Source organism: Corylus avellana, chromosome 4 (assembly GCF_965113065.1).
Source record: "Corylus avellana chromosome 4, dhCorAvel1.hap1.2, whole genome shotgun sequence".
Classification (NCBI taxonomy): domain Eukaryota; kingdom Viridiplantae; phylum Streptophyta; class Magnoliopsida; order Fagales; family Betulaceae; genus Corylus; species Corylus avellana.
The window spans coordinates 20,090,772-20,155,182 of NC_142493.1; the positions used below are offsets into that span (position 1 = coordinate 20,090,772).

General features: G+C 36.1%; 5 protein-coding genes and 3 pseudogenes across 6 annotated transcripts; 4 read left to right on the top strand and 4 right to left on the bottom strand.

The window, feature by feature from the left end:
- The first annotated feature begins 6,051 nt into the window (after nt 1-6,051).
- LOC148586422 (uncharacterized) lies at nt 6,052-8,895 on the top strand (annotated as a pseudogene).
- A 6,540-nt stretch (nt 8,896-15,435) lies between these two features.
- Nucleotides 15,436-16,434, top strand: LOC148586423 (uncharacterized). The gene has a single exon (XM_088515628.1). The coding sequence runs from the start codon at nt 15,436-15,438 to the stop codon at nt 16,432-16,434; it is 999 nt and encodes a 332-aa protein (XP_088371754.1).
- An 89-nt stretch (nt 16,435-16,523) lies between these two features.
- LOC148586424 (uncharacterized) lies at nt 16,524-17,822 on the top strand. Its single transcript, XM_088515629.1, has 2 exons — nt 16,524-17,422; nt 17,738-17,822. The coding sequence occupies exons 1-2, from the start codon at nt 16,524-16,526 to the stop codon at nt 17,820-17,822; spliced, it is 984 nt and encodes a 327-aa protein (XP_088371755.1).
- Nucleotides 17,823-21,371: 3,549 nt separating this feature from the next.
- Nucleotides 21,372-26,703, bottom strand: LOC148586425 (trihelix transcription factor GTL1-like). Its single transcript, XM_088515630.1, has 5 exons — nt 26,687-26,703; nt 25,547-25,817; nt 23,502-23,554; nt 21,704-22,786; nt 21,372-21,393 (listed from the first exon to the last, which is right to left on the bottom strand). The coding sequence occupies exons 1-5, from the start codon at nt 26,701-26,703 to the stop codon at nt 21,372-21,374; spliced, it is 1,446 nt and encodes a 481-aa protein (XP_088371756.1).
- Nucleotides 26,704-26,719: 16 nt separating this feature from the next.
- On the top strand, nt 26,720-29,359 carry LOC132183325 (M phase phosphoprotein 10-like; annotated as a pseudogene). The gene is made up of 10 exons (XR_015911901.1): nt 26,720-26,737; nt 26,821-27,143; nt 27,471-27,514; nt 27,849-27,997; nt 28,207-28,274; nt 28,392-28,434; nt 28,635-28,703; nt 28,827-28,903; nt 29,004-29,057; nt 29,129-29,359. The product of XR_015911901.1 is annotated as a M phase phosphoprotein 10-like (transcript).
- Nucleotides 29,360-33,304: 3,945 nt separating this feature from the next.
- Nucleotides 33,305-37,431, bottom strand: LOC148586426 (protein neprosin-like; annotated as a pseudogene).
- A 4,039-nt stretch (nt 37,432-41,470) lies between these two features.
- LOC148586427 (uncharacterized) lies at nt 41,471-42,106 on the bottom strand. Its single transcript, XM_088515631.1, has one exon. The coding sequence runs from the start codon at nt 42,104-42,106 to the stop codon at nt 41,471-41,473; it is 636 nt and encodes a 211-aa protein (XP_088371757.1).
- A 15,357-nt stretch (nt 42,107-57,463) lies between these two features.
- Nucleotides 57,464-58,644, bottom strand: LOC132179795 (MLP-like protein 43). The gene is made up of 2 exons (XM_059592574.2): nt 58,397-58,644; nt 57,464-57,975 (listed from the first exon to the last, which is right to left on the bottom strand). Exons 1-2 carry the CDS (start codon nt 58,584-58,586, stop codon nt 57,710-57,712), a joined length of 456 nt encoding a protein of 151 aa, XP_059448557.1. The 5' UTR covers nt 58,587-58,644; the 3' UTR covers nt 57,464-57,709.
- Nucleotides 58,645-64,411: the final 5,767 nt, after the last annotated feature.

Genomic DNA, 64,411 nt, shown 5'->3' on the forward strand with positions numbered 1-64,411 from the left:
TTTTAAGAAATATATAAAACATACTTCACACATTTATTTTATAAGACCCGTAAACTTTACACGAATTCGGCAAACACAACATATGTGGTCGGTCAATGGATTTATCTAATTATCTATACATCTAGAATATTAATTTATTTATTCTCTAATTAATTGTAATTGGACAGTGTGTTGTGTAGGAGGAAAAAATTATATGAAAGAGTAAATATAATTTTAATAAAATTAAAATAAATATAATTTAAATAATATAAAATATTAAAATTTATTATTATAAGTTTGGCACGTCAAAAACTTTTGACGTGCCACACTTGGCACGTCAAAAACTTTTGACGTGTCATGCATGGCACGTCAAAAATTTTTGACGTGTCATGCATGACACGTCAAAAAATTTTAATTTTATATATATATATATATATATCAAAAATAATTTTAATTGAAACTTATAAAAAAATATGCATTAGAAAACAATTAATGTTAATTGGCATAAAAAATTAATTTTTATTGGATGAGAAAATTATAGTTTATCATATTAGTATAAATTACTTGGTATATGTAAAATTAAGATTTCAATTGGTATAAAAAATCAATTATATCATATTAGTATAAATTAATTAGTATATACGTATATATATCACATGCATGCCAATTAGTTAGTATTATAATCATATACTGTTGTACAATTAATATTAATACATGTATATAAATCAAACATTTCATTCATATATATATATATATATGATATGAAATTCTCATGCATAAATAATTCTAGCTATTAATATTAATTAAACATATGAATTTTATTATTTGTATGTTTAGAGTATTAATTTTGTTTATCATCTAATTATAAGTTTTAAGTATATTGTATGGATAATGTGTTATATAAGAGAAAAAATTGATATAATAAATAATGGTAGAAATGAAAATTGTATATTTTTTAAATTTAAATTCAAATTCTTATTAAAAAAAAAATTAAAATTAAAAGAGTTCTTGACGTGCACACGTGGCACGTCAAGAGTTCTTGACGTGCCACATGGCACGTCAAGAATTCTCCTCGGGAAGGCGCGCTCGCCAGCTGCGCCTTCCCTTGCTTTTTCGTTTTTTTTCTTTTTTTTTTCTTCCTTTCTTTCTCCCTTCTTTCTTCCTTCTTCCCTCTCTTTCTTTCTCTCCCCCGCGGCGCAGCTAGACCCATTTCTTCTGCCATTTTTGTTTCTCCATCAGCCCCCTCTACGCGCAGCATCTCTCTCACCCGCGTGCTCTCTCTCAACCCTTTGGATCACGCGCGTTGTCTCTCTCTCTCGATCTCTCTCTCGGTGGTTCTCTCTCTCCCTCGGTGGTGCTTCTCTCTCACCAGCCGGCGTCCGTCACCGCCTCTGCTACCTCCGGCGACCAAGCCATTCCCGATCATCTCCACGCCTATCAGGTATATATATACCTATTTTAAAATTTATATATATATATATATATATATATATATATATATATATATATATATATACCGAATATACACTGCAGTGTGTATATATACACAATGAATGAAATATATATATACAGAAAATTAGTTTATATATATATATAAACTAATTTATTTATTTATTTATTTATATAAATTAATATATAGATAATATTAATTTATAGTATTATATATTGTTGATGTAGTTAATTATATTAGCAAATTAAATTTTTTTGTACATGTTAGCTAATTAATTTATTTGCTTAAGATTTATGTTATGTAATATTACTTGTTTGATATATATGTTTTGTATATGGTGAAAATATTGTTTAATGTATTTGCATGCATGCATGCAAAATTACGTACCATCATATATAGTTTGAAATTTGTTTTTTTGTTTAGGATTTTGCATTTACATTTAGACCCATATTTGTGTAGGTTTTTCTTTTGCACATTGTCGTAACCAAAAAAAATATATATATATATACAAATAAGAAATGCATATCTACTTTGGTCGACTGTTAATTTATGATTAGATTTTGTAAATTTATAATAAGTTTGTACATGCAGCAAGCACCAGTATACAATTGGTGCAGAATAAACTGGTCACGTGTCAGAAAGTTCTCAAACGGTGGAGTAGTGCGAAATTTGGTAATGCTACCAAAAGGCTGAAGAAGAAAACAGAGGAGTTGGAGAACTTACAACGGCACGAAGGACCGGAACACTGGACAGAAATATCACGGCTCAAAACTGAAATAGAATTCATTATGACGCAAGAAGATATACGTTGGAAGCAGCGAGCGAAACAAAATTGGTACACATATGGCGACCGGAATACGCCATTTTTTCATGCATGGGCTGATCATCGACGAAGAATCAACCATATCCGCAGTGTGAGAGATGAGGAGGGGCGAGAATGGAAGAAGAAGGAGGATATTCCCGAAGTGTTTGTGGGATTTTACCAAAATCTGTTCAAGTCTGAAGGAACCATTGGCGCAGAGGAGTGCTTGTCATCTCTGGAACCACGAGTAACCTCAGAAATGAACGCTGCATTGCTAGCAGAGTTCACTTTGGAGGAAATAGACGTCGCTCTCTCTCAAATGCACCCTCTCAAGTCACCTGGACCGGATGGCTTTTCGGCATGTTTTTATCAACGCTCCTGGGACACAGTTCGTATGGAGGTAGGTACTGCTGCCCTTGATTTCTTGAATAATGGCATGTTTGATCCTAATATTAATAGTACTCATATTGCCCTTATACCAAAATGTCAATCGCCTTCTCGGGTCATTGACTACCGACCCATAAGTTTGTGTAATGTCCTTTACAAACTTATCGCGAAAGTGCTTGCAAATCGAATGAAGAAAATGTTGAATTCAATTATCTCGCCACAACAAAGTGCTTTCCTACCGGGACGATTAATTACGGATAACGTCATTGTTGCTTTTGAGGCTCTCCATACAATGAACACCCGGCTTAAAGGTAGGAAAGGCTATATGGCGCTAAAGCTTGACATGAGCAAAGCGTACGACCGTGTGGAATGGGATTTTTTGGAGCTATTGATGAGACGGATTGGGTTTGATGGACGGTGGGTGGATCGAATTATGAAGTGTGTACGGACTGTCTCATATTCAATACTCATCAATGGGGTGCCTTACGGAAATATCAGACCTTCTCGGGGAATTCGGCAAGGGGACCCATTGTCCCCATACCTCTTTATCTTATGTGCGGAGGGTCTCAGTACCCTTTTACATAAGGCCGGCAGGGAGGGCAAAATCACAGGCTTGCCTATTGCAAAGGGAGGTACCAAAATTAGCCACTTATTCTTTGCGGATGATAGTTTGCTCTTTTGCAGGGCCAACTTTATAGAATGGTGCAATGTGCAGGAAATTCTTGCTAAATACGAGAGAGCTTCGGGGCAAAAGCTGAACCGAGAAAAAACATCCATGTTTTTTAGCAAGAATACTTCAGGGGCAGTGAAGCAATTTATTACCTCAACGGCAAGAGTGAGGGTTACTACTAGCCTCGAGAAGTATCTCGGATTGCCGGCAATAATAGGTCCTTCTCGGTCGCGGGCCTTTGCGGGCATTAAAGGGCGGATATGGGAGAGAATGCAAGGATGGAAGGAAAATTTCTTATCCCAAGCCGGTAAGGAGGTGCTCCTAAAGGCCGTGGTTCAGGCTATACCCACCTACACAATGAGTGTGTTTCAATTGCCGAAGACCTTATGTAAGGAAATTAACTCTTTGATGTCAAAATTCTGGTGGGGCCATAAGCAAGAGGATAATCACATTGCATGGATGAGTTGGCAAAAACTTGGGCGAAATAAGGAGAAAGGAGGCCTAGGCTTCCGAGACTTGGAGTGGTTCAATATGGCCCTTCTTGCAAAACAAGGGTGGAGACTCCTACAGAATCCGGATGGTCTTGTGTCTAAAATTCTTAAAGAAAAATACTACCCAAATGACAACTTCCTGAATGCCCCATTGGGAAAACAGCCATCCTATGCGTGGAGGAGCTGCTGGAATGCGAGGAAGTTATTATTGGAGGGACTATCTTGGAGGGTGGGGGACGGCAGCAACATTAGAATATGGCTGGACAAGTGGGTGCCCACTACGAGCGGTGGCTTTCTTCAGTCTCCAGTCCGTATACTAGACAGGGGTGCAAAGGTGAGTGAGCTGATTGATCGGGATGCCAACTGGTGGAATTTGAATTTAATCCGAGAGATCTTTTCGGCCGAGGAAGCTGGGCTTATTAGCAGTTTGGCGGTGTGTCCTCGTCGAGGGGGTGATAGAAGGATCTGGAAATATACAAGAAATGGTGAGTACTCGGTTCGAAGTGCATATCATCTTGCGAAAGAAAAATTTGAAGTGGACAAAGGGAGCTATTCTAATGGGGATAGATCCAAAATGTTATGGAAGGCCATCTGGAAAATTGAAGTCCCACGAGTAGACCAAGTCTTTCTCTGGAAGGCATGCAATGATATTCTGCCTACTAAGGAAAAGTTATACAAGAAGCGCATCACGCGTGACCCTCTTTGCCCCATTTGCAATCTTGAGGTGGAAACAATTGGACATATACTTTGGAGTTGTCCCTCGGCTCAGGATGTGTGGTCGGATTGTTCTATGAGAATTCAAAAAAGCTCTAGTGCAGAACAGAGTTTCTTGGATATCATGGAGAATCTGATTGCAAGGAGTACTGCTGAGGAATTGCAGCTGGCAGTAATTGTGGCGAGGCAAATCTGGTTTCGGAGAAATTCAATGGTATTTCAAGGTAACTTTAGGAGTCCACAATCAACTCTACGTGCAGCAAAGGACCAGCTGGAAGCTCATCACACAGCAGCCAGGCAAGTCGTTAAGCACCGCTCTAATTCTAGTAGGCCAGCTACCGTTCAGTGGCAGAAACCTTCTCTGGGGACCACCAAAGTTAACTGGGATGCTGCTGTCGATAGCAAAGGACGGAGGATAGGGATTGGGGTCATTGTGCGAGATCACGAAGGAGAAGTACTTGCCATGCTCTGTGAAACGAAGTCTTTTATCAATGATCCAGCTACGGCAGAGGGGCTGGCAGCAAGGAGAGGTGTTGAGCTTAGCATACAGCTGGACTTACGGAAAATTGAACTGGAAGGAGATGCGAAACAGATTGTTCAAGCAATGCAGTCTGAAGGGGAAGGGTGGCAACCTTATGGACTGATTATTGAAGACATGAAACTACTGCTACGAGGTTTCCAGGAATACAAGGTGAATCATATCCCGCGGGAGGCTAATGAAGAAGCACATAAACTTGCCAAACTTGCTCTGACTCTTGGAGAGAATAGAATCTGGAGAGAAGATTTTCCCCTTTAATGATTTTCTCTTTTATGTAATTCTGATTGATTCTCAGTATTATTAATGAAGATTTGAATACCCATTCAAAAAAAAAAAAAAAAAAAAAAACTAACATAGGTTGCTTGATTTGTTTTATATACACTTCCCATACAAATGCATAATGTTATAATAAGCGGACAAAAGAAAACCAACATTTAACCTAGCTAGGTATATCTAATTTATTTAGGTTCCCCCTATATAACAAAATAATTAATTTAGGTCTTACAACTTCAGGTTATGTAAATGTTAGAAAAAACAAAAACAAAAAATTTGCAGCAAATAAGATAGCCACATATATTTTATCTAGGTTCCCCATGTGGCATGTCAAATGTTTTTAAATTTGGACCTTAATTTTGTTTAGGTTTTGCAAATTTTGATTATGTAGATGTTATAATTAATACTTAATGTGTGTGTTTATTTGTAAAAAATATACAAAAAATTGTAACGATATACTTAAACAAATACGCAAAAGAAAAGAAAAAAAATAACATCTAACTAACTAACTTAGATTTATTTTATTCAGTTAAGGTTACAGTAACTAAAGCTATGGACAAGAGTTGGATGACAAAGTCTAGGGGTACGAGGAAATACAGAGACGGGTGTAGATCATTCGTGGAGTTTGCAGTTAGGAACTGTACAATCCCTGATGGAAAAATTCACTGCCCCTGTAAGGTGTGCCGTAATAAGCAGCGCCACTCGCCGGATTTGGTATTTGACCACTTGACAGGGGGTAAGGGAATAATGATTGCATACAGAATTTGGTATTATCATGGGGAGAGGCCTATTTGGTCTCATGTTGCAGTGTCTACTTCGACTCCCACGATCATAGATCAGGGTATAGGCACAGCACAAGGTGAAACAATGCAGTCAATGTTGCGTGATCTATTCGGCATGCACGGTGTCGTGGAAGATAATTGTGAGCCTAAAGTGGCGGTGCAGGGGAATGAAGAAACTCTGAATGAAGCAACTGACGATGGTGACGTTCTAAAGTACAATAACTTGCTTAAGAAGGCAGAGAAGCCACTTCATGATGGGACCAAACATAGCAAGCTTAGTGCTAATGTACATCTGTACAATTTGAAGTGTGTTGGCGGACTTAGTAACGCACTATTTTCATCTTTTCTTGAGTTCATCAATCAATTGCTGCCTCCTAGTGATGAAGCTTTGCCAGTTAATACATATGAGGCAAAAAAGTTTCTAAGGGACATGGGCCTCGGGTATAAGAAGATCCCGGCGTGTCCTAATAATTGTATGTTATTTTGGAAGAACAATCAGGATTTGGATACATGTACTGTTTGTGGAGTATCTAAGTGGAAGGATGAAATTCAGTTGGATGAGGATGGGCAACCCATATCATCGAGTAAGAAACGCCCGGTCAAGGTGTTGCGGTGGTTTCCGCTCATACCACGGCTACAGAGATTGTTTATGTCAGAGCATACTGCTTCTTCTATGAGGTGGCATGCAGAAGGTCGAACTAAGGATGGTGTATTGAGGCATCTGGCCGATGGTGAAGCATGGAGGGCCTTTGATAATTTGCATCCAGACTTTGCGGCGGACAGCAGGAACGTCAGGCTTGGACTAACCTCGGATGGATTTAATCCATTCGGGAACATGACCACATCCCACAGCACTTGGCCTGTAATGCTTGTACCGTACAACTTGCCTCCTTGGACGTGCATGAAACAAACATCATTTATACTATCCTTGATAATCTCGGGCCCAAAGTCAGCTGGGATGGATCTAGATGTCTACCTACAACCCTTAATTGAGGAGTTACAGGAACTATGGACTGTAGGTATACGCACATTTGACGTGTCCAACAAAAAGAACTTTGTGATGCGAGCGCAGTTGATGTGGACAATTAATGACTTCCCGGCATACGCAGATTTGTCTGGGTGGCCTAACAAGGGTGAGAAGGCATGTCCCTGCTGTATATACTCAACGAGGTCCACGCGGTTAAAACATGGCAGAAAATTTTGTTATATGGGGCACAGGCGATACTTACCCATTGATCATCCGTGGAGGAGAAATAAAATAACATTTGACGGAAAACAAGAATTTGAATGTGCCCCCGATGTGCCAAGTGGAGATGACATTCTTAGACAATTACAAGATATGGCATATGGAGATGAGAATGCCGGTAAGGCAAGGACGGATAATGAGAAAAATAACAAGAAAAGGAAGAAGGGTGGGCCGACAGAAAGAGAAGGCGAGACTGCTAACGTATTGTGGAAGAAGAAAAGTGTTTTCTTTAGGTTGCCGTATTGGAAAGATAATCTATTGCGGCACAATCTTGATGTTATGCATATTGAGAAAAATGTGATGGACAACATTCTTGGCACAATACTAGACATTCCAAAGAAAACGAAGGACAACATCCAAGCCCGCACAGACTTGCAAGAAATGGGGTTGAGACATGCACTTCATCCGTACACGGGTGAGGATGGTCGAACGTATATGCCCGCAGCTTGTCACACGATGTCTAAGGACGAAAAAACACATTTTTTTAAAGTGCTTCGGAATGTAAGGGTGCCGGACGGATATGCCTCGAATATTTCCCGATGTGTAGGACTTAGTGATCGTACGATATTTGGTTTGAAAAGCCATGATAGTCACGTAATTATGCAACAACTTCTCCCTATTGCATTGCATGGATCATTGCCAGAGAACGTGGTTAGACCACTTGTCGGGATGTCTGCATTCTTCAGGGGCCTATGTTCAACGTCATTGACAAGAGATGATATGGACCGACTAGAGGGTGACATTTATATTACTTTGTGCTAGATGGAAAGGGTCTTCCCTCCAAGTTTTTTTACTATAATGGTTCACTTAGTCGTGCATCTTGTCCGTGAATGCCGACTTGGTGGACCGGTACAATATAGGTGGATGTATCCGGCAGAAAGGTAAAATACTTTACTAATATTCATGAAATTATTTTTTTCTCCGATATACAACCGTTACTAACTGTAATTACTGAATTATGATCATATGTAGAAGCCTTGGAGTGTTCAAATCTAATGTTCGCAATAAAGCGGCTCCTGAGGGCTGCATTGCAGAGGGCTACATAGCAACGGAGTTAGTGGCGTTCTGCTCAAGGTATCTAGATCACATACCACCATTTCACAATAGGGCTATAAGAAACCCAGATGGTTCAAAAGGTGCGGGAACACGAGTCATCCTCGACCGTGTCACTTTGACACAAATTCATCGATACATTTTGTTTAACTCGGATGAGTTCCTTCAACTACGGACGTAAGTCGTGTTAGTAGTGTATGCAAGTTCAATATCATCTTGCACCTTTAGTTGTGAATTATAATATAATTTAAACTTTGTATTGTAGGGTACACATGGATACACTTAGACGATCATGCGATAGGGGGCGAACGACGGAGGACCAATTGGAAACCCAACACCATGCGCTGTTCTGCGATTGGTACCCTGACTACGTAAGACTACCGTGATATATAACTGTTGCAGACCCATTCTATTTAGTTATTGGTTCATAACAACCAACAAAACTAATTTTCTTATGCTCAATTGTACGTATGTGCTAATAGGTCGATCGATTGGACGATCGAAAAATGAAGGAAATAGGTGACAAACTGGTAACGCATTGTAGAGGGCCGAAGGCCACAGCGACCAGATATAACAGATGTGTGGTTAACGGAAAGCTGTTTCGTACTATTGCATTTGATGCTGGAAAAAGGACCCAGAACAGCGGGGTGTGCGTGCCAACTGTTGATGGCGAAATGTACTATGGAAAGTTGACGGAAATAATTAAGGTGGAGTACTTCGACAGAACTAAGTATGTTTTGTTCAAGTGTGATTGGGCGGACAATACGAGGGACAAGGGGTACAAAGTAGACGAGTATGGCATACTGCTTGTCAGCTTCAAAAACCTTGTCCACCGGGGTCAGGAAATTACTGATGAGCCGTATGTGCTAACGTCACAAGTTGACCAAGTTTTTTACGTCCAAGATGAAAGGGACCCTGATTGGGCTTGTGTTGTAAGGACTAAACCTAGAAATGTATACGACGTTGGACAAGGCGAAGGTTCTGATGATGAAAGTGTCAACTACCATGAGTGTGAGCCGCTCCTATTGACCAGGAATAATGAAGTGGATCCGTAGGATGGCATTGACTACATCCGACAAGACTTAGATCCGTATGTTGTTTTAAAAAAATTAAAACTTTAATAATATATATAGTTCACATTATTTTGACGTATTTAATGTTATTTCTTTATACATTGATTGGGTATTGTGGTGCAATTTTTATCTATTATATAAAAAATTAATTGGGTATATTATGTGTTTTGCAGGTTGATATGAGCACGAGAGGGAAGAGTAGACGACGGGGGTCCATACAGATAGACGAGCAGGGGTATAGACCCTTACTTCCTGAGCATGGGGAAGGGTCTCTGCAGGTTCCGTATCTCACGGATGCCTCATATCCGTCCTTGACCGAGTTGGGAGTATGTGAGCATGGTGAGGTAGAGAGGATGTTCCCTCCTGAGTTAAACACCAGTATCCCATACAGTGAGCCATCGCCTCCGATGATAGCGAGACACAGTATTATGGGGGGGACGCGGATGATGGCTCAGGTGACTTAGAGGCCCCTGATCGTCCAGAGGAGTTAGGCATTCGCCAGCTCCGGACAATAAGTAAGTATATATGATTTAAATACCCATATTGAACATGTATAAAATTTCAATATTAAATTTCATACAATTTAATACTACGTAGTTACTATTAAATTTCAAACAATTAACATTTGCAATTATTAATGTGTTAGGGATCGGGAGAGACGGCAGCACCCAATTTCAGGTGGTGGACATTCCACCATCAAACAAAAAGTGGGAGGTCCCCCCAGGACAAAAAATCGTATGTGAGTGCAATAAGGCGTGGCAGCCCGTAGGATTTAGTGGGATGAAATTCAGAAGGGAGACTGGCAACGTCATAAGGGCCGGGACTTATGTTAGGCTCCGGGATGAATGGGAGCATGTACATCCCCGTGTGAAGGAAGATGTATGGGACGCCTTGATGGTATGGTTAAATTTTTTTCTCATATTTTCGCATGTGTTTTTTTTAATATTTACAATGTTGTTTCAGTTTAATAATTATACGCCTAATTTTTACTTGGTATATATGCAGACTCAGTTCTACATGCCGCCTGAATACGATCTTTAGGCGATTAAAAGAGACGCCTTCAAAGATATGGGATCGAAGCTGAAGAGTTGGAGACACGCTGTAAAACTCAAGTTAAAAATCAAGGAGGGCGATACTCCAGACTCAGTGAAGGCGAGAATGCGCGAGGATGCCGTTAGGAAATACGACGCGAAGGACTTGAAAGTCTTGTTGGCGAGATGGTGTGACCCGAAAAATCAGGTATGTCTTGAGTGTTTTTAGAATATGTCTTCTTGTTTGGTTTGCTTTAATTTGTTCATAGACTTGTGATGATCAATCTTCCATTGTTGATTATTGTCTATATAGTAAAGAAATATATGAATATATTTGAATAGGAAGACTAAATGAGCAATTGGCTAGTGGAATTAATTATAATTATTTAGTTTCATTAATTATAATTGGGTTAAGCCTGACATTTTAAGAGTGATATACATGTAGGAGTTTGCTGCCAAAATAAAGGAATTGCGAGCAAAAAACAACGCACCTCACTGCACCGGGTCGATGAGCTACGCTAGAGCGACATATCAAGAGGTATTTATATATATATATATATATATATATATAATCGGTTGTTTATGTTTATGTTTTTTTTTAACTTTTTTTGTTTTTGTTTTTGTTGTTGTTGTATTGATATATTTTTTATGCAGACCATAGCCAGGGGCGACACTCCTCCAACTCGAGCGGAAAGTTACGTCACTACTCACACAACGAAGGATGGTGGCTATCCGAATGACGTGGTCAGGGAGAGATGTGTAAGTACTCAAACATATATATTTTGATAAATTACTTATAAATAATGTTCCTTATAAGAGATACTAATTTGTTTTTTAATGTACAGGAGAGGATGAAGGAACTGATGCCCACTGACCCGGCAAATAATAAAACCGTGACGGAAGGGACGGTACGGTGGACACCTGATGACGCGTATGCTTAGGCGCATGGAAATAAGCCTGAGTATGCTGGCAGGGTCCGCCAGCTGGGTCCGAATGTGCTGTCGGTGCGGGGCAGCATACATTCATACTATACACCGTCCCAGACACGGTCTCAAAATTCTTGGAGCTCCTCGTTCTCACAGATGACGGATAGAATTAGAGAACTTGAAGAGAAGCGGGCACAAGAAAGACGTGTGATGGAAGAAGAGCGGGCAGCACAAAGAAGGGCAATGGAAGAGATGGCGAGGCAGATTGAAGCACAAAAAGCGCAAATAGCAGAGAAAGATGCTATGATTGACGCTCGTTTTCGCCAAATCGAGGCCATGTTCGAGTCGACGTCTGGATTTGCGCCCTACAGAGGTAATAATATATTTTATTTTATTTTTTTTAACAATTGTTAACTGTTAGAAACAACGGTTAGAAAAACAAGTTAAAAACTTCTAGTTACAGCGGTCTATTTTAAAACTTACGTATATTTGCATCATATTACATAGTAATTTTGAATTTTTGTATTGATTATTATTGGTTCACAACTCATTTGCAGGTAATGCAGATTAAGAGTTGGGGGATGACTGTGTTGAGTTGGGCGCCACACGTCGTTGATTATCACTGTTTGTATACATACTGCCACTTATTGTTTTGTATATAGTTAGATCAAACTACAGGTTTGTTGAGACACATTGAAATTTAATTTGTAGTAGATAGTCCAGATGTATTTTATTGTATATTTGTTTTGCCTTGTGTTAAAACGTGTTTTCGATATATATATACGTTTTGTTATGTGTTGTGTTGGAATGTAGTATGTGTGTTGAAATTTTGTTTAATGAAGTATGTGTTGGATATTGGATATTAGATATATATTAGTAATGAAGTTGTGTTGTGTTGGATATATATATTGGATATTAGATTTTGTTTAATGAAGTTGTGTTGGATATATATATTCTTTGAAACTCATAATATGGTCAAGATGTGTATTGTGTATTGGATTGAATTACGTATTAGATTGGATTAGGTATTGGATTGGATTATGTATGTGAATTATAGATGTGTATTAGGTATGTGGATTATGAATGTTTATTATGTATGTGTATTATGTATGTGTATTATGTATTGGATTGGATTAGATTGGATTATTTTATGTGGATTATGAATGTGTATTATAGATGTGGATTATGTATTGGATTGGATTGGATTGTATTAGGTATTGCATGTGGATTATGGATTTCTTTAGGTTTATGTATTGGATGTGGATTATGTGTTGAATGTGTATTATGTGTTGAAGGTGTATTATGTAGGTAGATTATGTATTGAATATGGGTTATGTATTGGATGTGTATTATATATGTAGGTGGATTATGTATTGGATGTGTATTATATATGTAGGTGGATTATGTATTGGATGTGGATTATGTAGGTGGATTATGTATTGAATGTGTATTATATATGTAGGTGGATTATGTATTGGATGTGTATTATATATGTATTGAATATGGATTATGTATTGGATGTGTATTGTACATGTAGGTGGATTATGTATTGAATGTGTATTATATATGTAGGTGGATTATGTATTGGATGTGAATTATTTAGGTGGATTATGTATTGGATGTGAATTATGTATTGAATGTAGATTATGTATTGGATGTGTATTATATATGTAGGTGGATTATGTATTGGATGTGGATTATGTATTGGATGTGGATTATGTATTGAATGTGTATTATATATGTAGGTGGATTATGTATTGGATGTGAATTATTTAGGTGGATTATGTATTGGAAGTGGATTATGTATTGAATGTAGATTATGTATTGGATGTGGATTATGTATTGAATGTAGATTATGTATTGGATATGTATTATATATGTAGGTGGATTATGTATTGGATGTGGATTATATATGTAGGTGGATTATGTATTGGATGTGTATTATATATGTAGGTGAATTATGTATTGGATGTGGATTATTTATGTAGGTGGATTATGTATTTGATGTGTATTATTTAGGTGGATTATGTATTGGATGTTGATTATGTATTGGATGTGTATTATGTAGGTGGATTATTGGATTATTGGATGTGGATTAGAAATATTGTAATTATTATATAATTATCAGGAATTAGAATATTGTAATTATTGTATAATTATCAGGAATTGGAATATTGTAATTATTTTTTATTAAAAAAAAATAATATATATTTTTTGACGTGTCAAATGGTGTGACACGTCAAAAAATCACACGTACATTTTTTTACGTGTCAATTTTGACACGTCAAAAAGCTTTTGACGTGTCAAAATTGACATGTCAAAAAGCTTTTGACGTGTCAAAATTGACACGTCAAAAAGTTTTTGACGTGTGAAAATCTACACGTCAAAAAAATTTTTGACGCGTGAAAATCTACACGTCAAAAAAATTTTTGACGTGTCGAAAGTCACACGTCAAAATTTTTTGACATGTCAAAATCGACACGTCAAAATCAACACGTCAAAAAAATTTTTAACACATCAAAATTTTTTTTCAAAAAGTTTTGACGTATCAATTTTGACACGTCAAAAAAAAATTTTTTTGACGTGTCTATTTTGACACGTCAAAAACTCAGGATTTTTGACATCCCCCCTTTTAACCGCGGCTAAACGTCAAAAATGACACATCAAAAACCTCCGGTCAAAATTTCTGCCAAATTTTGTAGTGACTATGTAGTCTCTGTGAGTATTCTCCTCTTAACAGTTGCTAGCTTGCTTTATGCCTTTATTGTTTGTAAATATATGCGGTTCCTAGGGGATATAAATATATTTGGTTGGTAGTGCTTAGAAAAGTGAAAAAGAATGAAGAAAGTGGAAGAATAGAATACTTTTTAGTTTGTTTGTTGCTTCCTACAGAGGCTGTGCACAGCAGCACAAGAGTCCAAGACCCACTGTCCCCACAGCCTTCATTGCCTTCATTGTGTTTGTTCTTTGTACATGGTCATTGGTCAAATTTGTCATAACTCATAACTAAGAATTAAAGAATGACTCACAAAAAAAATAAAAAAAAATAAGAATTAAAGAATGGTAAAGATTCAAAATACTGCTTGTTTTTTTCTTTCCCCAATTCAAAAACTTTATTATTTATTTATTCATTTTGTAGATTGTGGTGGGGCGCTCCTATTGTAGATGCGTATTTCTTTTTTAATTGGGCAATTTGCAAACTCTAATATGATTGACCGAAATTTATGGAGCATTTTAATTGTGATAGAGGAATGATAGGAACCCAACTTTTTTGCCCAACAAAAGTCCAACTTTTGCCTTATTTATTTTTTAAAAATAAAATAAAATAAAAAATGAAAAAAATGTTTGAAGCAACCCTATCTATTTTTTGTCTTTCTTTTATTTGGTATTTTTTAAAAAATGAAAATTGGTATTTTTTTCATACTAATGTCATTTTTTTTCAAGAAAATGTCATTATTATGAAGAAAAATACTATTTTTCATTTTAAAAAAAATACTAAATAAAAGAAAGGCCAAAAATAGATAGGGTTGCTTCAGACATTTTTTCCATTTTTCATTTTGTTTTTTTTAGAAAAAAAATAAAGGGTAAAAGTTGGACTTTTGTTGGGCAAAAAAGTTGGGCCTTTAGCATTTCTCATTGTGATATATCTCTTATTTTCATCCGTTTGTTTATCTTATGCTAATAAAAACAATATTGTTATTTTTTTTGTAAGGTGTGTTTTATATATTTTGAGATTTTGTCAAGCATCAACGAGTTTCAGAAGATTATTGCCAATCTCAGGTTTGCTCTTTTCATTAATTCATGTTAAGCTAATAGCTATCGGAATATGCTAATAATTTTATTATAATATCATTAGAGACTTAGAGTATGTTTCATTAGACATGAATTGTTTAGTATGTGAATTAAAACTAATAGATAAATAATTTTCCAGGTTTCTGAAAATTCTTAGATTATATTATGGGCAAGCCAAAAACAATTGATGCATTTTTTAAGAAAAAAGATGCTGATTCAAATTCTAAAATGTCTTCCTCGACATCAAATCCTCAAACTTTAGCTCCTGAGCAACGCCATTCTAAGATGCCAAGAATTGAATCTCAAGTAGTTGAGTCATTTGACATTTCTACTCTACAACATGATCCAGGATTACGTCCTCAAATATGGGAATATCCTGTTAATCAACGGAATGAAATTAGATGTGCTTATCTTAAAGTTGGTCCGCATAGGTTCATTCCTTCTAGTAGTTCTGGATATCCGTTTTCAGGAACTGAAAAAAACCGCCGAAGATTTCAATCATCTTGGTATAAGATGTTTGATTGGTTAGAATATTCTGAGGCCAAAGATGCTGCTTATTGTTTACCCTACTTTCTTTTTGCTAAAAGGCCTACGGGGCGGTTTGGAGGTAGTGCATTTACAATTGAAGGATTTCGTAATTGGAAGAAAGTTAATGATGGTACACATTGCTCTTTTTTGGCTCACATGAGAAATGGGCCATGTTCACCTCATAATAATGCTGTTAAGTGTTGTGACAATTTGAAAAATCAATCTCAACATATTGATAAGGTGATAGATAAGCAAACTTCGGAAGAAAAAGTGAACAATCGATTGAGATTGAAGACTTCAATTAATTCTATTCGGTATTTGGCATATCAAGGATGTCCTTATAGAGGTCACGATAAAGGTCCCGATTCTAAAAATCGTGGCGATTTTCTTGAGTTGATAAAACTTGTGTCCAATTACAACGAGGATGTTGCCAAGGTTGTTTTAGAAAATGCTCCACAAAATGCAAAATATACTTCACATCATGTCCAAAAAGATATTTTACATGTCTGGGCAAAAAGGGTGCGAGATGCAATTCGTGAAGAAATTGGTGATTCAAAATTTTGCATTATTGTTGATGAGGCACGAGATGAGTCTAAGAGAGAACAAATGGCTATTGTTTTGAGATTTGTTAACAAAGATGGTTTTATACAAGAACGCTTCTTTGATATTGTCCAAGTTAAAGATATACATCAGCATTGACTTTAAAGGATAAAATATCTGACGTTCTTTCTCAAAATTGTCTTGATATTCAAAGTATTCGTGGGCAAGGGTATGATTGTGCTAGCAATATGCGTGGTGAATGGAAAGGATTGCAGGCATTATTTCTCAATGAATGTTCTTGTGCATACTATGTTCATTGTTTTGTACATCGATTACAATTAGCATTAGTTGCTGCATCTCGAGAGGTAATTGTTGTTCATGATTTCTTCTCAAATTTGAATTTCATTATCAATGTGGTTAGTGCTTCATGTAAACGTCATCATGATTTGCAAGATGCTCAAGAAGAAGATATCGCACATTTGATAGCTATTGATGAACTTGAAATTGGAAAAGGGGCTAACCAAATTGGCACTTTGAAACGAGCTGGTGATTCTCGTTGGGGTTCTCATTTTTATTCTATTTGTAGCCTACTAAGGCTGTTTAATCCCGCTTGTTCAGTGCTTGAAAAGATTATAAATGAAGGATCTACTTACTCTCAACGTGGGATTGCTGGTGCTGCTTATGAAATGATTACATCATTCAAATTCATATTCATTTTACATTTGATGAGGGAAATTATGGGTACTACTGATTGTCTTTGTCAACATTTGCAACAAAAATCTCAAGACATCTTGAATGCTATGCAATTAGTTTCTAATACAAAAGCACTCCTACAAAAATTGGGAAATGAAGATTGGGATAATTTTCTTGAGAAAGTAGTCTCTTTCTCCAAGAAATTTGAAATAGACATTCCGGATTTGGGTGCTCGTTATGGTAAAAGCCGAGGTCGTCTTCAATGGGATAACATTGCGGTGGAACATTATTATCATTTTGATGTATTCAATGCTACTATAGACTTTCAATTGCAAGAGCTTGATTGTAGATTTGGTGAAAGTGAAATGGAACTCTTGACACTTAGTTCAGCTTTGGATCCAAATGATGCTTATAAATCATTTAATATTGATGATATATGTAGTCTTGCAGATAAGTACTATTCTCTGAATTTTTCTGAGCAGGAAAAAATTATTTTGAGATTTCAATTGAAGCATTTTGAAGTTGATATGCTTAATCATCCGAAACTACAAAAATTGTCTTCCATTGTGAAATTATGTCGAGGATTGATAGAGGCCGGAAAATCAGATACATATTATCTTATTGATACATTGATTCGTCTTGTTTTGACTCTTCCGGTGTCTACAACAACTACCGAACGAGCATTTTCAGCAATGAAAATTGTCAAAACAAGACTTCGTAACAAAATGGAAGATGAGACTCTTCTTAGAGATAGTTTACTTGTCTACAGTGAAAGGGAAATTGCTAAAAGCTTTGATTCAGATTTGATACTTGATGATTTTGTTGCTCTAAGGCCGCATAGAATGCAATTTTAGGCCTTTTGTATTTTGTATTTTCCCTTTACTTTTGTACTAGAGCTTACATGGTAACTGATATATCAATTTAGCATATATTTATGAAGTCGAATAAATATGCTTTTTGTGATACATATATTGTGATATAATTTATTCTTCTTTTTTTTTTTAATTGTATTTACCATAATACAATAAAAATATAATATATAAAGAGAAAAAAAAAATTATTTTATTATTATATTTTATTGACGCTCCCTGTAGAATGAATTTCTGGATCTGCCACTGTTTTTCTTGGATTGTGACAAATGGTATTATAGAAACCTAGTAACATCATGATGTAAACCGTGATGATGACATCAAAGATTTGAGCACAGGAGATTGTGATACCCCAAATTTTGGTTCCACATTAGGTAGGTGGATTACGAAGATGTTGCATGGGTGCCAAGTCATGCAATGATTCCTTACACTACAAGAAACTGACTCATCAGGGGCGACTTTATAGTCGCCCCTAATAGTCAATTATTAAAGTCCACATAAAAGTGGACGCTAATAAGTCGACTCTAATATACACGCGGGAATTATTAAAGGGGCGCGAAAAATTTAAGGGGCCAAAAAAAACTTTTAGCGTCCACAATAGTCGACCCTGATAGTACACCAATAGCGTCCACTTAAGTGGATGCTAAAAGCTTAAAAAAAAAAAAAAAAAAAAAAAAAAAAAAAAAAAAAAAAAAACAAATAAAAGATCAATAGGGTCGACTCTCAAAGTCGTCCCTAATACTTAAGTATTTAGGGTCGACACACGTAGAAAAAATTAAAAAAAAAAAATTAAAAATTAAAATTGATGAGCAATAGCGTCCACTTTTAGTGGACGCTGAAGATATATTATTAGGGTCGACTTTGAAAGTCGACCCTAATGCTTAACTATTAGGGGCGACTTTATCGCCCCTAAAGAGTAGCTAAAAAAATTAAAAAAAAAATTAAAAATTAAAATTGATGAGCAATAGCGTCCACTAAAAGTGAACGCTGAAGACGCATCATTAGGATCGACTTTCAAAGTCAACCCTAATGCTTAACTATTAGGGGCGACTTTATTGCCCCTAAAGAGTAGCTAAAAAAATTTAAAAAAATTAAAAATTAAAATTGATGAGCAATAGCGTCCACTTTTAGTGGACGCTGAAGATATATTATTAGGGTCGACTTTGAAAGTTGACCCTAATGCTTAACTATTTGGGGCGACTTTATCACCCTTAAAGAGTAGGTAAAAAAAAAATTAAAAAAGAAATAAAAAATTAAAATTGATGAGCAATAGCGTCCACTAAAAGTGGATGCTGAAGACGCATCATTAGGGTCGACTTTGAAAGTCAACCCTAATGCGTAACTATTAGGGGCAACTTTATCGCCCCTAAAGAGTAGGTAAAAAAAAAATTAAAAAAAAATTAAAAAAAAATTAAAAATTAAAATTGATGAGATGTGCTTGAATCTTCTGTTACTACGATCGATCGCACCCAAGGTGCGATCGATCGTAGTAACAGAAGGTTCAAACCCAATATTCAAGTACTAAAATTGTGTATATATCACTGCATTATTTAAAATTTTCAAATAAAGTGACACAATATGCACCGTCAATTCCATCCTCCTAAAGAAAGATTTTAATTTGTATATATTTGCCATTTCGTTAGAAGTTACATTTGGACTAATTTGAAGAGTTAATTCCCATTTCATAATTCATATTAAATTTTACAGATCTAATAGTGTATATATATTATATGATGAATATATTGATACCTTATGGAAAGATTTTACACTATTAAATATAACAAAATAAAATCTAAACAGTAAAATAATTCCTCTCAGTTGTAAGTGAAAATATATTGATACCTTGCAATTCAACAACTGGCCATGTGCAAATACGGAGGCACAAATTTACCTCTGATAATATGTCATTATTTATTTTATATAAATTATAAGATATTCGATTGATCGTAATAGGATCAAATGATCGATCAAACTTCAAACAAATTAAAGGTTCGTTCAAACATCCGTTTGGTCCTAGTGCATTTGTTTGATCGATCATGATAGGTTCAAATGATCGATCAAACTTGAAACAATTGAAATTGAAAGATTGATCGAATATCCGATCAATCATAATTAATTAGTTCGATTGATTGTGATAGGATCAAATGTTCAGTCAAACATCCGATCGAACCTAATTAATTAGTTCGATTGATCGTGATAGCATCAAATGTTGGATCAAACATCCGATCGATCCTAATGAATTAGTTCGATTGATCGTGATAGGATCAAATGTTCGATCAAACATCCGATCGATCCTAATGAATTAGTTCGATTGATCCTGATAGCATCAAATGTTCGATCAAACATCCGATCGAACCTAATGAATTAGTTCGATTGATCGTGATAGGATCAAATGTTCGATCAAACATCCGATCGAACCTAATGAAGTAGTTTGATTGATCGTGATAGGATCAAATGTTAGATCAAACATCCGATCGAACCTAATGAATTAGTTCGATTGATCGTGATAGGATCAAATGTTGGATCAAACATCCGATCGATCCTAATGAATTAGTTCGATTGATAGTGATAGGATCAAATGTTCAGTCAAACATCCGATCGAACCTAATTAATTAGTTCGATTGATCGTGATAGCATCAAATGTTGGATCAAACATCCGATCGATCCTAATGAATTAGTTCGATTGATCGTGATAGTATCAAATGTTAGATCAAACATCCGATCGATCCTAATGAATTAGTTCGATTGATCGTGATAACATCAAATGTTCGATCAAACATCCGATCGAACCTAATGAAGTAGTTCGATTGATCGTGATAGGATCAAATGTTCGATCAAACATCCGATCGAACCTAATGAATTAGTTCAATTGATCGTGATAGGATCAAATGTTGGATCAAACATCCGATCGATCCTAATGAATTAGTTCGATTGATCGTGATAGGATCAAATGTTGGATCAAACATCCGATCGATCCTAATGAATTAGTTCGATTGATCGTGATAGGATCAAATGTTGGATCAAACATCCGATCGATCCTAATGAATTAGTTCGATTGATCGTGATAGGATCAAATGTTCGATCAAACATCCGATCGATCCTAATGAATTAGTTCGATTGATCCTGATAGCATCAAATGTTCGATCAAACATCCGATCGAACCTAATGAATTAGTTCGATTGATCGTGATAGGATCAAATGTTCGATCAAACATCCGATCGAACCTAATGAAGTAGTTCGATTGATCGTGATAGGATCAAATGTTCGATCAAACATCCGATCGAACCTAATGAAATAGCTCGATTGATCGTGATAGGATCAAATGTTCGATCAAACATCCGATCGAATCTAATCAATTAGTTCGATTGATCGTGATAGGATCAAATGTTTGATCAAACATCCGATCGTTCCTAATGAATTAGTTCGATTGATAGTGATAGGATCAAATGTTCGATCAAACATCCGATCGAACCTAATGAATTAGTTCGATTGATCGTGATAGCATCAAATGATCGATCAAACATCTGATCGATCTTAGGGAATTAGTTCGTTTGAACTGTAAACATTCAATTAAGCTATTAATTATTTGGGAAATTATATATAAAATCCTTAGGTAAACGCGCTTTTTTAAAAAACTCCCTGGGTATTTTTTTTTGGAAATTTAGTCCCTGGGTAACTCAAAATTACAAGAAAACTCCCTACCGTCAATTTTTGTTAACTTCCGTTAGTCTACTCAAAACTCACCGTTTTATCTGATTAAAATATTATTTTTTTTATTAATTTAATTTAAAAAATTCAATCTAAAAAAAAAAAAAAAAAAAAATTTGAGGGGTGGCCGCAAGCCACCCCAGGGGTGGTTCGACCACCCCTGGGGTGGCTTGCGGCCACCCCCAGGTGGTTTGCGGCCACCACTCGTATCCTGTGGGGGTACCTGTTGTTCTGGGATGGCCATTACTACTTGAGCATTTTGAGGAGAACGTTGGTGGACCTGTTGTTGATAATGATGATGTTGTTGTGACGGTGGCGGTGGTGGTGGCGGCGTTGGCGTTGGAGCCGCTGGCACAGTCGGTGGTGGGGCAGCAGGAATATTGGTTACAGTAGTAGGGGTAGGTAATTGGACGGTTTGGCCAGTAATTTTTTGTAGAAAAGCAACTATAGCGGCATCCCTAGAAGCAGAGATGGCCCGGTCCTGAGCCATGAGCTCGTGCTCGCGGGCCAGCCTAGCCATCTCTTGCCTCTTCCAAGCTTCTTCTCTTATCATCCTGTCTTGGTCTCTCTTCTCTATTACCTCTAGAAATCTTTGCTGCATCACTTCTTGTTTGTACATTACCTGTTTCATTAGATTCTCGAAAAACTCCATCATCCTACGGGTGCCAGAACCGCTGCCGGCTCTTGATGACCCCCGTTTACGCTTGCGGCTGCTACCTACGTTAGATGGCTCCCCTTCTAGGCTCTCCTCCTCATCATCGGAGCCCGGAGAAGACGAGGAGCTATTCGATGAGAAGCTGATACCTGTTGGCGGGGGCGCTGCTGCTGCAGGAGTTGTGACGGATCCAGACACGGCAGCTGGTGCAATAACTGCCGCACTCGGATCAGGAGGAAACATTCCGACACCTGGAGGGGCTTGGGGAATTCTGATAGAGGAGATTGGCATGGCGTTGCTGATAAAGCTGCCGATGCCGATCCCAGTGGAAACAGGAGAAATCACTGGGTTGATGATAGTAGTTGTCGCGGGCGGCACTAGGAAGGACGCTGAAGCGTTATTGCCGGTGGCGCTGCTACTGGCAGCTGAGCTATGGAGAGCCTCAAGCTCGCTGAAGAATTTGTAGCTTTTCCCATCTTGACGACCAGCTCGGCCTTCCTTTGTTCGCTTGTAATACTTGTGGACGTTCTCAAATTTTTCCTTGCATTTCTTGGCACTCCGTTTGTACCCCAACTCCGCTAGCTTCCTGCCACCACCCCGAATTTTGCTTTGTATAAATAGATTCACTCAACACTTATCACAATTTCAGGTGGTAAAAAATCATATATCTCGACGAGTTCAGGAAATTAACCAAAAAAGTGCTAGCTAGCTACATAAAGAAAGCAAGAGAGAGAGAGAGAGAGAGAGAGAGAAAAGTACTTGTGTTTCTCTTTTTTCTTTTCTTTTCTAATAGGGTCCGATTTTTAAGACTAAAATTATATAAAAGCAAGAAGAATTCTTCTCGGGATTGAATATAGTAATATAAATTGATTTTTCTTTCTCTCTAGGGGGGGGAGGATAAAAGGAAAGTTCACTGTTTCTGTGTATAAGGGGATTGGCTGGAAGACATGCAGCGGATCTGGGGCGTTTTGAAAATTACATAAAAAGAAGAAAAGAGACAAGGATGCCCAGCTAGCTCGTGAATCGTGAGGGCAAAGTGATAAGAAGCCATGTGCGTTTTTGTGCGGGGAATGAGAGTGCGTGCGTGAGAGAGATCTTGAGTGGAATACCTGCTTGCTCACCAAATTAAAGCTTTGTATGTAAGCTTTGGTTTTGGAGGAGGACAATGCGTTCTAATAAAGAAAAAGGAGTTTTTTTTTTCTTTTCTTTTTTTCTTTTTTCCTTTGTTTAATTATTGTAGAATTCTTTTGGAAATGAAAGGAAGGAAGGAAGGAAGGAAGGGGTTGAATTATAATTATTACCTAGAAACATCTTCCCAGAGGGGACCTTTGAGGGTAGCGTCACGGAAGACAGCTGTAACAACCCCAGCTTGTTAAGGCCGAGTTTGCTACTTTTCTTCTTTCACAACAAAAGTTCTTGCAAAGATCTATAAGGTCTATCAGAGTACTTGATTTTGAAAGATACGAAAAATGCATAAAACATTTTTCAAGAGATTTTATTACAAGCGAAATTAGAAAACATTAAACTTTAGTTGCGGAATATCATATCATTACAATAACTTATATGAAAAGACTTTGAAAATTAATAATTATTCCCACCCCATTCCGGCCTCCTATTCCAGCATCCTTTCTACCTGAAAACAAGAAATAAAACTGAATGAGCCCAAAGGGGGCCCAGCAAGTAACATCCACGACCATAAATAGTTTTACTCCTTGTTCTCAGTTTTGAAAATCATTTTCGCAAATAAATATAATTCTAGCCATAATAATATCTGTATGTACGGTTGCATCTCCCGTAACATATACATACTATTACATCTAGTAATAGATCATCGTTGTAAATCATCTTTATAAATCATCATCATAATGCATCATTATAAATAATCTTTGTAAATCATCTTAGCATATCTTCGTTGAAAATATAGTATCATTTTCTCATAATAAGGCCCATGTACACTATTACCCCTGTGCACGAGGGTTGCGGGTCCTTGTGACCATGGCACTGAACTGTGGCCACAGCCATGCCCGACCGTCAATTAACTCTTTCTTGGTGCACTCAACGGTCTAGTTGATGGAATACCACCTTCTGGCATAGCCTCCTTCAGTGGTTTCGCCTCCATCCGAGTATCGGTACCGAACTCTCATCTTATCTTATCTTGGGGCCAAAAATACTCTCCTCCATACATGTGCCCTCATTTCATAAACATTTATCTCATCTCTTGTACTTTTCTTTGTACTTCTTTTGATGCATCTTAGGGCAACATGTAGGAGGGTTTATCATCATTTTTCTTTCTTATAATCATCATCATTTCTCAACTTTCTTTTCTTAAAATGGAAACTTTTCCAAATATAAACTTGTTGTGCTTAAAAAGCCTTTAAAGAAATATAAACTTTCTAAATAATTCTTTTAGAAATCCTTCATGCATGCAACATAACTTCATAATACGTAAATAAAATAATCATTTACAATTTACTAAATAATGAATAAATAGCATGACATGAAGTAACTTTAGAAGGGGTAGTGAATTTACTTACCTCTAGACTGAAGCTAAAAGTGGTATGAAGGAATCCAGTTGCTCCAATATAACTAACACCACTAGTATATCTTTTGAAACTAATTTCTAAAGTCCGCTATCTCTTGTGTTCTTTCTTTCTTGTAGCGCTTGGTCTCGCCCTTTCTCTCTCTGTTCTGAGTAAACACTCTTAGAAAGAAGAAAGACCGAGTAAAAAGCGGAAGAAAGAAGAATATATGCAAGAGATGGGAGAGGAGATGAGTGGTGAAAATTCTGAAGGAGAAGAGCTCTATTTATAGGAGAAAATCAAACACTATTCTACCGTCAATTTACAATTATACCCTCATTTTACTATTTCACCAACCCTATACTATTTCACCAACCCTATACTATTTCACCAACCCTATACTATTCTTCCTTCAATTTACAATTATACCCTCATTCTATCTTCAATTTACAATTATACCCTCATTTTACTATTTCACCAACCCTATACTATTTCACCAACCCTATACTATTCTACCTTCAATTTACAATTATACCCTCATTCTATCTTCAATTTACAATTATACCCTCATTTTACTATTTCACCAACCCTATACTATTTCACCAACCCTATACTATTCTACCTTCAATTTACAATTATACCCTCATTCTATCTTCAATTTACAATTATACCCTCATTTTACTATTTCACCAATTACCATTCTCTAATTACCACTCTCATAAATTTCCCAAGAATTAAAATCCTTAGCTACAATGGATATTAAAATAACATCATTATCAAAATAATCTATTTAAATATCTTTGAAAATTCTGGGACACTACAACAGCGTCCATCTCGGACCTAATTCTGAGAAGAGCTAGAGTCTCTTGACGAGGCCACCGATTCCCGCCGCCAATAGCTCCTCCCTCCCCCGCAGCGGCGGCAAGTGCATCCTCATCTGCAGTCCCGCCCTGTAGAGGCATCAGTTCATCCAAATTCACAGCGGCCGAGGCAGGAGGCCGGCTGCTGATGGGCGAGGCCGCTTCTACTAGCTGGGCTTGTCCACTTTCCGTACCCATCGGCTGACCGGTTGCAGCAGCAGCAGCCAAGGCAGGAGCACTCAATTTTTTTTTAGATTGAATTTTTTAAATTAAATTAATAAAAAAAAATAATATTTTAATCAGATAAAACGGTGAGTTTTGAGTAGACTAACGGAAGTTAACAAAAATTGACGGTAGGGAGTTTTCTTGCAATTTCGAGTTACCCAGGGACTAAATTTCCAAAAAAAAAATACCCAGGGAGTTTTTTAAAAAAGCGGTTTACCTAAGGATTTTATATATAATTTCCCTAATTATTTATACAAAAAAAAAAAAAATCGTGTGAATAGTTTTTTATTCCTTGAAAATGCCTTTTATATAGTTAAAATTGTTATAGAATTTCAAATTTACCCTGCATTTAAAATTAAAATTACTTAAAAAAAATGAGAAAATTACAGTTTACCCCCCCCAAAGTTGACAGCGTTTTTCAATTTAAACACTAAAGTTTCAATTTTTGCAATCCACCCCCACAAAGTTTCAATTTTTTTCAATTCGACCAAAATTATCCCAAAATTCCCATATTGCCCATAATTTTTATTTTTATTTTATTTTTTTTTAAAAAAAAAACAAATTTAGGGGTACAAAAATGGCCAGATGGCCAAAGGGGTGGCTACGGCTACCCTAAAATTTTTTTATTATTATTATTTTTTTCATGAAAAAAAAATATTAAGGACAATATGGGAAGTTTTGGATACAATTGGTCAAATTGTAAAAATTTGAAACTTAACTTTGAGAGGGTGGATTGCAAAAATTGAAACTTTGGTGTTCAAATTGAAAAACGATGTCAACTTTGGGGAGGTAAACTATAATTTTTCCAAAAAAATTGTGAGTATAATTTTTTTTTAAAAAAAAAACTACCCTAATCAATCAGCGGCCACTACGTAGTGTCACCACTGATTAAAACTCATTAGCAGCAACTATTCAATGTCGCCGCTGATTGAGGCTCAATAGAAAATTTTTGCACCAACAAGTGGCGCGATTTCTGAAATTTTCGAACAAAAAATTTTCCCCAAGCCCTAAAAAAGACGAAAATCCCTAAAATTTTCCCCTCCCTCAAGAGCACTCAGCTTCCTCGTCACTCTCACTCTCGATCTCTCTCCCGCTGCTCTCCCTCGCTCACCCTCTCTCTCACTCCGGCAAGGTCTTCGGCCACCGGCAAAGCTGTCTCACCGTCGCTCCTATCTATCTCACTCCGGCGCAAGGTTCCGTGTACTGGCGAAGAAGAACGGGGATTGCTCTCCCTCCTCGCTCCATTTGGTTCAATTTTATCTACTTCAACCAAATATATTGATTTTTGGCGAAGAAGAACAGGGCATGGTGATGATGAAGGTGCGGACAAGTTGGCGAGGTGCTACTTTGTGGTTTGCCTTTGGTTTTGTTGTTCTTGTTCATTTTATTGTCATTGGTTATCATAAACTGCTCCAATTTGTTATAGTCATACTGGTATTCTTTAGGAAAATTTTCATTTTTCACAGTTTATGTAGTTGGCAAATGCAAATTCTTTAGAGTGATTCTGCTTCTATTACCAAGGATGCATCGTTGTAGTGCATGGGAGTGTATTTTTCAAACTCTAGACGAGAGATTTTCATTGGGAGTTTAGTTTTGAAAATCTAGATGATAGATTTTCTTAATATTTCCCTTTTCTGGGCTTTACCCTTGGATATGTGGTTTTCAGTTATGGAGATTTTTTTGGTGCTAAGAAGAAAAAGGCTGCCAAACAAAAATAAAAATTGAAAGATGGGTCAGAAGAGTCAGACATGAATGATGAACAAGAAGATGATAAGGCATTTGAAAATAAGGTATTGTTTATTTCTTTACAGTTCAACAAAGTATGTGTGTGTCTTGCTTATTAGTTGTGAAATCTCATTCACAAGAATGAATTTTAGTTGAAATAAATCGGATTTATCTATATTTTATCCAAAAGCCTGGACTGAGTAGGGAGATGTAATATTGTTATTTTGAAAATCTATTGTTAGAGAAACTTGCATGGGTTACAATTGAAGTGAATGTGGATATGACTCAAATCCTTGCATCTATGGTTTATAACAACAAGTAACTGCTGCAAGAAGGCCATTGAACAGTGCATTAGAAGTTGATCTTGATTTTGAGCACAACGAGAGACCTGCCCCTATAATAACCAAGGAGATTACAGCAACACTTGAAGATTTGATAAAGAAAGGATCGTTGAGGTAGACTCCATTCGTTTAGTACATATTAGTTGGTATTCCACTATTATGTCATCAAATTATACTTTTATTTGGGCATTAGACAAGGTTAGTCATATGACACTAGGAAAAATAGGAAGACATTGCCTTCCGTTTTATTTGACATTACTTATTGCAGCATTAGTCGCTGTTGTGTACATCTCTCCAGGATGCTAATCAGGAGCAATCTTGCTATGATGTTTTTAGGGGCAGTTTGATGATGTTCAAAAGGCTCCTGCGTTGCCCTCTAAAGCACCGAGAGAAGTTAAAGAGTTGGTAAATATTGTGTACTGAAATTAAGTCAATTTTGTGGTTTGGTTTCTATCTAGCATTAGTCATGATGTTAGAAATCACTTATTCAAGCACTTTTCCTGTTGAAATATATTTATGCAAGATGAGAATAAGAGCAAGAAGAGTCTTGCTGAAATCTATGAGGTTTGTATTTCCCGACATCATTCATTATGGAATTACTCTCCCTGCCCCACCTCTCCCTTTTGTTTTGCCTTAACTTCTAATTATGTACAACTGATCTGTAATTTGTAATCTTTAGTTATGAAGTCAATAATATGGTTTTTTCTTCCTTCAATTACTTAAAGTTGCAAGCATTATACATCTATCTTTTTAATTATTTGCAGGAAGAATATGCTCAAAAGACAAATCTGGGGTCTGATCCCTTGACATTAAAGGATAAACAGAAGCAAGAGGTACAAATGATGCTGTATGAAAGACTCGGACTTTGAAACTTCCCATTTAATAGTCTTGTCTTGTCATTTTTTTTTTCTTTTCTCCTTCCATACTTGATTTTTGAAGTTGTTGTCTTTGATCAGGCAAGCATGTTGTTCAAGAAACTTAGCTTAGCTTAAAGCTGGATGCCCTTTCTCATTTCCACTTTGCTCCCAAACCTGTATCCTTTTCGATCTCAATCATTTTAATGAACATTTTAGGCATTATGTCATGAACGTTTTGTGTCCATGTCTTTGTTTCTTATGTGTTCTTTTGGACAGCTTATGGAGGACATGTCTATAAATGTAAATGTCCCTGCTCTAGCAATGGAAGAGGTAAGGAGTCTGCCCATCTTCACTTGAACATTTAATTTGCTCCTTATTTAGCAAGCAAGTAATACATGTAGGCATGTCTTCCATGGGTCTCGGATGCTGCTATGCTGGCTCCTGAGGAAGTGTTTAGCGGCAAAGGTGACATTAAAGAAGAAGCCGAACTTACACAGGCAGAGAGAAAGAGGAGGAGAGCTAAACAGAAAAGGGAATTTAAAGGTAAGCTTGGATATTAGGTTCTTTCTCTGATTCTTAAATGCCAATTTTCTGTCTTTCTCTTTTGGTCAAATAACTACTATTGGTCTTGACATGAATTTCCCTTCTTAATTTGGAGATAATCGATCAGATTGTTACCATTTATTACAACCTTTTGTATAGTTTGATTTTATTGTCATTTCTTGGAGTGCGATCGATCTCAAAATCTCGAAAACCTACTGACGTTGTGATCGATCGCACTCCAAGTGCGATCGATCGCAAATTTTTTTTTTTTTTTTTTTTTGGTTTTTTAGGACCAAAAGTGGACCCTAATAGTTAACTATCAGCGTCCACTTTAATTTGGACGCTGATAGTCAATTTTTTAAAATTTTTTTGGACCATTAGCGTCCACAAAGTGGACGCTATTGGTTGATTATCAGCGTCGACTAATTCTTTCGTTTACATCATCTTTAGGGTCAAAACATTGCGCCTTTTAGAGTCGATAAAGTGGACGTTAAAAGTGATCATTAGGGTCGACTCTAAGTGGACGCTGATAGTTAATTTTTTTTTAAAATTTTTTAGGACCATTAGGGTCGACTTTGTAGACGCTAATGGTTAACTATCAGCATCCACTTTGGTTTGGATGCTGATAGTTATTATTATTATTTTTAAAAAAGGATCATTAGGGTCGACAAAGTGGACCCTAATGGTTAACTAAAAGTGGACGCTAATGCTTGACTATTAGGGTCGACTTTCGCTTCCGTTTACATCATCTTTAGGGTCAAAACATTGCGACTTTTAGGGTCGATAAAGTGGACGCTAAAAGTGATAATTAGGGTCGACTTTTAAGTGGACCCTAATAATCAGACATTTGATCATTAGGGTCGGACTATTAGTGTCGACACCTTTAGGGTCCAAAAGTCAACGCTGTTGGCAACAGCGTCCACTTTAGGACCTTTAGGGGCGACTCAAAGACCTAATTTCTTGTAGTGTTAATATGTGAGATTGAGCTTTCTAAGTGATTTCAAAGAGTTTCAATTTTAACTTCAACACAAATGTTGGTAGCATTTTTCTCGGATCGTGACATTAAGTTTTCGGGGTTTCAAAAGAGCCATACTTTCCCGCATCAGTTGGCATTAGAGCCACACCTCCTTGTATCAAATTTAAAGAGTTTCGTTTGATGGGTGTTCGAACTTGTAGTGTGCCACATTTAAAGTAGTGTTTGTACGAGAATCTTCCCTTGTTAAAGTGTGAAATAAAATCAATCGTAACAAAAATGAAGTTAACAATCACAATTTGAAAATAATAATAATAATAAATTAATGGACACATATCGATAATATGCAAATTTTAATATCCATGCTTGTTGAAAAATTTGTCCAACTATATCTTTCTAAGTCTAGCATTATTTGCCATAAATGATCTTTCAGCCTTCTCATCGTACATCAAGTGGTCAAATGCAAATGCAAGTATAACTTTGTCATATTCTTCCATCTTCATTATGAATAGGAGTCATGGAGGAAAAGCGTGTGTCAAAACATAAAGAATTTGGCGGTGGGATTGAGATGATTCAGGGCAATTGCATACTCATATTGTTTGCAATTTGGGCCAGAAATTGTGAGAGAAATGGTTTACTCAAATGAGAAACGTAAACCATTTTACGGCTCATGAATGTTATTTTTTTAGTCAACTGAAATCATTTTCAGATTGACCAATATTTTAGGGCGCACCAAACAATAAAAAATAGGGAAAATTACAGTTTACCCTCCCAAAGTTGACAGCGTTTTTCAATTCGAATACCAAAGTTTCAATTTTTGCAATCCACCCCCCCAAAGTTTCAAATTTTTGCAATTTGACCAATTGTATCTAAAACTTCTCATATTGCCCCTAATTTTTATTTTTTTATTTTTTATAAAAAAATTTTAAAAAAAATTCGGGGTGGCCATAGCCACCCTTTGGCTATGGCCAAAACTTCCCATCTGCCATTTTTGCACCCCCCCCCCCCCCCCAATCTTTTTTTTTTCCATAAAAAATTTAAAAAATTAAAAAAAAAAATCAGGGGCAATATGGGAATTTTGGGATAATATTAGTCGAATTGAAAAAAATTGAAACTTTGTGGGGGTGGATTGCAAAAATTGAAACTTTGATGTTCGAATTGAAAAACGCTGTCAACTTTGGGGGGGTAAACTGTAATTTTCCCTAAAAAATAATAACCTTTTACAAAAAATATTTTATGCCAAAACAAATGAAGCCTTAGGTGTAAGCACAAAAACATATGCAATGTCGCAATGACCAAATTTCAACTTCTCATATATAAAATTCGAATCACTCTCAGAAGTGTCTTAATATTGCAACATGTGGCATGAATCCTTTTTATTTTAATGTTAAACCAATTTTTTAAGGCATAATTTGTGAGCCGATTTTTTAAGAGTGAACCGATTTTTACTTAAAAAATCGGTCATTAAATTAGTGTAATTAATGGGGTTTAATTATATTTGAATAGTTTTCCATATATAAATTATTCAATAAATTAAGTATTATTAATGTCAAAATCAAATAAGGAAACAAATAATACAAATCAAATTATTATGTATTATTATGTTTAATCACTTTAATATGTATATAAAATAATATTATATGTTATTGTTGAATTAGACGAACTAAATGATAGGATGTAGAAACAAAATAGAAAAATATTTCATTGCATTATCAATCAAAAATAATAAAAAATGGGTTCAAAAAAACATAAGTTGCATGGGTTTAGTCATTTAATAAAAAATAATAAAAAAAACCGGTTTTTTAAGAGGCATAAAGTTTATTAATAAAAAATTTCATTGCATTATTTTTGGTTTTTTTAAATATATAATTGTATATTAATTATTAATTGTATAGATTGTATATTAATTATTAATTGTATACATGATTATATATTCAATGTCCAAACCAAAGTGTAAAATCACAACGGTCATCTTGGAGCTTATTTTTGCTTAGTGTCCATTAGTTTATAAAATCGTTAATTGCTCGATATAACATGCTTCTTATTTGATATTTGCCCAAGATCTATTCGCCTATGAGATTTTTTGTTTATTTGTATAATTTACCCGGATTTTCATTTTTTTTTTTTAAGTACTTTTTATGCTTTAGAAAGCAAAAGAAGGCAAAATTTTATTTGATTATTATACAAAAAATGAACTTTGAAATACCTAAAAGATAATTAAGATTAAATATAATGTGGGATGATTATTTTATTGCATTGTTGACCGAAAGATTTTTCATTATTTTGCTATGTACTTTTTTTAAGGCTCATAATTATATGGGTTTTATAATTTGTATGAAAAATAATAGGCATAACACCAATAATATTAATGATTCTTACTAACTTTTTATTAATACGTTGATAATCACAAGCCAAGTTTTCTTTTCGTTATTTTTTTTCTTTATATTTTTCATTTTAAACTATACATATGGGAACAAAGATTTTAACGTGTTTTAATTTATATGGATTAAACTAATTAAAGTTAAATGCCTTATGATGGTAAAATTTTATGCTAGCTACTTATACAGTTATGCAATGTTCTATATATGATTGTGTGTTATTATGTTGAGTAAAATATTGGTGTATAACCTTTAGTATGTCTTTATATTTAAAAAGGCGTAATGGTTGTTTTTTTTTTTTTTTTGCAACCTATAATGAAAAGTTCGATAAAGATATGTTTAAATTTTGAAATTAAACTACAACAAAAAATCTCGCGCATACTTTTTTCTACAACCAATGTACTTTTTCAAATGTTCATAATTTTGAGTTTTATTTGTGTTGAAATCTAATAAGTATTATACTAACAATATTAGAGATTCTTTCTAATTTTATATTAATGTTTTGATTAAGCAAAATTCAAGTTTTCCTCTTACAACTATGAAAAGTAAATTTCATAATACTTATGAAAAGTACAATTATAATAGTATTGAAAATACAATACAGGTTGTGGTAACATTCTTTTGAGGACATTTAGATCCCTCTAATCTGTGATTTATTACTATAAGTTTTTCTTTTTCCCTTTTTAAGACGGACATATTGGTGAATACCCAGGACCCCCAAAATAGAAATTGGTTCCATAGGCTCCATTCTTATTATTGGAAACACTTATACTATAGCATGAAGGTTTTGTTGCATATGCTACCAGTCCTTGATCAGGGTCATTGAATTTTCCTGTGTAATCCATATATTGAATATTGCGAAAATAACTTGCTTTTCCAAAGCCTTCACTTGGAAAATGTCCACTTCCCATTTGAGTTGATGTATGATGTCCCCCTTCGCCTTTGTTGTAAATCTCTCCACCCCAGCTAATTCCGGTAGCACTACTAGCCAAGTATGTGTAAATTAAGTGAGGCCAGTATCCAAGTACTTGATCTTGCACCCGTAGCCACCAATGTCCCTTATTCTGAATCATATAAGTTGGGGAATTTAGTGAGCAATATGTAGAGAATTTACAACAAAAATGTCAGAAATCCCAATCCTTGCATATTACCTTGTATATGGTTATCCCTATCTCATATTGCTTTGAGTTGTAGCTTGAGACAGGCTTGATGGGAGAACCAATTGCAAATCTACGGTTTACTTGCACGAAACCAGGACAATCAAGATTGTAGCACCCAGTTCTTTGGTACCCATCACGCTTAAAACCACATATATAGCTTGATTAGTGGTTTGACAAACATACATGCAATATGTAATAGTGTTTTGATGGGGATTCCTACTGCAAATTTAAGTTTTTTTTTTTTTTTTTTTTTTTTAAAAAAGGGTGACAATGCTACCCAAAAAGTAGCTGGGAATGAGTAAAATAAGTGATCAGATCCAAAGGGGTAACTGAGGCTGCCGTAAAAGGCTGTAAGTGTAAGTAGGGTTTTGTAAACAGAACAAACTTCCAAATAGCAGGTATAAGATGGGGCATGACTGTCTTGCAATCCTTAAACCCTACCCGGATCCTCAATGTAAGGGACACAAATAGGGATATGACATTCAAAATACCTTTCAACTATGCCCAAACCCCTAAGTGGCAACAAACATGACTAGTCCAATATATGCAAATTTAAGTTATATCATGGAAGGAATTGAAATTATCCAACTTACAGTCCAGTATATGAAGAACCTGGTTTGCTTGTCACGTGAATTAACCTGAAGCCATGAAATTATTGATCAGAAACTATCCTCCAAATGCTTGATTTATATGTTACATTTTTGCTTTTAATTTCATTATGATATCAATTTTCTCCCCCACTTTTGAAATCCAAAAGTTTCTAATTGCTTGAACATTCAGATTTACACGCAAAATCAGAAGCAATTGCTAATCTTAATGATGTTTTTATCAATCAAACTTACCAGCCATCCAGCTTCAATGGTGTTTAGTAGGTTCTTAGGACCGGATGCAAGCCATATTTGAGCAATGCTAATTTCCCCAGTATATGTTGCAGGGTTCCATACGTTAATTGATGCATGTGCTCCATAGTAATTGCCACCACGTAGATCAACTACAGCGTACTAAGTTGAAAAATAATTCATATGAATAAGTTACACATCAATATGGTAAGCCTCTCTTGGTAAAAAGATTTAGTACGCTTTGCATTTTTCTAATTCATATGTAAAAAGGAGAAAAAAAAATATATGATATACCTCGTGACCACGATTATAATCTTAATCAAGGCTGATATTAAACTTTTTCCGATGTGCAACTGGGGGTATAGCACGATGTACATCATATTCATCTGCTCGAGCTTGTCTAATTGGGATTGTTCCTTCAGGGCATTCTCCATTCTCAAGCCAACCTTGAGACAACTCGACATTGTTGAATGCTCTGTTTGTTACATTTGGAATGGAACTGGGTTCCATCTTATTAACCACAAACAAATTACTATAATTAGTCTTAATCTTCAATTGACCAAATAAAAGGCCAAAGCCACAATTTCTTTCACGTATCATATTAAATCGATTTTGATCTTGGAAATGATGCGTTTAAAAGGATAGGAAAATTATTAACTTGTTTAAATATTTAGCTTCCCATCACAACATCATCAAGATCTGTCTTTCTTTTAGTTTATATAAGCAACAAGTAATCTTATAAACTAAATTTTTATATCTCATAATAACATGTGGTAGTGTGAACCAACCCATATTTTCCTATTTATTATTATTATTTTTTTAACATGGATTGATTCAAAAGTTGGTTACGATTACCATGTCAATATTGTGAGATAGTTGTGGGATAAAATGTGGTTTATTGCATTACCTTTTAGCAAGATTCAAGCATATATAGGTCTCTTGTGCAATGACAAAAAAAGCTAGTTATTGAGTTAATTGACATCCATGGGCAATAAAGCTCTTTGTTTCCTATTTTGGTTTGTTTGTTTTATTTTTGTTTTAACACCCTCATCCTGAAAGAAGAAAAACTGTAAAAAATAGAAACTTTTTGGGTATAAATTTTGACTATGTTTTCAATTATATAAATTGTTTAAGCAAGAGAACGACCGAGACAATAATAAAGCAACTACATAGCACTGTAAAACATCAACCAGAGTTAGGAGAAACAATAAGAAACCTGTATAGTATGATTCTTGAGTAATGGATGGTTGAATGCAGGTTGTTGATAGATATCAACACAGTCTATTATGTCACCATCCTTACCCTGCAAAGATTTTAATAGTTACTAGACCATGAATAAGCAAGCCTGAATATATATAGCCATAGAAAAAAAAAAAAAAAAAAAAACAAAGAGAGGAAGAGATTTTCTAGAATCAAATTAAAAATTAAAAATTAAAAAAGATGTAATATATTCATTATGACCTCAATAGTTTTGACAGTTCCGTTATGCTTAACTAACTCTTTGCTTTCCTTGGTCTCAATCCTTCTTCCACCAACAAATCTATCACTCAGCACAAAAGATAGGGCTAGCAAGAAAAATATGCATCTTCTAATTACTTTTGTATTTGCCATTGAAAAACAAAGTTGCAAACTTCTCTTATATTTTTTGAATACTTCTATTTTGTCAAGGATATGTTTGCAACATCATCTCATGCTAGCAAAACAAAAGAGGATTCAAATGAAGAAAAGCACACTACTCAACAAGCCAAAGATGAGTTTAATGTATAGTTTAATCATTAAATGTAAAGAGCTTTCACAAAGACATATATTTATACACTCTATACATCAATGTCCTTTGTAACTGAATATTCTATAAATACAAAGCCTTTACCTAAGTTAAGGTAAGGCAGCTGTCTCAAACCATTATGAGTTCAACACTTTAAATAAACCAATGAAATGCAAACTACAGTTACAGCTTAACTTATACTTAACAACAACATAGCAAAAAAACTTTTTGTTAATTTTTGTTATATTTTATTTTTTATTTTATTTTTTATTTTTTATTTTTTATTTTAGAACAAACAGACAGAGTGTCTTTTCATACCCCCAAACTTGAATTACACATTGTCGTCAATGTGTAGTATAGAAATACATTACCCGAAGTAAGGTAACATACAACTAAGTGTGAAAAAGGCCAGGGCGTCCCCCAAACTTAAACACCAAAACACCTGTCAATAAAACTAACAGCAACATTTTTTCACAGAAACAAACATCAAACAATTAATTGTTGTTAGAAACACAAATAAAATGAAAAAGGAAAAAAGAAATAAAAAATGAAGGGTGGAAAAAAAAATTTAAAAAAAAATTACCGTACTTTCCCCGATCGCTTGGTTGTCCAACCAATCCATTCCATCATTTCTTCTTCAAAATTTGATAGCACTCTAGAAGGATGTTTCATCGTCTTAGGTAGCCAATTTGCTTACTTCAAAGGATTTTCTTAGGAAGATGATTCCCAAATTTGCACACTTACGTGTATAAGTCCTTGAAGATCTTAACATAATATGGCTCGTTGAGACATTGAAGCGCCAAAACTTTGGGTTCATGATGCGTCTCAAGAGGGCATATGAAGAAGGAAGGAGCTTCAATACTCACTTTCTTGTCTTTGGACAGAGTAGTATCTACTGGGGACTCAATTTGCTCTAGGTGCTCAACTTGTTCCTCTTTTTCTTCCTCCTCATGGTTATCCGCAATTTCTTCACTCCCAAGTATGGTGGAAAAATAAGCTTTGACATACTCATGATAAGAATTACTAGCATCATCCTCATCAATCATGTAGTATCTAATGAATGTACACTTTCTTGCATAGTGATAAGGATTAAAACAAAATGAAGATGACTTATGTGGTGCATAAGTGTGAGGAAATTGGGCATGGGCAAACCTAGATGCCATGAGTTGGTTTGCTCTCCCAGCTAAGTCATCGATGTGAGCAGTTGGAAAATGTTCCCCACCATAAGTGGAATCATGTTGCACCCAATCAACATAATAGTTGCTTCAGTCCGGATTGTAAAAACAATTGCTAATATGATGATAAGAATTTGAGTAGCGTGAACATGGTATATGTGGGTAAAACTTGTGAGGGTAGTTGGTAGGAGCTAGTTTCCTACAACTATGAGAAGTATGTTGTACAGAAAAATCATTAAAATTATTAAACAGAAAATTCATGCTTCACTCTCACTCTTTAGCATGCACATATCCCACATGAAATACTAACCATTTTTTTTAAAAAAATAAAATAAACAAAAACAAAAATTATGAAATCAAAAATTACTACTAACAAAGAACCATAAAACTAAACAAAAATACCAAAACCTAAAATTGAAAAACTCACAAAAGGGTCCAAAATAAATTTTGGCAAAATTCAGCTACTGCCTTTCTATTGGGGCTGCCCACAGCGTTGGTGCACTCGAGCGCAAGCTAGATGGGTTCGACCGCCGGCGCGCTGATCCATTAGTGGTGCTGCCTTGGTGCGCTCAAGACAACCTCTCTCGGACAAATTTTTTTAGGGTAAAGTCTACATACTCCCCTCAAACTACCAAAACATTATCAATGTCCCCCCTAAGGCTAGCAATAAGACAAAAATGCCCATATAGATTTCTCAAGAAGACAAAAATACCCCTATAAATTCAAAAAAAAAATTGATTTTCTTTAAAAAACGAAAAATTTTAATTTAAAAATAACATTTAAAAAAAACAATTTTTTTTAAACAAAAATTTTTATTTTATTTTTTTTAAAACGGAAATTTTTATTTTTATTTTAAAAAAAAAAAACTATTTTTTTTATTTAGTTTTAAAAAACAAAAAATTTCATTTTATTAAACGAAAATTTTATTTTTTTAAACGTAAATTTTTATTTAAATAAAATTATAAAACAAAAATAAAAAGAAAATTTTCCATTTTTATAAAAAAAAGAATCGAAATTGTTTTTAAATTTTTTTCTTATAAAATTCATTTAAAAAAAAAAATGGCCAACGTTTGGAATTTTTTTTTTTTTTTTGTTAGTTTTAGATTTTTTCTAGAAGTTTTAGTTTTTTTTTTAAAAAAAAAAAAAAAAAATTTACTAAGGGTAATTTCGTCATTGGGGGGAACATTGACAATTTTTTGTAGTTTGAGGGGGACATTGTCAAAATTGAAAGTTTGAATGGCACATTGTCAATTGAGTGGTAGTTTGAGGAGGTTATGTGGACTTTTCCCATCATTTTAATTGCAGACGCACCACTGAAAAAACCACATGTCACTATTTTGTCTAATTTTTGTAGTGGGATAGCAGGCTTACAAGTCCAAACAAAGAAAACGGGAAGGAGGAATTCGGACTAATGACCTATATCATGAAGATTAAACTACCCCTTTCGACTCAAAACCATTAATTTATAAAAGGAAAGAAGGCATCTTACATGTGATGCACGCACCAATGCACCATTAGAAATGTAGATATCTCGGAAAATGATCCTCTTCATTTCAAAATCTCTCAATTTTCTCCATTTAGTGCATTTTGAAGGGTAGTGTTGTCCAAAACTTTTAATGATAGTAGTACATTAAATGCAATACCCTTCAAAATACACTAAATGGAGGAAATTGAGGAATTTTGAAATGGAGAGGATCCTATTCCAGATATCTCATACTTATTAATATCTAATTAAAGATAGCAGCTACAGCTATTCGAGTGCACCATCTTCTATATAAAAATGAATAATAATAATAATAAAAATAAAAGTAGCCGTTATTGGAACTATTATTATCAATAATGTTTCAGGATCGATATTGTAGGTAAACCAAACAAATATTTTCGGTATAAAATATTTTTTAGGGTTAAATGCAATTTTGGTACCTGTGGTTAGGCCCAAAATCAAATAGACCTATCGATTCAAAAAGTGTCCCAAGTGACACCTGTGAATATTGAAAAGGCACACTTGGTACTTTCGTCCATGATATGTCTAAATATTTAACGAATCTCCATGTCAGGACCTATAAGATGATGACATGTGTCCCCAATGCCACATATTAGTGTCAAATCAAAAGACTAGATGATGTGGCATTATATCATAGGTGGTACATATGCTTTTGATGCCACATATACTGACAATATAATATAAAAAAATAGAAAAGAATAATAATAAGGGTTAAATACCTCAGACCCCCCTGGAGTTTGCCAACTTTATTTTTTCTCCCTTAGGGTTTCATTTTTATCACAGGAGGTCCCTGTAGTTTTGATAATAGACCAAGTTAGTCCTCCGTCAGTTGACCGTTAGTTGACTTATCGGAATTTTACATGGACCAATCAAATGTTGACACGTGGCACTTACTTAATTTTTTTTTTTTAAATTAAAAAAAAAAATGTATTTTCGAAAAAAACAAAACAAAACAAAACAAAAAAGAAAAGAAAAACAATTGGCCACCCCCAAATGGGAAATTGAAAACGGGTTGTTGTGATGGGTTGGCGCTATGAAGCTTACTAGTACCTCTAGCTATGATTCTATGAAGACTCTCACTAGGATTCGAGAGGCAGAGTTGCTCTGTTCTTTTTCTTGTAGGAGGCCCAGCGGAAGTGACATGCATTTGTCGAAGGAGGAAGAGGAAAAGCTGGAGGCAAATCGGCGGATATGAGATGGCATAAAACATTAAAACTGTCACAAACAGTATCCTCATTAGAAAATCCAAGTCACCGCACATGAAAATTAATATCATATTGCATGTGAATCCAACGACACCCAGTTTCATCTTTGAAGTTACTAAATGGCACTACAAGAAACTCGGGACGCTTGGCATGGGGTCATTCTAACAAATCAACCTTATTAGGCGTTATTTTAATAGTAAAATACCCTCTCTTAGATGATTCGTTTTACTATTGATACGATGTTGTCCAATTGAACGACGTCTTTTCAATAATAAACGCACGTCACTCAAAAAATCACGTGTCACTATTTTGCCTAATTTTTGTAGCGTGGGCTAGCTGGCTACGTATGTATGGGTTAAAGCGTGCATCCATGCACCCACCCATGACGATCCATGCTGTCAAAACGTGTCGCTGATACATGAATTGATGTCACAATTAAATGCACCTGAAAACTAGCAGTGTAGGATCGGACAAACCAAAAAACAAAACAAAAAAATGTAGACAGACTCCATTATTGATGCCACAAATGCAGTATCTTTTGTGGGATTTAACAAATCAGAGATATTTCAAAAAAACAAAAAAAAAATCAGAGATATGTCAAAACGATTAATTTATAAAAGGAAAGAAGACATCTTATATGCGATACACGCACCAACGCACCAATAGAAATGTAGATATGTCATACGTATTTTTTTTTTCTAATAGATATGTCATACGTATTAATATCTAAAGATAGCAGCTACAACTATTCGAGTGCACCATCTTCTATATAAAAATGAATAATAATAATAATAAATTTATAAAAGGAAAGAAGACATTTTATATGCGATACATGCACCAACGCACCATTAGAAATGTAGATATCTCATACGTATTAATATCTAAAGATAGCAGCTACAGCTATTCGAGTGCACCATCTTCTATATAAAAATGAATAATAATAATAATAGAAGTAGCCATTATTGGAACTTCTTTTTTTTTTTTTTTTTTGAAATCGTTTCGCTTCTCCTTTATTAAACAGAAAGCTGATCAGCCAATGCATGTGGTTGAATACACGGGTGATAATCTTCCACCCACAAATGCTCTCCCTGTAAGGATAAGCCTAGCTTGGCAAGTCTGTGCGCCACCTCGTTTGCATTTCGGGAAATATGCTCAACCTTCCAGTCCAAAAAACCATCTAGATTCAGCTTCGCATCGTCCACTACTGAAACGTAGGATCCCACCAGCTCCCCTTATTTCTCAAATGTTGGATGACTTCAAGCGCATCTCCTTCCAGTATTATTTTTAGCCACCCCATCTTAATACCCAATTCCACTGCTTGCCACATACCTAGTGCCTCCGCTGAAGCAAGGTCTCGTATATAAGGTGTGTTTGCACAGAAAGTGGCCATCACCCTCCCATCGTGGTTCCTTGCTACCAGCCCCATGTCACTCCCCTTTGAGTCAAGAGATATGTCCCAATTTATCTTCACGTAACCATCAGGGGGTCTCTTCCATTGTTTGGCGTCCGTAGACGAGCAAGATGCTCTGCTTTCTTGCCTCTGTACAAATAACACGTTCTCTTGCTCAAATAAGTGCTCCTTCGCCTTCTGAATTACTGTTGTGGGTGATCTCAACTTCCCACCAAACACAATTGTATTCCTACGAAACCATATCTGCCGTGCTACAGACACAAAAAACAGCATCTCCTCCTCATCTAATTTCCCCAAGAGTTCCTCAAAAAGATGAAGAAAATCAACCTCAGTGCTTGAGAATTTCTGTAGCTTTCGATTGCACTCCAGCCAGACATCTTGAGCTGAGGGGCAACTCCAAAGAGCATGCCCTGAGGTCTCCTCCATCCTTTCGCATAAGGGACATAGAGGGTCAAGAGTTATATGTCTGTGGTAGAGATTTCCTTTTGTGGGTAATAGATTTTGGCATGCTTTCCAGATGAACATCTAGACAACCCGAGGCCCTTTCACTGCCCATATCTTGTTCCAGATCTCTCCACATGGACCCCTCGCCGAACTCGTACCCTTTTCCTATTCCCCCAGAGATTGTCCTAGGTGGTATGCACTGCGGACCAAGAAAGTCCCGTTCTTGGTTCCCGCCCAGACCATCCTATCTTATTGTCTACTTGGTTTGATAACCAAGCTACATATAGCCTCTGCCTCCTCCTTCATGAATAATTCTTCAATCAGTGGAATATTTCACTCTTGATTCTCTTCATCCATCAGCTGCTGGACTTTGGCATCCTGGGTTAAGATTCGAATAGGGGTCTGCACCATGTGTGTTGTTGGTGTTGGAAGCCATCGATCACCCCATACATGAATGGACTGACCATTTCCAACCTTCCATAATAAACTTGCTTGTAATAATTTCTTCGCATTCCATATACTCCGCCATGTAAAGGAGGGCTTGTTTCCTAGAGTTGATTCCAAAAAAGTGCCATTGGGAAAATACTTCTCCCGCAAAACTTGTGCAACAAGGGAGTTTTGATGTTGAACTAACCTCCAACTTTGTTTTGCGAGGAGTGCTTGATTAAAATTCTCTAAATCTCGATAACCCAAACCTCCTTGGGCCTTACTCATCCCCATTTTGTTCCAACTCATCCAAGCCACCCTAGATAGGTTATCTTTGTGCCCCCACCAAAATCTTAACATCATCAAATTGATTTGCTTACATAACAATTTTGGAAGTTTGAAAACACTTATCGTATACGTAGGTATCGCTTGGATGACAGACTTCAACAACACTTCTTTCCCGGCATGAGTGAGGAATTTCTCCTTCCATCCATTTAGCCAGTCCCATATACGCCCTTATATTTTCTGAAAAGAACGTAAACGAGACTTACCAGTAAGGGCTGGGAGACCCATGTAATTTTCATATCTTTGAGTCGAAATTACTTCTGCTAAAGACTATATGCGCCCGAACTTCCGTCTCGATATTTTGGCTAAAAAATATAGAGGTTTTCTCCATATTTAATCTCTGTCCATAGTTCTTTTCATACATCTCTAGAATCTCCTGCATTTTATTCCATTCGTCCAGGCTGGCTCTGCAAAATAGTAAGCTGTCATCTGCAAAAAAAAAAAAAAAAAAAGGTGACTAAGCCTCACACCTGCTCTTGAGATAGGCAACCCTGTAATATGTTTTTCCATTTCAGCTCGACAAAGCATATGGCTTAACCCCTCAGCAAATAAAATAAAAAAATATGGGGAAACAGGGCCCCCTTGGCGCAGTCCCCTAGAAGGAATAATGCGGCCATGAGCTTGACCATTTATCAACACTGAATACGACACCGTATGTACACAAGTCATGACTTTCTGAATCCATCCTGAGTCAAGCCCCATTTTAAGCATGATCCCCTCCAAGAAATCCCACTCCACTCTATCCTTGCTTATATTTAGCTTGAGTGCCATATATCCCTTTCGCCCCCTCATTCTTCCATTCATCGTGTGCAATGCTTCAAAAGCCACCAAAATGTTGTTGGTGATAAGCCTTCCTGGCACAAAAGCACTTTGATTGGGAGAAATAATATCAGGCATCACTTTTTGCAACCTATTAGCTATGACCTTTGCAATTATTTTATAAATTACATTACATAAACTAATGGGTCTGAATTCAGTTACAATAGATGGTTTCTTTTTTGGGGGGATCAGGGCTATGTAGGTTTGATTTATAACAAGATCAAAATTACCACCATTCAGAAAACCAAGCACAGCAAGACAAACCTCATGATTTACTATTTTCCAAGATTTTTGGAAAAAACATGCAGCATATCTGTTCGACCCCGGCGATTTCAGTGGAGCCATCCCCATCAAAGCTGTCTCCACTTCCTCTATTTTATATTCGCCCAATAGTAAGTTGTTCATAGTTTCCGTTACTTTAGGCCCCATTCCCTCCAAACATGCATCAGTCCCAAACATCCCGCCTGTGGAGAATAACGTTTGGAAATAATGGGCGAAGGCCTCGCTGACTTCATGCTTTGTCTTCCAAACACCCCCTGCCTCATCCTTGATTTGAGTAATTCTATTTGCTTTTCTTCTCTGATTGGCCCATTCATGGAAGTATGATGTGTTTCAGTCCCCATTTTGAAACCAAGCCTGTTTTGCCCTTTGTTTCTACTTTAGATCTTCCTGCTCTAGCATTAGAGCTATCTCTTTTTTGAGCATTTTGATCTCAGACTGATTCTGGGGTCTCTCATATTCTTGGAGCTTTTCTAACTAGGCCGTCTTTTTCTTCAAATTCCTCTCTGTAGAACCAAACTTCTTGCTCCATTGTAGTAATGCATTCCTACAATTTAATAAGTTGTTTGTTACAACGGCCATCCCATTCCCCTAATGGCTCCCCTTATTCCAAGCTCCCTATATAACCCCATGAAACTCCTCTTCCAACATCCATTTTGCTCTCAAACCTGAACCCTTTTGACCAGTGGTACCTCTCCTCTCTATATCCCCCAAATCTAATCAATAGCGATTTGTGACTTGAAGAACGCGCCGCCAACACTTGCACTTCCCTTTCTTGGAAAATTGAGCACCACTCATTATTAGCAAGAGCCTGATCTAGGTGCTCCTTTATGAAACCACCATCCTCCCCTGCGTTGGTCCAAGTGAATTTTGACCCCTTATACCCCAAATCGCTCAAAAAACATTCCTCCAAGGTGGTGCGGAATTGCTCCAATTTCCTCTCCCTTCATTCAACTCCTCCCCATTTCTCTCTCATATACACTATTTCTTTAAAGTCACCTACACTAAGCCATGGCCCCTGGGCTAGATTCTTGAGATGTTTTAACAAATTCCATGACTCATGTCGTCTTTCTACCTCCGGATTCCCATAGAAACCCATGAATGTCCAGTTCACTTCTTCCTCCAGTGACTTAACTATAGCATTAATATGGCGCCTTGAGAAATTTTGGATAGTCAAATCACAATCATCCTTCCATAATAGAGCTAGTCCTCCACTTCTACCGATAGAGTCCACTCCAAATAAACTTTCATATCCAAACTTTATTCGAGTCCATTCTATTTCCTTATGAGTCCGTCATGTTTCGATGAGAAACAAAACATTGGGCTTCTTCTCCTTAGCCAAAAGGCGTAGGTCTCGAACTGCCGTTGAGTTCCCAAGCCCCCGGCAATTCCAACTAATTAGAATCATGGCTGTTGGTAGGGCTGTTTCACAGCCTCCGCCAATCCCATGATTTTTGGGTCATGCCTCCCTACCCCTTCTCTCTCCTACATGTCCCCTTCTTGCGGATTCACGGAACATAGTAAATTTGCCGCTCCAAGACTCTCCCATGCTTTCTTCTTCCACACTCGTAGGCTATTTCCCGTTGGTGTTCCTTCCAAGGGCATTATACATTGTCCCATGTTCTCCAAGTCAGGAGAATTCTCCCTCTTTCTTTTGGACCCATATGCCTCATTTTGCTCTTTTGTCCGCGGCCCACAAGATACCTTCTTTTAAGGACCCAAATCAGCCATCTTACCCTTCTTTCCTCTTGGGCCCCTCTCAAAACCCACAACGTGAGAATTAGAAGATCCCTTGGAAGGGAATTCTGCCACCTTTATTATATTCCCTTTTAGTTGACCCTTTTGCAAATCTGGAGCTCCAGTGACTTCTCCCATCTGCCCTTTCCCTTTTTCAAAAATGCTAGCTGTAGTGTTGCGCCGTGATCCCCGCTTGGTATCTTCCCCATAAATTTTGCGCCCATTATACCCCTCATGATGGGGATTCTTCTCAATCGGGAAAAAAGTAAAAACAGATCCACTTCTTGCCATATTTGGAGGACTGAGACTTTTTCTTTTCTTTTCCGCTTGGTTCTGGTTACCATCCGGTGAATGAACCGCCGCTTTCGAGTGTTCCCCAGCCATCATCTCTGGTTTAATATATCCGCCTCCTCCTTTCCTTCTCGTTTCTTCCGCGCTGAGCCGCACTTCCCATCCTTTCTCTCCGTCCGCCACATTCGTCCTCCTGTTTAAATTTTCAGGACATCCCCTAGGCCCATGGAGAATTCGGCCACACTGGAAACAAAACTGCGAGAGTTGTTCATACTTGAAAATGACCCACACAAATTTTCCTCCCAGTGTCAAAGTACGTCCGCATTCGAGGGGTTTTGTAAGATCAATCAAGACCCGGAGCCTTAGGCTTTTTCCCCAACCTACACCGTCTCCTGTGTTAGTTCTTGTGTTGGCTTAATTCAGTTCCAAAATGCAGATGCTACTGTTCACGGGCTCAAACACTGATATAGAATGCTCAGAATCCAATCTCTACCGTTCATAATGTAGATTCATGTATTATGAACGTCCCTGCAAAATTTCAGCTCAATCGGACCACAAACGCCCATCGATCGGAGCTATTGATCAAGACTGGACAGGCAGGGTCCGGACCGCAATTCCCCAGGTCCGGACCTCATTTCCAGAAACTAAAATCTTGCTCCGCAAAGCCGTGTCCGGACCGCCCATTAACATGTCCGGACACCCCATAAGTTGTAGGCCCAAAAACGTGATTTTAAGTGGGTTAGGTCTAGGGTTTTGTCGGGGGTATATATACATCATTATAGAAAAAGAGAAGCACGAATTTTCACCCCCAGAGAGTTCGTCGGAGGCTGTGCTAAGAGAGATCATATGTGGTGAGCGTTAAATTGAATCCCTTAGAGTTTTAGTTATTCCTTTGATAAATCTACGATTGAGAAGTCTATTGGAAGGGTCCGGTAAAGGAGAATCACGTTGAAGAAGATTGTGAGCAAGGAGATGAGTTGTAGGCTTGTCGATCTTACAGAGACAAGGTCTTGCAAAGGGTTGTAAGTGTTCCTAGTGTCTGTAATCTCTGAATAATCTTTTGATAGTGATTTCCTGGGTTTGGCTGCCCCGGAGAAGTTTTACTTTTAGATCGGTTTCTAAAAGGTTTTCTCTTCGTAACCAAAATATATGTGTCTGCCTCTTTATTGCTTTATATATTTTGGGTGATTGAATTGTTTATTGCTTCATAATATTAATTCCGCATAAATTGTGATAAACAAGTTTTTGGAGTCAGCATAGCGTTTTTCATCCTGAATGAAATCCATTCAGGAGGGAGGGACACAGCCATTAAACTTATTGAGAATCAGTATCTGCCGATCAAAAGACCAGGGTCGTCCCACCATCACTTTCTTTGATCTCCACATTTGTGAATTCAAAAATCCACATATTCTCTTGAAGCTCCTTGAAAGTGGCACACCCCTCTGCACGCCAGATCCGCAATAGAACTATTTTGAAAGCTTCTTTATTAATCTTCTTTTCCACCCATATTCTGCCTATCAGACAATTCTCCCCTCTAGCACGTACCTCTATTACATCCTCTTCTGTGATATCAATTCCCACCTATTCCCCTTCAGTATTCAAAAAACCTTCTGCCATGTTCCTTCCCTTTTCGCCTTCAGATTACCTCTACCAGAATTTCCAAACGCTATCACTCCACTCCCGCTGAACGATTGGAGACCAAACCTCCCCACTAGCAATTAAATCAAAGAGTTCCGTTAAGAAACCCTAATTGATTCCTAGCAAGAAGACTCATAGTTTCGTTCTTCAAGATATTATTTATCCGGTTGTATCGTAACGAGAATCATGATTCATCATGAATTGCCATGATTGGAACTATTATTATCAATAATGTTTCAGGATTGATATTGTAGGTAAGCCAAACAAAGAATTCCGATATAAAATATTTTTTAGGGTTAAATGCAATTTTGGTATATGTGGTTAGGCCCAAAATCAAACAGACTCATCGGTTTCAAAAAGTGTCCCAAGTGATACCTGTGAATATTGAAAAGACACACTTAGTACTTCTGTCCATGATATGTCTAAATATTTAAGGAATCTCTTTGTCAGCACTTGTAAGACGGTGACACATGTCCCTAATGCCACCTATTGGTGTCAAATCAAAATATAACATGACGTGGCATTATATCATAGGTGGTACATATGCTTTTGATGCCACATATGCCGACAGTATAATAAAAAAAAAATAGAAAAGAATAATAATAACCCTAATTAACAAACTTTTTAGAAAATAATAATAATCTAGAGGGTTGAGGTGCCTAGCCATCCGATTTTGGCCATAGGGGGTGGCCAACCACCCCCATTTTTGCTAAGGGGTGGCTCATGCCACCTCAAAATGGCTAGCTAGGGGGTGGCCGAACCACCCCCGAGAGCCTTGGCGATGGCTCAGCAACCCCCATTTGGCCCCAGCCACCCCATATATGGCCCTTGCTTTAAGCATATGTGGTAAAAATAATGAAAAAATAACCCCAATTTTTTCCATTAGGATTTTCACTAGTTCGAATTCCCCCTCCCCCCTCTTGTGTGGACATGTCCAAAAAAAAAAAAAAAAATAGACAAGTTAGTTGACTTATTTGCTTGTTGGTGACTGGTGATAGTAGTTAGACTGTGAAGATGGTGCCTTCGGAAGGAAATGCATTATAGAAGTTTCGAGGACCGCCAGAGGATATTGATGGAACTTAAGTCATTTTTCTTTAATACTCTTTGTATTTGAATAGCTGCGTTTCTAACTCCTTTGATGCTTAGTTTTCATGATTTTTTTGTTCTTTTTTCTCCTTTTAACTAAGTGTTTCTCTTGTATATTTTTTGTGTACCTAGGTACTGCTTTTCACCTTTAATGGCATTTCAATTACTTATAAAAAAAGAAAGGTTGGGGGGTGGGGGGTGGGGGGAGTTTTTTAAGAAATATACACTAGTACGACGATATGGTTGATAGATGATGTAGCTAGAGGAAAGCACTGCAATAAGATGCAAGGAGAATAAAGAGATACAATGACAGTGCAAATCGATAAACAAATGATTAACGGTTGCAAAGGAAAAGCATCACTTCTCCAATGAATTTCCCCTATCCTACACTTTCAATTGTGTCTTTCTATTTCTTTATTCTTCAGAACCCGTTAACATTGAGAAAAAATTTGATTCCTGTTTCTTTTCTAAACAAAGAGCCAGACTTTGGGGATCCAAAGAAAATGGTGTAAAAAGAGAGGTAGATAATTAAAATTTATCCTAAACTATATCCAGCTTTAAGAGTAAGCGGATCTAAGGAGGCCAGAGTCTCGTTAAGAGTGGTATTATATGAGTCGTCAATGCATACTAAAGTTTGAGGTCACAGTTTGGGATTTGTGGTTTACAGCTTCTCACTTTTTTATGGATCAGATGCCATTCTCGTTTTAGGGCGTTTGGCAATCAAGAACAATCTTCTTCTGTCAATCAGTGATGTTCTGTTTCTCTTTGTTTTTTTGGATGAACACTTATCTTTCTTTATTTGTTTTTACCAAACTAATTTCTCCTTCTTTTGTGCTTTCATCATTCATTGTTGCTCTTGACTAGACCATAAAGTTGATTCCATTTGGTTTACTTCTACTTTTTCCATGAACATTTTATTTTTAAAACTTATATGTTTCATTTCCAACTTTTTATGATTGAAAATTATTTAGTGTTTGATCCAACTCTTGTGTTTTAATTTTCAGTCAACAAAGAGTGTTGGCACTGCAAGTGTTTGAGTTGCATAGACTGATTAAGGTAAGCTGGTCATTGCCTGTTCAAATTGCTAAGCCATTTCTTCTTCGATTAGATGCGGTCGTATTTTTCCGGTTCTTCAATTCACTGTGGAAAAGGAGTTATATTACTCCTTCCAAATGAAACAGGTACAAAGAATGATGGCTGGGTCACCGTAACTGTTGCTTGAAGATAACCTTTATTTGGGCAAGCGTTCAACAAAAGTATCTCCTCCAGTTAACAAGTTGGTGTCACAATTAAATGCGCCTGAAAAAAATAAAATAAAATAAAATAAAATGTAGACAGACTCAATTATTGAGCATAATAATGGAGTTAATTAACGTGTGGCTTTTTGAAGGAAAATGATCCTCTCCATTTCAAAATCCCTCCATTTCCTCCATTTAGTGCATTTTGTCCAAAAGTTTTAATGATGGTAGTGCATTAAATGCAATACCCTTCAAAATACACTAAATGAAAAAAATTGAGAAATTTTGAAATTGAGAGGATCCTTTTCTGTGGCTTGCTGGGACATGAATTGACGCCACAAATGCAGTATCCTTTGTGGGATTTAACATATCCGAGATTTGATAAAACGATTTTTTTTTTTTTTTTAACAAGTCCAAACAAAGAAAACGGGAAGGAGGAATTCGGACTAGTGACCTCTATATCAAGAAGATTAAATTACCCCTTTCAACTCAAAACCATTAATTTATAAAAGGAAATAAGGCATCTTATATGTGATGCACGCACCAATGCACCATTAGAAATGTAGATATCTCATACTTATTAATATCTAATTAAAGATAGCAGCTACAGCTATTCGAGTGCACCATCTTCTATATAAAAATGAATAATAATAAAAATAAAAATAAAAGTAGCCATTATTGGAACTATTATTATCAATAATGTTTCAGGATCAATATTGTAGGTAAACCAAACAAATAATTTCGGTATAAAATATTTTTTAGGGTTAAATGCAATTTTGGTACCTGTGGTTAGGCCCAAAATCAAATAGACCTATCAGTTTCAAAAAGTGTCCCAAGTGACACCTGTGAATATTGAAAAGGTACACTTAGTACTTTCATCCATGATATGTCTAAATATTTAATGAATCTCCATGTCAGCACCTGTAAGATGGTGACATGTGTCCCTAATGCCACATATTAGTGTCAAATCAAAAGACTAGATGATGTGGCATTATATCATAGGTGGTACATATGCTTTTAATGCCACATATACCGACAATATAATAAAAAAAAAAGAAAAGAATAATAATAAACACAATTAACAAACTTTAAAAAAAATAATAATAATCTAGAGGGTTGAGGTGGCTGGCCACCTGATTTTGGCCATAGGCGGTGGCCGGCCACCCCCATTTTTCCTAGGGGGTGGCTAACCACCCTCAATGGCCAACTAGGGAGTTGCTGAACTACCCCCATGGCCTATAGGGGTGGTTCGGCCACCTCTAACTTGCAAAATGGGGGTGGCCGAACCACCCCCAATAGCCTTGAGCCACCCCATGACCCTTGTTTTAAGCATATGTGATAAAAATAATGAAAAAATAATCCCAATTTTTTTCATTATTATTATTTTTTAAAAAGCATATGTGGTATCCAACGCATAGGTACCACCTATAATATAATGCCACGTTAGCCAATCTATTGATTTGGCTTTAATATGTGGCATCCAGGACAGGTACCACCATTTTAAGTGTGCAGAGGTGTAGTTCTGTTAAATTTTTGGACGGATCACGGACGAAAATGCTAAGTGTGTCTTTTTAATATTCACAGGTACTACTTGGAACATTTTTTGAAATCAAGAGGTTTGTTTGATTTTGGGCCTAATCACATGTACTAAAATTGCATTTAACCCTATTTTTCAATACAATATCTTTTGAGCCGAAAAGTTTTATGGTGAAAACTATTTGATTTTCCAGTGTTTGGTTATTGTTCATAATTTTACCGTTTGTGGGGTTCGGTGCCGGCGGGAGAGCCTGTGAGGAAATGGTGTGCGCCTTATGGGGATGTACTGTGACTTGGGTGTTCGCCAAGTGGGGGTATTTAAACCATCTTACAAAAATATTTTACGTTGTACTATTTTTTCAAGCACAACTAAACATAAAAGAAATTACTGAAAATGTTGTACGGTTTAAAAAATTGAGCCATAGTTAATTTGTTTGAGAGGTAAACATTTTGAACTCCAAATAATGATGTGACATTGATATATAACGAGATCATTCTTGTAATAATCAACCAAGTACATGTGCTTTATAGAAACTAATAATTAACAATCTAAAGAGATTGAGAAAAGAAATGAAAGACAACTATGACATATGGACTTGGCTTATCTACCGTAGCTTGGTCTAGGGCCGGGATTTCTTCTAGGCTTAAAAAAAAAAAGAAAAAAAACAGTAAAACTAATGCAGAAAATTTAGGGAAATTGAAAACGGGCTGTTGTGATGGGTTGGCGCTATGAAGCTTACTAGTACCTCTAGCTATGATTCTATGAAGACTCTCACTAGGATTCAAGAGGCAGAGTTGCTCTGTTCTTTTTCTTGTTGGAGGCCCAGCGGAAGTGACATGCATTTGTCGAAGGAGGAAGAGGAAAATCTGGAGGCAAATCGGCGGATATGAGGAAGAGGAAAAGCTGGAGGCAAGGATAACAGAGTAGTACTTCGATCAAACTGCTCCCACGTGATACATGATGTCGGCGAAGGAAGAGATGGAATTTTTTGACGGTTTTCTTTTTCTTTTTTTCTTTTTTTCATTCACGTGAACCTTCTAAGGGTTAAAAAACCGTAGTTTGACCTACCACAAGTAAGCCCAGTCCATGACATATGTTAGTTCTTGTGTTGGCTTAATTCAGTTCCAAAATGCAGAGGCTACTGTTCATAGGCTCAAACACTGATATATAGTGCTTAGAATCCAATCTCCACCGTTCATAATGTAGCTTCATGTGTTATGAACGTCCCTGCAAAATTTCAGCTCAATCGAACCACAAACGCCCATCGATCGGAGCTGTTGATCAAGACTGGACAGAATTTTCAGAATGCCTGTCCGGACCTCCAGAAGCAGGGTCCGGACCTAATTTCCAGCAAGTCCGTTTTATATGGCCTGTCCGGACACAAGACTTGGATGTCCGGACACCACGTGGTTACACATATGTAACCCTAGCTATGTCCGGACACCCACTTATTCCTGTCCGGACACGACTGTTGAATAGTGTTTTATTTTCTATTTAAGCAAACTGTTTTGCCTATTATATGTACGTATTTTGGGGAACAAAAACAGAGAGCTTAGATAGAGATATTGTTCTAGTTTATGTGAGTAAAGATTAAATACGTGAAGCCAATCGGAGTTCCGGTGAAAGGAAATATTATAGAAGAATTGTGCTAGATGTTCTGGAAAGGGCTACTGCGGTAGAAGTCAAGTGGGTCGCTTGTCGTGTACAAGGAAGAGTAAATTGCAAATGTTTTGTAATTCTTCTTGTATTCCTTACTCTCCTTATAGTGGATTGATTTCTTGGGTTTGGCTGCCCCGGAGAGGTTTTACATTTAGAGAGTTCTCTAAATGGTTCCTCTTCGTAACCAAATATCTGTGTTATTGTTTTTCATTACATATCTGTATTTGGTTGATTATTAATTGTTAGGTTAGATCTTATTCCGCTTAATATTTGTGAATCACCTAGACATTTGAATAGGTGTCGTTTGGAGTCGTTTTTAGAATTTTCAATTGGTATCAGAGCGGGTTCACTCTGTCAAAGGATTAAATTCCTGAGTGTGATCCTATATACTTTCTAGATGTCTCAAACTCTTAATTGTTTTGAAACTATTATGTCTTCTGATAAACAGTATTATTCTGATTATGATTCTGATAATGAAATTGATCTTCAGGAGATTTATAATTTGTTGTTTGTGAAATTCTCTGAGCTACAAGTTATTAATTCCAAGAATCTAAAGAAACTCAGAGAGGCTAAACATGATAAAGATGAGATAATTGGTAAATTGAGTGATTCTCTTGATTTGTGTAAAACATTGAAATCTGAAAATCATGATCTTGCTAATAAAGTTGAGTCATTAGAGAATGAATTAAAGGAGTCCAAAACTCTATTGGAAAAATTCTCTAATAATAATCTTGACAAAATTTTGCATACCCAAAAATCTACTTGTGATAAACCTAGAATTGATTTTGACAAGATTATTGCTCATTCCTCTAACCTTGCTTCTTCTTCCAAGAAAGTTTTTGTTGAAACAGAAAACTTGGAAGAGCCATTGGATAAAGATAAGCTAGTTGCTGTTCACTCCTCAAGAAGAAGAAGAAAAGAAGTGTTAAAGAAAAAGAAGAAAACAGCTACTGCGACCTCAAGAGGTAAGAAGGGTAAGAAAGGTAAGTACTCTCATGTTGAGTACTTTTTACCTAGAAGCAACTCCAACTTTGTTTACCTTGCAAGGAACCAACCTTCTCAAAGGTTCATTCCTACATGTCATCATTGTGGTAAGATTGGGCATATTCGCCCTAATTGTTTTCAGTTAAATAATCATGAGTCAAAAAGAAATTATTTTTGTTATAGGAATAATCATGAGGAATTATTCAACATGTTAAGGGGTGTTATCACCCAGTTAAATGATTTGGATAAGAGTCGCACATTTGTCCCTAATATGAAGAAAGTTTGGATTAAGAAGGTTGATACCATTCACCCATTGAGGGAGAGTGGTAGTGATCTCACCTAAATTTAGGTGAGTAAATAACATGTCTAGGAATTGTTGTTTTGCTTATTTTTGAAAATCCTAGAGCATGTTGTTTTTCTTTGCTTTGCATTTTTTTTGTTTTTCGCTTTCTAGTTTATGCATTGCAATTTTTTTGTTGTTACACTTTTTGTGTGAAGAGTGTATACGTGTTTGTTTGGAGATTCTTGTTATGAGGCATATTCATAAAGGACTTTTCAAGAAATTCATATGTTATGATCTTTGAAAGGCTTATACATGAGATGTTGTGTGCGGACCACCAAGATTTTTGTCTACTTGCTAATCAAGTGTTCATGAATATGTAATGTCTTGTGAAGACCTAGAAGTAGTTATTAAACCAAATCATTATTTTGTAGTGGGACCTATAAGATCTGATGAAAGTTTAATGCTAAAGGACATTCATGTATTGTCTGTTGTAATCTCAATTCAAGCATGTTGTTTTTTTCTTTATGCATTGCATTTTTGTTTGTTTTGCATTTGTTTTCGTTCATGTGCATTTCTTTTGTGAAAATTTTCAAAAAGACAAAAATATGTTACTTTGATTGTTTTCTTTTCTTTCTTTTGTCTTATGTACCTAGATAGTCTATTAATTTCTCATGTTGCCTTTTATGGATTTAATTCATTGCGTCTTGGAATGTTTTTAATATACATGAGATGAAAATTTGTGTCAATGGACTTGTGTTTGTGATTACCTAAAGCCTGAGCTTATGTGGTACATTTTGCCTATGCTTTATCTCTTGTGCACATTTAAGCTTAAATTGAGGTTTTGTTTCACTTTATTTGGGAGGTCTGTTAATTAGGTAACCATATGAGGTGTTTGACTAGTCATATTTTTCAAATTGACCATATACTAGTTGAACCTAGGGCTTAAAAATTCTTGCTTTCTCTTTTGTGATAAGCGCCAAAAGTTTAAGGACACTTTCTCAAAGAGAAAAATAAACAAGATAGTGAAACAAATAAAATCAAAAGATCATATTCTAAAAGAAATTTATTTCACTATGTCAAACTTGTGCAAAATGTATTACAAAGAGAAATGTATAGGATGAGAGTGGCTAGGCTCTAGTATGATAAGGTTTGACTTTTGATTTGATATACTTGTCAAAACCTCATGGTGGTGAAACTTTTTTCCTCATTTTGTCAGTTGAAAATTTTTTTCTTTGGATAGCTTACACACACACTACACAAGCATGGGTTGAATGGAATATTTTTCTTTGCTTGGGTTAAGCAATATGAGTTTCTTGCAATTTCTAGTCTCATGTATATTTTGCATATTTGAAGCATGTTTGGGATATTCATTGTGAAATACATGAGTCATTGATGTGTGTATCATGTGTGTTCATTTGACTTTTGAGAGGGAGAAACATGTTTTGCTTTTTTAGCTTCTTGTTGATTATTGAGTCATATGTTGAGGGAGAGTTTTTGGTGATGTGTGTTCATGATCATGCATTCTACGTTATTTTTTTCCTGTTCCACATATGCCTTGATGTATTTTGTGAAGTGTTTCAAGAAATATGAAGGCTTTTTGTCATTCGATGACAAAAAGGAGGAGTAAATATAGGGAGATGATGGGATTGGCTTGACATTTTGGTTTTGTCACTGAATTGCCAAAGAGAGAGTTTGTTAGTTCTTGTGTTGGCTTAATTCAGTTCCAAAATGCAGAGGCTACTGTTCATAGGCTCAAACACTGATATAGAATGCTCAGAATCCAATCTCTACCATTCATAATGTAGATTCATGTGTCATGAACGTCCCTGCAAAATTTCAGCTCAGTCGAACCACAAACGTCCATCGATCGTAGCTATTGATCAAAACTGGACAGCATTTCCAGAATGCCTGTCCGGACAGCCAAAAGCTGGGTCCAGACCCAAGTTCCAGAAACCTGCAATTGAGAGTCAGGTCCAGACCGTCAGAAGCTGGGTCCGGACCCAATTTCCAGCAAGTCCATTTTATATGGCCTGTCCGAACACAAGACTTGGATGTTTGGACACCACATGGTTACGCATATGTAACCCTAGCTGTGCACGGACACCCACTTATTCCTATCCGGACACGACTGCTGAATGGTGTTTTATTTTCTATTTAAGCAAACTGCTTTGCCTATTATACGTACGTATTTTTGGGAACAAAAACAGAGAGCTTAGAGAGAGATATTGTTCTAGTTTATGTGAGTAAAGATTAAATACGTGAAGCCAATCGGAGTTCCGGTGAAATGAAATCTTATAGAAGAATTGTACTAGATGTTTTGGAAATGGCTACTGCGGTAGAAGTCAAGTGGGTCGCTTGTCGTGTACAAGGAAGAGTAAATTGCAAAGATTTTGTAATTCTTCTTGTATTCCTTATTCTTCTTATAGTGGATTGATTTCCTGGGTTTGTGCCCCGGAGAAGTTTTATATTTAGAGAGTTTTCTAAATTGTTTTCTCTTCGTAACCAAATATTTGTGTTCTTGTTTTTCATTACATATCTGTATTTGGTTGATTATTAATTGTTAGGTTAGATCTTATTCCGCTTAATATTTGTGAATCACCTAGACATTTGAATAGATGTCGTTTGGAGTCATTTTTTGAATTTTCAACATATACCCACACGTAAAAATTTTATAGGTTACATCTTTCTTTATATTTTATTTCAATATAAGACTTTCAAATACAAATATATTCCTTAAATTATATAGGGTTAACAAATATAATCTAAATCTCTTAATTTAAAAAATACAAATCAACATTTATTACAAATCTTTTATATCCTTAACATCCTTCCATGGCTACAACAACTATCCTCTTTTTCTAATCTACTTCTCTTAATAAATCTCAGCTACCCTTCAGTTGTTTTAGAAGAAAATAGGTTATTCTTATATACATGTGATGTACATGATCTATGAAACAAAAAATAGCAGCAAAATTAAGATAGAAATGAGATCGAAGAAGATAAAATAAAAATTATTCTAAATAAAGATCAAGAACTTTCTTCATAGAGTTTTCCACACCATAAAAACAGATTACAAATACTAATTTGAAGACATAATGAGCAATAAAACCACATGCTCTCCACTTATTTAATACAGACACGTACGATAAGAACTCCAGTAGAGAGATCTGCTCCCAAAACATTAATACACAAGCAAAAGTACACAGAGTTTGCTTTTTATGATTACATAATTAATAGGTGTAGATCAGGACACATCCCTTTTATCATGCCTTCACAAGATGTGCATCAACATCCTTAGCGATGTTAAGCATCATGGTGAAGTACTTGTTTGGTGCAGGAACATCAGCTCTCAGTTTCTCATATTCAATACTCAATGTCGCCAAGCTGCCACCAGCCTTGGGAGTAACCTTAAAGATGGGCTTAAAGGTCTTGTAACTCTTCATCACATCTCCTTCAACACCAACAAGAGTTACTGTCTTGCTTGCATCATCAAACTCAACCTTCTCTTTGAAAACCTCGGCATTCCCCTCTATATATGGTTTTCACAAGGAAACAATTATATATATAAAGACATTAAATTCAGTTTCACAAGAATATATATATATATATATATATATATATATGAACATCTAATAATAGCTGTTAAAAATATAATGCTATTATGCTTTTAGTTTTCTTTAAGAGTAATGGTATTTGATAGACTATTATCCAACTACTATACAACTTATCAAATCACATGACAATGAAAATCAACCTCCTAAATCCTAATCAACAAGGATTTATAGTTGATTTTCACTATCACGTCATCTCAATCGTTAGCACTCTCTTGTACCATAGTTCAATGTTAAAACCATTTAATGTACTTGATCTGACAAAAATAAAAATTAAAAAATAAAAAGAACTGGGAATGCAGTGTAGTCCAAGTTAGTAGGGTGGTGTGATTGGCTTACCCACGGTGTATTTCCAGAGCTTGACAGAGCCATGTGTCTCCCAATCACCTTCATGCACCTCAACTGCCTGTATATGGTCAGGAGTGGCATTGGGAACTTGGTGAGCTTGTTTCTTAAAGATTTCGTAAAACTTCTGAGGATCTGCCTTAATCTCTATTTCAGTTTCCAACTTACCCTTTAGAGAGGCCATATTTTCCAAGCTAGTGAAAGTTATACCCAGAAACGAAGTAGCTTATAATCAACTGAAAGCTAAGCACAGATTAATGAAGATGATTTGGCTTCCCCAATAGCTAGTTTATATATAGAAGTGTGTAGCAGGCAAATTACGTGATTATTTTGGATCAAGTTATCAAGCACGTGTTTTGCATTTTCTTTTTCAAATCTAGGGATGGTAATGAAGAGATAACTTCTATTTGGATAATAATTAATTAGAAAGGTGGGATATGAGTCATTTCACATCAATTGATGTGACATATTGTTTTACATGCATGTCACACCATATTGTATATTAATATACATGCATATTTCATCATGATAATAATTAAGCTCTCTGAATTTTATTATATTTATATATTTCAATAATATGTTGTACTGAAATTTAAATAATTTAAATGACAAAGGAATTTCGAAAAAAAATAAGTTTTGAAAGAAAATGGGTTATTGAAATGAAAAGTATGATCTTTCTTAAATGAAGAAAAATAAAAATAAAACTAAACTGAGAAAATGTTTTGACATAACCCAAGAAGTTGAGTACTATGGGATATCACTCAACAACTGAGAGGTCAAATAGAAAATACTCTTGACAAATCCATTGATTAAGTAGAGGTAATGCACTTAACAAATCCAACGCTTAAGTATGGGCAATATACTTAACAAGCAACTTGGATTAATCAGATGCAAAGATATAGTTGTGTACTATATATTTCTCCTATAAAGGTCACAGAAGCCATTATCCCTATCCAATAAAGATATAAATCTACTATAATTCTTCTAAACAACACCAAGAAGAACTTCAAGAGGAGTGAAGATTTAAATCTAGATCTTCCCTTATCCCCTTTCACGGTAGCAGTGCTCGGTGTCTTTTCTGTATGCTCTAATGGTCTCCGTTTCTGACGGATTGCTTTAAATCTAGTTTATAAATCTAGATTTAGATCTAATCTCTTCAACTTTAGATCTGATCGTCATCTTCAGCCAATACGTGTCTTCCGAATGAATGTTTACAATGCCGTGCTCCTCCGTTGCTACTTGTGGGGTTTTTGTTTTTTGTTTTTTATTTTGTTTGTCTTGACCTTCGGGTTGAGGATGAATTTGTTGTCCTACCCTTTGGGTTGAGGATGGAATAGATCGGTGTGGGAGCTAAACTCTTACGGCCAGATTTTTAGTTTCTAGTTATTTTTTATTTTTGTTTTGTAATTGGGCTGTCCATGTCCTAGATCTAATCTGCACAAAGTATATATGTTCCTTAAATATAATTTTACATAAATTAACAAAAGCTGAAAGTCATTTTTATAACTTTGTAACATTCATAACTCTAAACTATGATATTTCATAGCTTCTGACTTTGTAACAAAAAGTTCAGTCCAGTCCCTGACAAGTTCAAAATCTTAAATTGGGATCCTCACCTCTATCTCTATTGGTTTGAAGTCGATTTCATTCGGATTTGATCGATACTAAAATTAAAAGAAATAATATTTTAGTAAAAAAAAAAATTCATTTTAGCAATGATTGGCAATATGCCCGTTTCTTTTTAGCCAAATCATTTGTCTTTTACTTTGAAAGTCATCACCAAATCTTGCACCCATGTCTAGAGTGAAAAAAAAAAAAATCAAATTTAATAATGAAGATATAAACAAGCATGACCAAAATGTTAATGAAAACGATGCCCCGCTACAGTAATATGGAATTTTATGATTTATGTTGAGGATAATGTCTGGCTATGTCCAAATTTAGAGATAACAACTCTCATTTCCTTTACATTATCGAAACACACGAAATCAAGAACAAGTTTTATGTTGATGTTTATGGAAAGAAGAGAAGAACTGTCTGGTTTGTTTTGAGCATGTTAAGTAATCGCTGCGGCAGCAACACAACCTAGAATTATTTGTGCTGAAGGAAAATGATCAAATCGAAATCTGTGAGAGTATGTAATTTTTTATTATATAGGCTTTTTTTGTTATTGGTTACAGTGGATAGATGTTATTATGATAACGCTCAATAAAATAATCACAATTGATTATCCCTTCCTACCTTTTGTTTTTCTTTTGTTTTCTTTTTTAAAAAAAAAAAAAAAAAGGGGGGGTTTCTGTCATCTTTTCACATTATTCAATTGCATTAATTAAAATATATCTCATCAATGATCGTTAATTAAAGTATTAATTTTCTTTATGAGTATGATTAAGTTGGTGGTTGAGCAAGCGAATCATATTTCAAAGATAGGGCCATATTTCTAACTTTATTGAAAGCAACTAAGCAAGCATGCATAACATGATCAGTAGAAAATCTAGCCAAAAAAATAATAGTTAATAGTTTTTTTTTTTTTTCCTTCTTTTTTTTAGGTGAAATTAATAGTATCTTAATGGAGCGACAAACGTACAAAAGTTGTCACTTATAGTAAGGGCCATGATAAAAGTAGAAGGAACAGGGATTATGGTGATACCAATAATGATAAAGTGCCAAACAAAAATATATATAGAAGAATAATCAATTCTAGAGAATAGAGTTAGGACATGTATGTGTTAATGATGTAGCTAGTGTCGTAAGAGTGAGAATGCAGAGGACTTTTTTTATCATATTAATTTGTTAATATCAAATATTATAATCTTTAGGATTTTTCTTAATTTTTTTTTTTTTTTAGCACATCTGACCTATCCATTCTACCTAATAAATAGACCCTTCTACCTAATAAATAGACCCTTTTGTAAAAAAAATTATATTCAACTAAATATAATCACAATGCAATATTTTTGGGCATTATCAATAGTACTGGACGTAGGTTTTAAGGTCGAATCACCTCAAATTTCTGTCTCTCTTTCCATTCCGCTCATATTATTTTTAACTTTATTATTATATTTTAACATAATATCATAATCATTTTTTTGTGGCCTCTTCAAAGATGTTAGGAAACTACCAGTCCACATTTCTTTTCTTTTCTTTTCTTTTTTTCAAAATTCAAGTGTCTCTAGGTGTTGTCTTGACTTAAAAGCAATATCCACCGGTTATTCAACTCTCAGTCTACATTAAGATAGAAGGGAGAATTAACCTGAAGAAAAAACGGTAGCCGCTAGAGAACCATTCTAGGAGGAAAGAAACATGCCCCTCAACTCTTCTCTTTTTCTAAATAATACTGTAGTAAATCTAGTGCTGCTCACACTCTGCAGTGATTCATATTTGTCTTCTCTCTAAATTTGCTTTCAGTAGCAATCTACGAGGTGAAGTTTTTTTTTTCTGCTTTTTGGGTTTTAAATCTCTTTAGCCGTTTTCTAAGGTTTTGTTTACACGAAACCTTCAAAGTAGCAATCTTAGATCTCTGGTCTATCCTTCGTTTTCTATCTAGTTTGTTTTTTAAAGCAAATCACTAACTGATGGCGGAGAAATTATCAGACATATGGAAAAACTGTCACTAATAGTAGAGGCAGCGAAGGAGATGGCGTTTAGGAATGAGCTTGTAGCATAGATGGAAAAGCAAAGAAATTGATGTCTATTTCAGAAAGTTCAGATGGCCTAGACAGTGGTTGGAGACGTGATTCGCCGAAATATGCTGCAAATCTGGAAACTGATTGAAACAATGACATTCAAAGAGATAAGAAAATTTTCATTGTATTTATGATATTCTTTTGCTATGCACTATTTTTATAAAATGAATAAAGAATAAGCATTGTTGTCAAAAAAGAAGGGAGAACCTATCCTACAGCCACAAGAGAGCTCACACGCCTCCAAAGCAACTGCCTCCTTTCACACTCGTTATCCTTAGCTATTTGGAATGTTAAATATATTGGAAGCGGAAGAAGGAGAAAGAGCCAAAGCATATAAGACTACATTGTATTGAGTCTGATTGGATGTAATTACAGAGGCCTCTATATATAGAGAGGCTATGAGTGGTAAACAGAAAATCCTAGACTAATTAAGGTAGGGAATAAACCTAGAGAGTAATATAAAATATTCTAACATCCTCCCTCAAACTCAAGGTGCAAGCTTGAGTTTGGGAATAAAAAAGGGAAATTATATATATATATATATATATAAAGTCACAGGAGTGGTGGTCTAAATGTGGCAGCCGAAAGGGGTTGACGACGGCTAGCGGAGGAGCAACAGACGACAGCAACAATGAAGGCCTTGGGCTTGGGCTAAGCCTAGTTAAGAAGAATTTGACCCAAAATTTGGGCTTCAGCTTGGATGAAACTTGAATCAATTGGAATAATTTAGGCCGGTTACATGGGCCAAAATTTTGGCCAAAACCCATGGACCATTGAATATGGGCTAAGCCAAAATGATATGAACCCGGTCTAACCTGTTGGACCGGATTGACTAATTTGGACCGGTTTGGAGAGATTGAACCAGTTGGCCTACTCGACTGAACCAGGTTGAAGATCTGATTTGAACTCGACGACTAGGTTAGAAACCGGTTTTGGATCAAGTTGGAGCCCCGATGAAGTGGCTAGGGCCGACGTGGCGCTCTAAGAGGCTGCCACGTGGCTTCTGGAAAGAGAAGAAGCGATTGGCGAGTGTGGAGCACGCGCCAAGGGTTGCGGCCACTTGAGGCGTGTGCACAACACACGCCAAACCCTAGATAGGGTTTGGTGTGCGTGAGGCACGTGGGAGGCGCTTTCGGCACGTGGTAGTGCGAGGAACCCCTACGAGGCACGTTGACTAACCGACATAACCTTTTGGTGGCGCATGTGAGCGCGTGGAAGCTTGGGTGCTCCATATTTTTTCGAATCTGTACGTAGCGGAGTCTGATATGTCGTGAGGGGAGGAGCGTGTAGCTCCACCAAGGGAGCAACTACGCATGGACGCGTGTGGGATCACCAACAGTTTCTCCTGGCGGCGGTTTGGAGCGCGTGCAATTCTGGAATGAACTGAAATTACATAGATATACCGATCTGGGGCCGAGACACTACTTTTGATGGTTATTTGGCCGAGAGGAGTCACGGTGGCGGCGCGTGCAAGGACTGCCGAAGGCGAGTGGAGGCACGTGGGAAGGAAGATGGCTGACAATCTTCCACAGATCTGTAGATCTGTGCCTCGCAAGTATGAATCTAAGATAAAGTTTGCCAGATGAGGTTGTAATGAAGGCGTAGAAGAGATTTTTAGTGGAAAATCGTTTGGCGACACGCGGACAACCAGAAAAGAGAGGTCGCCGGAGGGAGCACCAAGAAATGTCAAAGACGTTTATTGGAGGCCACAAGAAAGTGGCTCTGATACCATGCTAAAATATATATAAAATAGTAAAATATGAAAGAGAAAGAAAAGAGAGAGCAGAAGTGGAGAGAGATGTATGGGCTACATCTTGTATATTCACTATGTTAAACAATATTACATAACTCTCTATTTATAAAGAGACAAGGAGTAGTGACCAAGAAACCCTAAAGTAGACCTAAACTAATTAAGGAAGAGAATAAACCTTACAAGAAAATATAATAACGGAGAATAAAAATATTCTAACATAAAGAGAAATAACTTGTTAAGGAAAATATTAATAGACCTAATTTAATATAAAATCATCCCCCCTTAAACTTAAGGTGTAAGCTTGAGTTCAAAAAAGAGAAGAAATTAAAGGCATCTAAAGTCGATGGTTCAAGGCAATATGATGCAGCCCGACTTGTGGGTTGTAGTGAAAAACAACAATAAAAGAACGGTTAAACAATTCTAGATCTAGATTCTATCAAAGACCTAAGAAATCTTCTAAAAATAATAGAGTCTATCTAAAGTTTAAAGGACAAAAGAGGAATAAACTCAATTATGAGTATTCTCATTAATAAAACTCAATAATAAACATAAACTGACTTTATGGAGGCT

Excerpts from the sequence above, each read along its gene's own strand:
- LOC148586423 (XM_088515628.1), top strand. The coding sequence starts at position 15,436 with ATGTCTTCCTCGACATCAAATCCTCAAACTTTAGCTCCTGAGCAACGC.
- LOC148586424 (XM_088515629.1), top strand. The coding sequence starts at position 16,524 with ATGCGTGGTGAATGGAAAGGATTGCAGGCATTATTTCTCAATGAATGT. Across the intron at positions 17,423-17,737 it reads ATATGTAGTCTTGCAGATAA|TGAAAGGGAAATTGCTAAAA; the intron begins GTACTATTCTCT and ends ACTTGTCTACAG.
- LOC148586425 (XM_088515630.1), bottom strand. Across the intron at positions 23,555-25,546 it reads GAATTAGGTCCGAGATGGAC|GCTGTCTTCCGTGACGCTAC; the intron begins GCTGTTGTAGTG and ends GGGGTTGTTACA. Across the intron at positions 22,787-23,501 it reads CTCTGGGAAGATGTTTCTAG|GAAGCTAGCGGAGTTGGGGT; the intron begins GTAATAATTATA and ends GGGTGGTGGCAG.
- LOC148586427 (XM_088515631.1), bottom strand. The coding sequence starts at position 42,106 with ATGGAGGAGACCTCAGGGCATGCTCTTTGGAGTTGCCCCTCAGCTCAA.
- LOC132179795 (XM_059592574.2), bottom strand. The coding sequence starts at position 58,586 with ATGGCCTCTCTAAAGGGTAAGTTGGAAACTGAAATAGAGATTAAGGCA. Across the intron at positions 57,976-58,396 it reads GCTCTGGAAATACACCGTGG|AGGGGAATGCCGAGGTTTTC; the intron begins GTAAGCCAATCA and ends AACCATATATAG.